Raw genomic sequence first — 72,089 nt, forward strand, 5'->3', positions numbered from 1 at the left:
TACATGTAGTAACATAACTACATCTGGAAGGATTTTAATTTTTGAAGTTTTAATCATTTTCTTTTGCTCTTTACAAAACTGAAAAGGCGATCCATGGGGGGGGGGTAGAGTTTGAAAATGGGACCTTTAGTACCGGTTGGTGCCATGAACCGGTACTAATGCCTCAAACCCCATTAATACCGGTTGGTGGCTCGAACCGGGACTAAAGGTCTAACCTTTAGTACCAGTTGGTGCCACGAACCGGTACTAATGGGCATCGCACCCTTTAGTCTCGGTTCGTGGCACCAACCGGGACTAATGCCTATACGGTGCCCTAGCCGCTCGAACCGGGACTAATGCTCACATTAGTTCCGGTTCGTAATGCAACCGGGATTAATGCTCTTTTCTGGCCGAACCAAAGCCCTGTTTTCTACTAGTGATAGGACCCTCCACGGGCATTTTTCCTTTAATTATTTCATCGACACCGTAATACTTAGTCTGAGTAATTGATTGCATGTAACTCTTCAAACGTTGATGCCTCAATAGTCGCAATTTCCTTTCCGCGCACAGCGTCCGACCGCAATTGCCACACACGTCAAGTCAACATTAGGACGTTGTTGCGTTCCACTTCAGAACATGCAGCCAGTACGTTCAATAGCCAATCATCACCAGAATTAACAAGGATTGAATTACCAGGTAATACCCAACACTCACGCATACGATTCCATAAACGCGCAGCATAATCACAAGTCACCAACGCATGGAAAGAATCATCCACCATAGAGCCACACAAGGGGCATAGGTCTGTACGTGAGATGTGCCTATGTAGTTTGCATTTATTTGTAGCTAAAGCACTTGCAATTGATTTCCAAGCAGAGATCTTCATCTTTTGTGGAACAGAAGAATTCCAAACTGAACGCCATGTTGGTCTAGCACCATCAGGGTGGGTACTGGATGCCCCACCGCCAAACACCTCATCATGCACACTTGTTGCCAACCTATAGGCACTTTTCACCGAGAAAATCCGGCCCTTCTCTGGGAACCAAGCAAAGAAATCTTCCCTGTTCCTTGGGGAAGTCCGGATTTTGACAATCTCATGAATATCCATATTCCAAAAATGATCATTAAGACGTTGCAGATTCCACGCTCCGTGTTCATCCAAGAAGTCTGACACCTTGTTAAACCGACAATTCTGCTTCGGCGTAATGGAGCGGAAGCCAGGGCCGCGCGGGATCCATGGGTCACGCCACACTCTGATACTCGATCCGTCACCCACTCTCCAAATAATACCTTGTTTAACAAGGTCCAAACCATGCTCGATTCCCCTCCATACCGTCGAAGCGTTACCTGAGAATACAGTGTCCAAAATATTTCCATGTGGGTAGTACTTTGCCCGAAGTAGCCTCGCACATAAACTGTCAGGACAGTCAATCAATCTCCAAGCCTGCTTTGCCAGCAGAGCTTGGTTAAAGGCTCTCATATCACGAAATCCAATACCACCTCTAGCCTTTGGCAGCATCATCTTATCCCAGCTTAACCAAGCCATCTTCCTCTTTCCTTTTTCAACGCCCCACCAATACTGCCGCACCATCCGTGTAAGATCATCATAGACTGATGCTGGTAATTTGAACACACTCATAACATATGTCGGTATTGCCTGTGCCACAACCTTAATTAATAGCTCCTTACTCCCAGAAGACATGTAACGCTCACTCCAGTCAATGAGGCGCTTACGTAAACGTTCTTGAACAGATTCAAATTTTCCTTTATGCGTTCTTCCATCAGGAACCAGAAGACCCAAATACTTAGGCTCAAAGACCACCTGCGAAATTCCCAGAACATTTTTTACCTCATCCGCAACAGCTTCCTGACAATTACCAGAAAAAAGGATGGAACACTTGTCGGGATTAATGAGTTGACCCTGATAGACCTTGGATCGGAGTAGGCTAGTAGATCCGGTGAACCTACCTTCACCGGCAGTGGATGAACTCGAGCCGGAGGCCATCGTGGTGCTGGGGCGCACGGCGATGGCGGAGAGTGGGCGAGGTGGTGGAGCTTCCCGTGAGCACCACGCTAACCCTAGATCGGTAGGGATTGTAGGTGGGGATTGTGGCAGCGATTAACCTCGTGAGTCGTGCCCCGGCCCCCACCTCTGTTTATATAGCGCGGGTCACAGGGGCCCACCAACCATGGTTTGGTTGGGCGCCCCGATCAGGGCGCGAGTCAGGGGCCCGTTCGACCCGTTGGGTTCGAACGGGAGAGAGATCAACCTAACATTCTCCCCCTTGATCTCAACTTTACTTTTAACTTTATACTTTCTAGTTTATCTGTTTCATCACATATTGGTACATAGAGCATGTTTCATCGTCACGGCTTAATTGCCGTTAAATCATACAGCTACAACATACGTTGTGTTCAGAAACAAATTCTGTTCCTTTTGGGCCTATCCAGGAATCATAAGGCTTTCCCTTAAACCCATGCCGGCTAAGTGTTCCTTGAACACATTGGGTGGTAAGCCTTTCGTTAGCGGATCCGCAAGCATATCCTTTGTCCTTATATGCTCGAGACTTATAGTTTGATCCTGGATTTTATCTTTCACAACATAATACCTTATCTCTATTGTTTTGGCAGCATTACTCGACTTGTTGTTGTGAGCATAGAATACTGCGGGCTGGTTATCACAGTACATCTTTAGTGGTTTGTGAATGCAATCTACCACTTTCAAGTCGGGTACAAATTTCTTTAGCCATATCGCCTGCCCCGTGGCTTCGAAGCATGCTATGAATTCTGCATACATCGTGGATGATGCAACTATTGACTGTTTGGAGCTTTTCCACGAAATAGCTCCCCCAGCGAGGGTGAATATGTATCCTGACGTGGATTTTCTATCATCTCTGTCCCCCGCAAAATCTGCGTCTGAATACCCTTTTATCTCTAGGGATCACTTCTCATGTATATTAGCATGTAGTCCTTCGTGCCTTGCGCATAACGCAATGCTTTCTTTACCATCTTCCAGTGCTCTAGGCCTGGATTCTCTTGATATCTACCGAGTACCCCGGTGATAAAAGCTAAGTCAGGGCGAGTGCACACTTGTGCATACTGTAAGCTGCCAACTGCCGAAGCATATGGTACTACTTTCATTTGATCGATCTCAAACTAGTTCTTGGGATATTGGAATTTCCCAAAACTATCGCCCTTGACTATTGGAGCAGGTGTGGCTTTACTCGCATGCATATTATACTTTTTAAGAATCTTTTCTAAATATGCTTTCTGAGATAGTCCTAAGACTCCATTGTTCCTATCTCGGTGAATTTCTATGCCCAAAACATATGATGCTTCACCAAGATCTGTTATGTCAAAATTTGAGGATAAGTATTTCTTTGTTTCTTGTAGTAGACTAACATCACTACTAGCAAGCAGGATATCATCCACATACAAAATTAGGAAAATATATTTCCCATTTTTAAACATTGCATAAATGCAATTATCCTCAATATTTTCTTTAAATCCAAAACTTTTAATCGTTTGATTAAACTTTAGATACCACTGCCGAGAGGCTTGTCTTAATCCATAAATGGATTTCTTCAGGCGGCATCCCATATTTTCCTTGCCTTCCATGATAAAACCCTTGGGTTGTTTCATCTAGACCTTTTCTTTTAAATCACCATTTAGAAATGTCGTCTTAACATCCATTTGATGTAACTCTAAATCAAAAAGAGCAACTAATGCCATTATGATTCTGAAGGAATCCTTACATGAGACTGGAGAAAATGTCTCATTGTAATCTATCCCTTCTCTTTGTGTAAATCCTTTTGCCACGAGTCGTGCTTTATACTTTTCTATATTCCCTTTAGAGTCATACTTAATTTTGTAGACCCATTTACAGCCTACTGTTTTGGCTCCTTTGGGAATTTCTCTAAGTCCCAAACATCTTTGGAACTCATCGATTTCATCTCGTCTTCCATTGCCTTCATCCACTTTGATGAATGAGGGCTTCTCATGTCTTCTTCATATGAGGTGGGATCTTTTTCCATATGAACCATTTCTGTGTTATAAACTTTAAGGTCAGTAGAAATAGCTGACTTTCTTGGTCTTGTAGACCTTCTAAGGGCCTCAGTTTCTGGCACATTTTGTGCCTCAACTTCTAGCACTTCTTCTAAAATTTGCTGTTGCACCTCCCTTTCATGCTCAACAACGGGTTTAGTCGGCTCCTGACGGACAGGTTCCGGGTCTTCCCCCATAGCTTTCATGGGTGGAGTTGCAACTGGTAGTGAGAAAAATGGCTCCTGAATCATCGGATTAGGTGCATGCACCCTCTTCTCCTCAAGATCAATTTTCCGAGCTACCAAGCTCCCCCTCATCATTTCGTCCTCTAAGAAGACTGCATGTCTCGTTTCTACAAACTTTGTATATCTGTTAGGGCAGTAGAAACGAAAACCTTTTGATTTGTCTGGACAGCCAATGAAGTGGCAATTTACTGTTTTGGGATCTAACTTTGCAATGTTTGGATTAAACATTTTGGCCTCAGCATGGCACCCCCACACCCTGAAGTGTTGTAGGGAGGGCATCCTTCCTGTCCATAGCTCGTACGGTGTTTTGGGCACCGACTTGCTTGGTACTCTATTGAGAATGTGAATGGCGGTTTTGAGCGCCTCCATCCATAATCCCAATGGCAAGTTGGAATAACTCATCATGTTGCGCACCATATCCATAAGGGTGCGGTTGCGCCTTTCAGCTACTCCATTTTGCTGAGGTTCTCCTGGCATTGAATACTGGGCTACTATGCCAGTCTCCTGCAAGAACTTCGCAAAAGGTCCAGGGACTTGGCCATATGTAGTGTGTCGACCGTAGTACTCTCCCCCACGGTCGGACCTTACTATCTTTATTCTTTTATCGTGCTGATTTTCAACTTCAGCTTTGAATATTTTAAATTTATCCAACGCTTCCGATCTTTCTTTGATTGGATAAATATAACCATAGCGAGAGTAATCATCTATGAATGTTATGAACGAGTCATATCCATCCACACTTTTCACCGGAAATGGTCCACAAATATCAGTGTGAATGATTTCTAGTGTGCCTGTGCTATGGATTGCACCTTTTTTGATTTGTTTTACGTACTTCCCTTTTACGCAATCTATGCATTGTTCTAAGTCTGAAAATTCTAACGGAGGAAGAATTTCACTTTTGACTAATCTTTCTATTCTCCCCTTCGAAATATGGCCCAAGCGACAGTGCCATAATTTCGATGAGTCAAATGTTCTTTTTCTTTTCTTTTGTTCTTTATTCGACGCGGAAACATGTTCTTTCACATTGCAAACGGAATAAACTTTTTCACGAAGTGATAACAAATAAAGCTCATCATGTAGTAAAGCATCACCCACATAAGCATTATTTAACCAAATGGCACACATGCCATGTCCAAAATAACATTCATAATTATCTTTGTCCAAACAAGAAACACTTATTAAGTTTCTATGACATGATGGAACAAATAAAACATCTCTAAGTAGAAGATTGAATCCATCAGCTAACTCCAAGGAGATATCACCGACAGCTTCAACTTCTGCTTCAACTCCGTTCGCCACTTTAATGCGTCTTTCGCTTCTTAGCGTAGTCCGCGTCGAATGGAATCCCTGTAAAGAATTTGCAACATGAACAGTTGCTCCTGAGTCAATCCACCAAGTGGATTTTGAAAACTGTGCATACAGGGATTCATTTACAAATGAAACTATATTGTTACCTCTTTTTGCCATGATCGACTTTAGCCAAGCAGGACAGTCTTTCTTGTAATGCCCGGTCTTCTTACAGTGGAGACAAGTGTCTTTGTCCACTTAGAAAGGCTGTTGCTGACGCTGATGCTGATAGGAAGCTTTTCCTTGTGGCTTTGAAGGAGAACTTTTTTGTTTTGATTGTAATTCTTTCTCTTGTGACCCTGCACATAGTTGAGTGTACCACCATGTGAGGCTTTGAGTCTCTCCTCTTCTTGGACACACATTGCTATTGTCTTTTCAATGTCCCATGTTCCAGGTGACATATTGTAGTTCACAACAAAAGCTTCAAACTCCTTCGGCAGTGAAGCCATGACAAGGTGGACCAGGAGCGCTGGTTTGATCTCTAGATCCCCATCCATGGGCTTGAGCTTTGCTGCCATATTGCTCATCCTGAGGATGTGCTCTCTTATGCCATGACTACCACCTGTGTAGCGTTCTGTCACCAGTTGCTCTAACACCTGGGTGGCATATATCTTTGAAGAGCCAGTGAACTGGCTCTTTATCTTTGAAAGCAACTCCCTTGCGGAAGTGCACTCTGCAATGGAGCCCACAATGGCGCTCTCAATTGTGTTCTTTATAAAGGCCATGCACTTTTTGTTTGCATTGACCCATTTTTGGTTATCTATGAGGTAGGACTACTCCAAAGGAGCATAGTCCCCTTTCTTTTTAGCCCATGCAGCATCATCATCAGTGGCCTCTCTTACTGGCTCTGTGGGTCTGACCGGCTGTGGTTTCTCCACAACCCAGTCAAGATCAGCACAAACAAATGCCAATTCAACTATCTTCCTCCACTCAGTGTGGTTGTCACCTCTGAGTGTCGGAACTTCTTTTAGGCAACTCATCAAGTGAAAGCCTCCTGAAATCACAATTTAAGTGACATCAATATAACAATCATATGCATTAATCTAACGTTGGTCACATTAAACATATAATTGTCTAAGCAATTAAATCTATATTACCGTTGGGCAAAAAATTAGAAATAAATGCACCTTTAAATTTCAATAATAAAACATGATCATGGTATTAACAACGTTGGTCATAAAAATAACATAATCATATTCGTTTTAATAATCACTTTAACATGCCCTTAAAAATAATTATATTTAAACTTTTATTTTCTTTGTAAAAGAGCATTAATTATTTACGCAGCGGAAAATCATGAATAAAAATTCACGAACTTTTACTATTTACAAAAACTTTTCTTGACCGAATAATAAATCATGAACTTTTTAATTTTCTTTATAAAATTCATGAACATTTCTTTTCTGAAAATTTTCTCTTTGCATTTCCAGAAACTTTTTCCTGTTTACTATTCTATTTTCTGAATAAACAGAATTAGCTGCAGCGGAGAAAATTGCAGCTGGCCCGGCCTACTCGGCGCGCCGCGCCTCACAAGGCAGCCTGGCCTCGGCCTGGTCCGCCCACAATTTCGGCCCGAAAAGCCCAGCCGCGGGCTGTGGGGAGCCAGAGCTCATCCCAGCCGCCCGATGCGGGCAGGCCGGATCCGACGCCCGAGCGTGACCCTCGCATGGTCAAAACAGATCAGTTCGCAGCGGGGGGAAACCCTAGTTCATTTCCTCCCCCGCGCGCCGCTCGCCTCGTTGTCTCCGCTCCCGCTGGCGTGAGCACGGGGCTGTGCCCCGGCCGCCGCCGGCGGCGCCAGAAGCCACCGCGCCGCGCGCGCCTCCTCTCCCTTCCCCCTTCTCTCCTTCCTTTTCTTCCTGTTGCAGAGAGGGCGGAGCCAGTCCTCTGATCTGTCTCCGCGGCCGGGGCCAGAGGCCACCGGCGAGCTAGGTTTGGCCGCCCGCGATGGCGACCTGAAGCCACCGCGCCACGCGCGCGACCCTCAATTTCATCTTCCCCCTTGATTTTCTTTTTCATCTCCACTGCAACAGAGAGAGAGAGACACGGGAGAACCACCTCTCCTCCTCTGCGCCTGATGGATTTCGACGAAGCATGCGCCGTTGCCTTCCCCTTCGCCGGCTATGCGTCCACCTCGCGGTGAGCGCGCCGCCGTCGAGCGGTTAGGCTGCGGTGCCCTTTGCCCCTTTCGGGGTGGTTCTTCGTCCGACGCCTCGGCTTGCCGATGCGCGTCCGGATCGAGAGGAACAGGTGCGGCCATGACGGCGGCACAACTTTTCTTTTAGATTTCTTTGCCCTTCTAGGGTTCTTTGGGGGAGGGGATCTCTTTTTCTTTTTCTTTTTCTGTTGTTGTTTCTTTGTACCGAAATCCACTAGCCCGATCTGGCTGATACCATTGATAGACCTTGGATCGGAGTAGGCTAGTAGATCCGGTGAACCTACCTTCTCCGGCAGTGGATGAACTCGAGCCGGAGGCCATCGTGGTGCTGGGGCGCACGGCGATGGCGGAGAGTGGGCGAGGTGGTGGAGCTTCCCGTGAGCACCGCGCTAACCCTAGATCGGTAGGGATTGTAGGTGGGGATTGTGGCAGCGATTAACCTCGTGAGTCGTGCCCTGGCCCCCACCTCTGTTTATATAGCGCGGGTCACAGGGGCCCACCAACCATGGTTTGGTTGGGCGCCCCCGATCAGGGCGCGAGTCAGGGGCCCGTTCGACCCGTTGGGTTCGAACGGGAGAGAGATCAACCTAACAGACCCGTCGCCGATGCATAGATGTTCAACAAACCTTTCACAATATTTTCCTGTTGACTAGAAGCTCGAAAAAATAACATGGAATCATCCGCAATCAGTAGGTGAGAAATCACCGGGGCATTCCGGGAAATTTTGGCCCCTTCTAGTCCCTCCTCGACAACTGATTGTTGATTAGAGCAGAAAGCGCATCAGCAACAAATAAAAATAAAAACGGGGACAAAGGGTCGCCTTGACGCAACCCACATGTTGGAGAAAAAGATTGTAATAATTTTCCATTAAACTTCACCGAGTACTTAACCGATGTCACCCAAGCCATAACATGAGAAATCCATAGTGACGAAAAACCCCACTTCTGAAGTGCCTTTTCCAGAAAATCCCAATCCACACGATCATACGCCTTGGACAGGTCCAATTTATAAGCACAAACAGCCGGAGAGTTTACCTTTAGTGATTGAATATAGTGAATGCACTCAAAGGCAATAACTGAATTACCTGTAATAAGTCTGCCAGGAATAAAAGCACTCTGGTTCTCCGATATAATATCCGTGAGAATGGACCGCAACCGGTTAACCAAGCACTTAGATACAATCTTATACACGACGTTACATAAGCTTATTGGTCTGAATTCCTTCAAGTCACTAGGATGGGAAAGCTTGGGAATTAAAACAATAGCCGTATCATTAACTCCTTCTGGCATAATACCTGTAGCAAAAAATCCAGTATTGCAGCAACAATTTCCTGTTTCAGCACCGCCCAGTTACGCTGATAGAGCCTTCCCGAAAAACCATCCGCACCAGGTGCTTTTAACGGACCGATCTAAAAAAGTGCATCTGAAATCTCCTTCTCAGAAAACGGGGCACATAAAGATTCATTCATGTCAGCAGTGACCCTGGACTCAATACAATCCAATACTGGCCCAGGATTGAGGGTGGGGTCCTTTGTATAAAGTTCCTGAAAATATGATGATGCCATCCGTTCCATCTCAGTAGGGACGTTGCACCATGAACCATCCACCTTACGCAGCCTTCGGATATAATTCCATCTCGCTCTCCAAACAGCACGCCTAAAAAAATATTTTGTATTCCGCTCACCCTCTTTTAGCCACGTAATCCTAAAACGCTGTAACCAGAGCATCTCCTCGCGATATAATAGTTCATCAAGCTGGTTCATCTTCTGTCGGATCACATGAGGATCGGCATTATTAATTTGTAGAGCTGCCAGCTCCCCACGGAGACGCTCTATGTCCCTGGTCACATTACCAAAGTGCTCCTTGCTCTAATCTCATAAACTATCCATCATCTCTTTCAATGACACACACACACTGCCAAGATTTCCATCCAGCTTTGATTTATTCCAAGTATCTGCTATCATATTCGGGAGGGCCGGATGGCGGACCCACATTATTTCATATCGGGGCGCAATGTCGGCGTCCTGGGAACGGGGGTACCCAGACTTGCCTGCCTGCAGCCCAGGGTGTGGCTCATCCAGCGGCCTAGTACGGCCCATCTTCATCAACAACCACTCAAGACCCTCGTGAGGCAGACGACGCAAGACCTCCTCAAGGGAGGCCTCCCTAGGCTAGCTCGCGAGGAGCGGAAAGATCTATGCAAGGGGCACCTCGCGAGGTTCGCATGACGTGAGCCATGATGACCAAGGCCAGGCGGGCGCCAGCGGGCGCAGAGTACTCGTTGCCTCTTTGGTGCTAAAGGGGCAGGCGCAGGCGTGGAGTCCCGAGGCATCAAGCAAAGATTTCCATATCGGTGCAATGAGACCAAGACCAGCAGGAGGAAGGACGGAGGTCACCATGGAGCCCACGACGGCGTCACGATCAGAGCCTTTGGTAGGCGAAGACCACCTTTTGTCAGGATAGCTTGTACTAGTTGTCCCCCTTCAAATTGGCCATTGTGGGATCCCTTCCCTAATATTTGGGAAGAGGACCAAAGCCTCTATAAATAGGACTAGCCACCACCATAGTAGAGGACGGATCATTCAGACCATCCTCAGCGCACAAGCTCACCGAGCTCAAGAACACCTCTCTGAAGGAAATATGCCCTAGAGGCAATAATAAAGTTATTATTTATTTCCTTATATCATGATAAATGTTTATTATTCATGCTAGAATTGTATTAACCGAAAACATAATACATGTGTGAATACATAGACAAACAGAGTGTCACTAGTATGCCTCTACTTGACTAGCTCGTTGATCAAAGATGGTTATGTTTCCTAGCCATAGACATGAGTTGTCATTTGATTAACGGGATCACATCATTAGGAGAATGATGTGATTGACTTGACCCATTCCATTAGCTTAGAACTCGATCGTTTAGTATGTTGCTATTGCTTTCTTCATGACTTATACATGTTCCTATGACTATGAGATTATGCAACTCCCGTTTACCGGAGGAACACTTTGTGTGCTACCAAACGTCACAACATAACTGGGTGATTATAAAGGTGCTCTACAGGTGTCTCCAAAGGTAATTGTTGGGTTGGCGTATTTTGAGATTAGGATTTGTCACTCCGATTGTCGGAGAGGTATCTCTGGGCCCACTCAGTAATACACATCACTATAAGCCTTGCAAGCATTGTGACTAATGAGTTAGTTGCGGGATGATGTATTATGGAACGAGTAAAGAGACTTGCCGGTAACAAGATTGAACTAGGTATCGAGATACCGACGATCGAATCTCGGGCAAGTAACATACCGATGACAAAGGGAACAACGTATGTTGTTATGCGGTCTGACCGATAAAGATCTTCGTAGAATATGTGGGAACCAATATGAGCATCCAGGTTCCGCTATTGGTTATTGACCGGAGAGGTGTCTCGGTCATGTCTACATAGTTCTCGAACCCGTAGGGTCCGCACGCTTAACGTTACGATGACAGTTATATTATGAGTTTATATGTTTTGATGTACCGAAGGTTGTTCGGAGTCCCGGATGTGATCACGGACATGACGAGGAGTCTCGAAATGGTCGAGACATAAAGATTGATATATTGGAAGCCTATGTTTGGACATCGGAAGTGTTCCGGGTGAAATCGGGATTTTTCCGGAGTATCGGGAGGTTACCGGAACCCCCCGGTAACTTAATGGGCCTTAGTGGGCCTAGGTGGAAGAGAGGAGAGGAGGCCAGGGCAGGGCCGCGCGCCCCTCCCCCCCCAGTCCTAATAGGACAAGGAGGGGGGGCGGCGCCCCCCCTTCCTTCCTCCCCTCCACCTCTTCCCCCTCTCTCCTAGTCCAACATGGAAAAGGGGGGGAGTCCTACTCCCGGTAGGAGTAGGACTCCTCCTAGGCGCGCCTCTCCTCCTTGGCCGGCGGCCTCCCCCTTGCTCCTTTATATACGGGGGCAGGGGGGCACCTCTCTACACACAATTGATCAACGATCTTTTAGCCGTGTGCGGTGCTCCCTCCACCATATTACACCTCGATAATATCGTAGCAGAGCTTAGGCGAAGCCCTGTGTCGGTAGAACATCATCATCGTCACCACGCCGTCGTGCTGACGAACCTCTCCCTCAACACTCGGCTGGATCGGAGTTCGAGGGACGTCATCGAGCTGAACGTGTTCTGAACTCGGAGGTGCCGTGCGTTCGGTACTTGATCGGTCGGATCGTGAAGACGTACGACTACATCAACCGCGTTGTGTTAACGCTTCCGCTTTCGGTCTACGAGGGTACGTGGACAACACTCTCCCCTCTCGTTGCTATGCATCACCATGATCTTGCGTGTGCGTAGAATTTTTTTGAAATTACTACGTTCCCCAACAGTGGTATCAGAGCCAGGTTTTATGCGTTGATGTTATATGCACGAGTAGAACACAAGTGAGTTGTGGGCGATATAAGTCATACTGCTTACCAGCATGTCATATTTTGGTTCGGCGGTATTGTGAGATGAAGCGGCCCGGACCGACATTACGCGTACGCTTACGCGAGACTGGTTTCACCGTTGCGAGCACTCGTTGCTTAAAGGTGACTGGCGGGTGTCTGTCTCTCTCACTTTAGTTGAACCAAGTGTGGCTACGCCCGGTCCTTGCGAAGGTTAAAACAACACCAACTTGACAAACTATCGTTGTGGTTTTGATGCGTAGGTAATAACGTTTCTTGCTAAGCCCGTAGCAGCCACGTAAAACTTGCAACAACAAAGTAGAGGACGTCTAACTTGTTTTTGCAGGGCATGTTGTGATGTGATATGGTCAAGACATGATGCTATATTTTATTGTATGAGATGATCATGTTTTGTAACCGAGTTATCGGCAACTGGCAGGAGCCATATGGTTGTCTCTTTATTGTATGAAATGCAATCGCCATGTAATTGTTTTACTTTATCACTAAGCGGTAGCGATAGTCGTAAAAGCAATATTTGGCGAGACGACAACGATGCTACGATGGAGATCAAGGTGTCGCGCCGGTGACGATGGTGATCATGACGGTGCTTCGGAGATGGAGATCACAAGCACAAGATGATGATGGCCATATCATATCACTTATATTGATTGCATGTGATGTTTATCTTTTATGCATCTTATCTTGCTTTGATTGACGGTAGCATTATAAGATGATCTCTCACTAAAATTTCAAGATAAAAGTGTTCTCTCTGAGTATGCACCGTTGCGAAAGTTCTTCGTGCTGAGACACCACGTGATGATCGGGTGTGATAGGCTCTACGTTCAAATACAACGGGTGCAAAACAGTTGCACACGCGGAATACTCAGGTTAAACTTGACGAGCCTAGCATATGCAGATATGGCCTCGGAACACGGAGACCGAAAGGTCGAGCGTGAATCATCTAGTAGATATGATCAACATAGTGATGTTCACCATTGAAACTACTCCATCTCACGTGATGATCGGACATGGTTTAGTTGATTTGGATCACGTAATCACTTAGATGATTAGAGGGATGTCTATCTAAGTGGGAGTTCTTAAGTAATATGATTAATAGAACTTAAATTTATCATGAACTTAGTACCTGATAGTATCTTGCTTGTCTATGTTAATTGTAGATAAATGGCCCGTGCTGTTGTTCCGTTGAATTTTAATGCGTTCCTTGAGAAAGCAAAGTTGAAAGATGATGGTAGCAATTACACGGACTGGGTCCGTAACTTGAGGATTATCCTCATTGCTGCACAGAAGAATTACGTCCTAGAAGCACCGTTGGGTGCCAGGCCTCCTGCAAGAGCAACACCAGAAGTTATGAACGTCTGGCAGAGCAAAGCTGATGACTACTCGATAGTTCAGTGTGCCATGCTTTACGGCTTAGAACCGGGTCTTCAACGACGTTTTGAACGTCATGGAGCATATGAGATGTTCCAGGAGTTGAAGTTAATATTTCAAGCAAATGCCCGGATTGAGAGATATGAAGTCTCCAATAAGTTCTACAACTGCAAGATGGAAGAGAATAGTTCTGTCAGTGAGCATATACTCAAAATGTCTGGGTATAATAATCACTTGATTCAACTGGGAGTTAATCTTCCGGATGATAGCGTCATTGACAGAATTCTTCAATCACTGCCACCAAGCTACAAGAGCTTCGTGATGAACTACAATATGCAAGGGATGAATAAGACAATTCCCGAGCTCTTCGCAATGCTAAAGGCAGCGGAGGTAGAAATCAAAAAGGAGCATCAAGTGTTGATGGTCAGTAAGACCACTAGTTTCAAGAAAAAGGGCAAAGGGAAGAAGAAGGGGAACTTCAAGAAGAACAGCAAGCAAGTTGCTGTTCAGGAGAAGAAACCCAATGTCGGAGTAAATGGCCACGGGTAGCCTAACCGACTACCCCTGGCTCTTCGGAAAATTTATCAAGCCTTTGGGCCTTCAAGCACTCCAAGCATTTGGGCCGTCTTCCCTGGCCGGCTACCACTAAAGCCGACTCCCGGAAGGCGACCCAGCCTCACCGACTCCTCCCTAGGGTGACTACGGGGTGGCCGACTCCAAGAAGCCGGCCAAGAAGGACGCCGACTCCTAGGAGCCGGCCAAGACCGCAACCACTCCTACATAACGGCGACGTGACGGGGTGTGGCCACAGTGCGGCCCACGACCCCCGAAGCCCGAGGCGGGCATGGCTACAGGAGGCCGTACGGGATGGACGTCTCCCGTGCGGCTCGGCACTGTAGCCACGCTAGCCTCGACGTCATCCACGACCCACTCCTGTACGGCCCAAGGACTGCGGGCCCCTTCAGCCAGAGAGAGGCGTGAAGGCGGCCCGGCTTTTCCTAGTCGGCCAAGAGTATAGCCGGCCTCCAGAAGCCGGCTACTCCCTTCCTCGAAGCAGGAGCCCCATTAAGGAGACAAGACGAGGTGAGGCTACAGTGATAGCCCCCGAGGCGGCCCACTGTAGCCACGCTCACCTCAACAAAGCCCTCATCATCAGAGGCGCGGCTACAGTAAGCAGCCGCCGACAAGACCCTAGGCGGTGGGACCGGCCTGTCGACCAAGTAGCCGGCAGCCGGCGGGACCCACCAGCCGGCGGGACCCAGCAACCGGCGGAGAAGCCGGCGAGCGTAGACACTGACGGCTGGGACCAGTTCCCAGTCGGATTACCATTGTACCCCCGGGGGGTAGGCCTATATAAACCCCCCGGAGCACCCATGCAAAGGGTTGGCTTCTAGGTTCGCACCCAAGCATAGCACACACACCATAGATAGAGAGAAGCGGGAGCTAGCCTTGCTCTTCTTTTCCCTTGACCTCAACAGCTCTAGGAGCGATTGTAGCTACCCTTTATCGATCTAGTGATCATGCGGAGACCCCGCAGAGCAGGACTAGGGGTGTTATCTCCTCGGAGAGCCCCGAACCTGGGTAAGATTCACCGGCGTGCATGTCTTCGCCTCATCCCGTTTCCGGGAACCGGTGACGTTTTATTGGCTCCCACAATGATACGCCACCCCTTGGCATATGTCGCACCAACCACCCGACACCCAAGTCTGGACCTAAGCCTGAAACTGAGTGCTTCTACTGCAAGCAGGCTGGTCATTGGAAGCGGAACTGCCCCAAGTATTTATCGGATAAGAAGGATGGCAAGGTTAACAAAGGTATATGTGATATACATGTTATTGATGTGTACCTTACTAATGCTCGCAGTAGCACCTGGGTATTTGATACTGGTTCTGTTGCTAATATTTGCAACTCAAAACAGGGGCTACGGATTAAGCGAAGATTGGCTAAGGACGAGGTGACGATGCGCGTGGGAAATGGTTCCAAAGTCGATGTGATCGCGGTCGGCATGCTACCTCTACATCTACCTTCGGGATTAGTATTAGACCTAAATAATTGTTATTTGGTGCCAGCATTGAGCATGAACATTATATCTGGATCTTGTTTAATGCGAGACGGTTATTCATTTAAATCAGAGAATAATGGTTGTTATATTTATATGAGTAATATCTTTTATGGTCATGCACCCTTGAAGAGTGGTCTATTCTTAATGAATCTCGATAGTAGTGACACACATATTCATAATGTCGAAGCCAAAAGATGCAGAGTTGATAATAATAGTGCAACTTATTTGTGGCACTGCTGTTTAGGTCATATCGGTGTAAAGCGCATGAAGAAACTCCATAATGATGGACTTTTGGAATCACTTGATTATGAATCACTTGGTACTTGCGAACCGTGTCTCATGGGCAAGATGACTAAAACACCGTTCTCCGGAACTATGGAGAGAGCACCTGATTTATTGGAAATCATACATACAGATGTATGTGGTCCGATGAATATTGAGGCTCGTGGCGGATATCATTATTTTCTCGCCTTCATAGATGATTTGAGCAGATATGGGTATATCTACTTAATGAAACATAAGTCTGAAACATTTGAAAAGTTCAAAGAATTTCAGAGCGAAGTTGAAAATCATCGTAACAAGAAAATAAAGTTTCTACGATCAGATCGTGGAGGAGAATATTTGAGTTACGAGTTTGGCCTACATTTGAAACAATGCGGAATAGTTTCGCAACTCACGCCACCCGGAACACCACAACGTAATGGTGTGTCCGAACGTCGTAATCGTACTTTACTAGATATGGTGCGATCTATGATGTCTCTTACTGATTTACCGCTATCGTTTTGGGGTTATGCTTTAGAGACGGTTGCATTCACTCTAAATAGGACACCATCGAAATCCGTTGAGACGACGCCTTATGAACTATGGTTTGGCAAGAAACCAAAGTTGTCGTATCTTAAAGTTTGGGGTTGCGATGCTTATGTGAAGAAACTTCAACCTGATAAGCTCGAACCTAAATCGGAGAAATGTGTCTTCATAGGATACCCAAAGGAGACTGTTGGGTACACCTTCTATCACAGATCCGAAGGCATGACATTCGTTGCTAAGAATGGATCCTTTCTAGAGAAGGAGTTTCTCTCGAAAGAAGTGAGTGGGAGGAAAGTAGAACTTGATGAGGTAACTGTACCTACTCCCTTATTGGAAAGTAGATCATCACATAAACCAGTTTCTGCGACACCTACACCAATTAGTGAGGAAGTTAATGATAATGATCATGAAACTTCAGATCAAGTTATTACTGAACCTCGTAGGTCAACCAGATCAAGATCCGCACCAGAGTGGTACGGTAATCCTGTTCTGGAGGTTATGTTACTAGACCATGACGAACCTACGAACTATGAAGAAGCGATGGTGAGCCCAGATTCCGCAAAATGGCTTGAGGCCATGAAATCCGAGATGGGATCCATGTATGAGAACAAAGTATGGACTTTGGTTGACTTACCCGATGATCGGCAAGCCATTGAAAATAAATGGATCTTCAAGAAGAAGACTGACGCTGACGGTAATGTTACTGTCTATAAAGCTCGACTTTTTGCGAAAGGTTTTCGACAAGTTCAAGGGATTGACTACGATGAGACCTTCTCACCCGTAGCGATGCTTAAGTCTGTCCGAATCATGTTAGCAATTGCCGCATTTTATGATTATGAAATTTGGCAAATGGATGTCAAAACTGCATTCCTGAATGGATTTCTGGAAGAAGAGTTGTATATGATGCAACCGGAAGGTTTTGTCGATCCAAAGGGAGCTAACAAAGTGTGCAAGCTCCAGCGATCCATTTATGGACTGATGCAAGCCTCTCGGAGTTGGAATAAACGCTTTGATAGTGTGATCAAAGCATTTGGTTTTATACAGACTTTTGGAGAAGCCTGTATTTACAAGAAAGTGAGTGGGAGCTCAGTAGCATTTCTGATATTATATGTGGATGACATATTGCTAATTGGAAATGATATAGAATTTCTGGATAGCATAAAGGGATACTTGAATAAGAGTTTTTCAATGAAAGACCTCGGTGAAGCTGCATATATATTGGGCATCAAGATCTATAGAGATAGATCAAGACGCTTAATTGGACTTTCACAAAGCACATACCTTGACAAAGTTTTGAAGAAGTTCAAAATGGATCAAGCAAAGAAAGGGTTCTTGCCTGTACTACAAGGTGTGAGATTGAGTAAGACTCAATGCCCGACCACTGCGGAAGATAGAGAGAAGATGAAAGATGTTCCCTATGCTTCAGCCATAGGCTCTATCATGTATGCAATGCTGTGTACCAGACCTGATGTGTGCCTTGCTATAAGTTTAGCAGGGAGGTACCAAAGTAATCCAGGAGTGGATCACTGGACAGCGGTCAAGAACATCCTGAAATACCTGAAAAGGACTAAGGATATGTTTCTCGTTTATGGAGGTGACAAAGAGCTCATCGTAAATGGTTACGTTGATGCAAGCTTTGACACTGATCCGGACGATTCTAAATCGCAAACCGGATACGTGTTTACATTGAACGGTGGAGCTGTCAGTTGGTGCAGTTCTAAGCAAAGTGTCGTGGCGGCATCTACGTGTGAAGCGGAGTATATAGCTGCTTCGGAAGCAGCAAATGAAGGAGTCTGGATGAAGGAGTTCATATCCGATCTAGGTGTGATACCTAGTGCATCGGGACCAATGAAAATCTTTTGGGACAATACTGGTGCAATTGCCTTAGCAAAGGAATCCAGATTTCACAAGAGAACCAAGCACATCAAAAGACGCTTCAATTCCATCCAGGATTTAGTCCAGGTGGGAGACATAGAAATTTGCAAGATACATACGGATCTGAATGTTGCAGATCCGTTGACTACGCCTCTTCCACGAGCAAAACATGATCAGCACCAAGACTCCATGGGTGTAAGAATCATTACTGTGTAATCTAAATTATTGACTCTAGTGCAAGTGGGAGACTGAAGGAAATATGCCCTAGAGGCAATAATAAAGTTATTATTTATTTCCTTATATCATGATAAATGTTTATTATTCATGCTAGAATTGTATTAACCGGAAACATAATACATGTGTGAATACATAGACAAACAGAGTGTCACTAGTATGCCTCTACTTGACTAGCTCGTTGATCAAAGATGGTTATGTTTCCTAGCCATAGACATGAGTTGTCATTTGATTAACGGGATCACATCATTAGGAGAATGATGTGATTGACTTGACCCATTCCGTTAGCTTAGCACTCGATCGTTTAGTATGTTGCTATTGCTTTCTTCATGACTTATACATGTTCCTATGACTATGAGATTATGCAACTCCCGTTTACCGGAGGAACACTTTGTGTGCTACCAAACGTCACAACGTAACTGGGTGATTATAAAGGTGCTCTACAGGTGTCTCCAAAGGTACTTGTTGGGTAGGCGTATTTCAAGATTAGGATTTGTCACTCCGATTGTCGGAGAGGTATCTCTGGGCCCACTCAGTAATACACATCACTATAAGCCTTGCAAGCATTGTGACTAATGAGTTAGTTGCGGGATGATGTATTACGGAACGAGTAAAGAGACTTGCCGGTAACGAGATTGAACTAGGTATCGAGATACCGACGATCGAATCTCGGGCAAGTAACATACCGATGACAAAGGGAACAACGTATGTTGTTATGCGGTCTGACCGATAAAGATCTTCGTAGAATATGTGGGAACCATATGAGCATCTAGGTTCCGCTATTGGTTATTGACCGGAGAGGTGTCTCGGTCATGTCTACATAGTTCTCGAACCCGTAGGGTCCGCACGCTTAACGTTACGATGACAGTTATATTATGAGTTTATATGTTTTGATGTACCGAAGGTTGTTCGGAGTCCCGGATGTGATCACGGACATGACGAGGAGTCTCGAAATGGTCGAGACATAAAGATTGCTATATTGGAAGCCTATGTTTGGACATCGGAAGTGTTCCGGGTGAAATCGGGATTTTTCCGGAGTACCGGGAGGTTACCGGAACCCCCCGATAACTTAATGGGCCTTAGTGGGCCTAGGTGGAAGAGTGTAGGAGATATGCCCTAGTGGCAATAATAAATGATATTATTTATCCCCGAGTTCATAATTATGTTTATGTTCCATGCTATAACTGCAATGATTCTCGAGTCTGCAATATCCACGAGGCTCGGAGGAAGACTCATATGCACGTGTGGAATAATAAACGGTAAGAAGTATTCCTAGTCTGGCCTCTAAGACTAGCTCAAGTGTTGCATGATGGTTCTGTTTTCCTGATCATGGGCATGTCTATGCCAGCAATTTTGAGGGCACAATGTTAAGAGAACATTTGTGTTGAATCGACCCGGATTGATGTTATGCTAAGAGATTCATTCGTCACAAGTTAATGGGTTATAATACAGAGATAGTTAATGTTATAAAAATCCTTAGACCATGAGAGTATCGAGTTTCTTCATGCTTGCTTCATGAACTTTGGGGTTTGTTAAACGTCATCCGTAACTGGATGGCTATTACGGCGGCTTACGGGTTCATGGGAAAGTATGTTAAGTAACTTGATAGCTCGAGATTGGGATTTGCTCCTCCGACGATGGAGAGATATACTCGGGCCCTCTCGGTGTTACGGTATCCATCATCGTCTGGCCAGACACTTTGTGATTTGATCATGGGGATGCCGGAACACGATAACGAGAAAAGAGAACAATACTGGTAACGAGGTAACTAGCATAGTGGACAAGTTGTTGATCCACGGGAATGCCAACATGTCTCACCTCGGGTATTTGTAACATATCGCGAAGCAACATGAATAGCACACGGCAACTGGGGGTTCACTCGAATATTTATTCGTGTGGGTATAGGGGTCAATATGGGTGTCCACGGCTCCGATGTTGATCATTGATCGGAAGGGGTTCCGGGTCATGTCTATACTTCACCGAACCTATAGGGTCGCACGCTTAAGGGTCATCTATCTGCTGAATACTAGACAGGGAGTCTGAGAGAAAATCACCGAAAAAGTTTCGGACACCGAAAAGTTTCGGACAGCGGAATCGTACCGCAGAGAGAGGTCACCGGATGAGTTTCGGTGAAACCGAAAAAGTTGTTTCGGGGTATGCCATTAAGTCAAAATGGTTTCGGCACATGCCTGATAATTCTTGGAGGGTGCGAGAATCATTCTGGAAACTTTTTGGAATTTTCAGAAATAAAAACCGAAAATGTTTCGGAGCTGCCGGTACCGCTTTGGCTGTTTTTCGCAGATGAAATTCACTAATCTGAAATTGTTTCAGAACGAATCCAAAATCATTTTAGTGGGTACTAGAATTATTCTAAACCCACAGAAATATTTTCGGATTTAGTGGACGCGAAAAATTGTCTTCATGAATAGTGAAAACGCATTCTTCTTTTCTTTTCGCAGATGAAAATCACTAAACCGAAATTGTTTTGGAACGCGTTGAAAATTATTTTAGTGGGTACTGGAAATGTTCTGAGCCCACATAAATATTTTCAGTTCGAACAGACGCTGAAAAATGTCGTCATGAATAGTGAAAGTGCTTTTTGCTTGGCTTCTTGGAGAAGCCACCTTGAGGGCCTTTTTGGTATTTCCCCCCTTGGCTTCTTGGAGAAGCCACCCTTGGGCTTGGCCTATAAATAGGGGTGGAGGGGCTGCCTAAAGGATCATCCCTTCTCACATACAAGTGCCATGCATGATCTGACTTCTCTCTCCCTCCCAGCGAAATAGTTTCGTAGAGCCGAAAGGCTGTCTGGGTTCCGGTGGGAACTAGTTCTGGACGGCGAAGCCCTGCCGGATAGATGACACCGTATGTGTGCAACTCTGTAGAGAGATCGTAGTTTCGGTCTTAGTTCGTGAGTGCCTCCCGAAGGGCTGTCCGTGTGACCGTCCGAGTTTCGAAGGTCCTCCCGAAGGGCTGTCCGAGTGACCGTTCGAGTTTCGAAGGTCCTCCCGAAGGGCTGTCCGCGACACCGTCCGGGGGGCTGTTCGACCGCCTCTCGGAGGGCTGTCTGAGGAGCAGAAGAGGGTATACATCCTCGCGGTTGGGAGGTTGTAAATCCTAGCTGCGGGGATCTGCACCGCCGATCGTCATCGACTCTACTTCTCGCTGCGCTACGAGTCGGTAACGAAAAAGATCAAACCTTGTATGCGGTCTCCATAGTGGTCCTGGGCTGGTGCGTAGGTCGGAAATTTTTTTGTTTTCTGCTGCGTTACCCTACAGTGGCATCAAGAGTCGTGCTATGCGTAGATGCAGGTTTCGATCTAGAATACATGGAGATGTATGGATATTGCATAATATATTTAGGTAGTAGATGAGATCTATTGCTGAAAATTATTTATGCGGGAGACAGATGAAATCTGTGACCCGACGTTCTTGTTGCTTCCCTAGAATTTGCGTTTGCTCAATCTCGAGACAGCATGGTGGAATTTGACAAAGTTCTGGCAATCCGTGATCCTGATTGATCATGGAAATGCTATCAGTTCTTTGGATTCTGCCGTAGTCAAAAGAAAGATGAAATTCGCAGATGAAAGGGCATTGCAGATATGATCTGCACGGGGGTCATGCATATGTCGAAGTTTATTATGGGGCTCGAGATTTAATTATCTCGTGTTTCATACACCGCGAGATGTTAATCTAGCAACTTGAATAATCATATTTGATGATAAAACGTTGGTAGCTGCGGTTTAAGTCAAAACCTTAGAAGCCACGTAAAATAAATTTTGCATAAACCGATTAGAGGCGTCTAACTTGGTTTTGCGGGATGTGCATGTGATGTGGTATAGCAGTGCTCATACTAATTCGATTATGTATGAGATGACTATATGATGTAATTTGATTAACATGACCTGCGTGTCATGATTCGGCATGATGGCTGGAGCCATATGATTGCACTTTAATGACCTGCGTGTCAACCTTAAGTAATGCATTAATTTTATACGCTATGGAGATAGCAATATTATCTGGTGCATCGACAAGGTGGTGGCAATCTTCGTGAAGGTGAACACCGACGCGAATGCTGAAGACGAAGGAATGAAATACTTCTCCGTCAAAAAGGGCTATACCATATCATGCTATTATGAATTGCCTGAGATGTTTATCCCTTATGATGCACCCTTCTTGATTGCGCGGTAGTCGCTTTTTATTAGGGTGATCTCTCACTTAAAATATCATAGTAGTTAGTGTTCACCCAAGTGTAGCACCGTCTGAAATTCGTATCTTTTCGGGGTGCGCCATGTACACATGAGCACGAACGAATCGAGAGGAATGAGGCGGGTGAGGTCAGACCTCGCAGCAAGATCACTTGGTTGTCTTTGACGTTCAGGCAGGAGAGTCCTGAGCTCGGAACACGCCCATCGAAAGATGAACAAGAATCACATAGAGATGTGATCGGCAAGTTGGCCTACCGATTGAAATTCGTGTCATCAGTGATGAACCCGTCAATGGCATCGAATAGAAATATGGATCTTGAATCACTCTAAATCAATTATGAGAGATATTGATTTGAGTGGGAGCGCACTGTTGAATTAACATGTTTAATTCTCAGTGCAATTAATTATGAACACTGTCTAAGTGTTTCTTGCATAATAGTTGTAGAATAATGGCTCGCATTTCCACCTTCCCTATTAAAATTGAATAGCTGTTAAATATCTGGTTAAAACTTTACGATTGGTAACGTAATATGAGGATTGTCCTCAAAAGTGCCGAGAAGGACTTTGTCCTATCGCATGCTTTCCGTATCCTCCCGCTAATGCTATGGATCATGTGACTCTCGTCCTTCGATCCAAAAGCTAGAATTCTGTTACGGTCAAGTGGAATATGTTTGCTTCCATGAAACCCAAACTTCGAAAGTTGGGATAGTTATATGATATTCATGGAACTGAAAATTATTTTCAGATACAAACAAAGCAATGTTTGTTTGCAAGTATTAGTAAAAGTGTTTACTATGCATTTGACTGTTGGGAAAGGGATCCAGAAGAACTCATGTCATATAATGAAAGGTGAATAAAACAACAACTTAAAGAGAAAGGAAGTGTCCAAAGGGTGTTAGTATGACTTACACGCCTAGGAAGTCCGGGGCTAATGCCACTCTTAAGTTGGGTGCTTCTTCTGAGAGTAGGAGAAATACTAAAAGTTAAACTGTTAGAAGTATAAAGGTAAAAGGAAAGAAGACTGGAATATCCAGCTCATGTATGAATGTCATACAAGTTTTTGATGTATAGAAGGCTGGTCAAATATATAGTTCTTGCGAATTATGGTTAAACATGTTAATCACTAATTCTTGGGTATTGTGAGTTCATCACAAAATTGCCCGCTCGATTGCATTCTGTTGCAACTCGATGTAAGAACTACTATGGCCTGAAAGACTAGCTAGAAATGAGGTTAAGGTATACACAGGGAACATAGTAAATGTTACTATACCTTCCATCGGTGTATTGTCGTCTGTATTTATTTTCATAATTCATTTAGATTTTTACAAACTCTATCCCATTGCATAAGGTATCTTGCAAGAAGGTTGTTCATAAGAGAACTTTTTATGTTCGATGTTATGAATAACACAAGGGCCATACTTTCATTATGAATGAGATGTATGTTATGAATATTGATAATAATACAATGCCTCTGGGTTTACTTTCGTAATTCATTTTAGAGTTTCATACACTCTAGCCCATTGCACAATGTTTGTTGCAAAAGAGTTGTTCATAAAAACAACAATTGTTGTTAAGTATTATGAATAACATGAAGGGCCATGCTTCCATCCAAGATGGCATGTATGTTATGAATATTGATGGTAATATGATACATCCATAACACTGACGCTAAATGTCGCAAGACTAAAAGAATATCACACAAGTGTGGCACTACATTTGGTCACATTGGAGAAACCCGCATGGAAAATTCCATTATGATGGATTCTGAAGTCTTTTTTATTTTGAATCATCTGACATTTGCAACTTTCCTCCGAAAAGTGAAGTGACTAAAATACCGTTCACAGGCCATAAGGAACGAACAACAAACTTATTAGTGATCATACATTTGATGTGTGTAGTCCGATAAGTGTTGTTAGTGGTGGATTTATTTATCTTCAGAAATGACTCAAGTAGATATATGGATATTTACTTGATGAGACGTAAGTCTGGATCTTTTGAAATCATTCGAAAGGTTCTCAAAAATGAAGTAGAAGTTATTGTAACAAGAAAATTATGTTTCTGCAATTTGATTGCACAAAGGAATATTTGAGTTACATGTTTAGCGAATGTCTGATGAGTTGTGAAAGGGGTTTCATAAACTTGCACCTCCCGGAACACCACTGCAAGTGGAAAGTCCGTGGAGATGTAATCAAATCATTTATGACATGGTAAGGTCAAATATGACATAAATAAATTTGCCATTATCCCTTTTAAAGTGATGCTTTAGAGACTGCAGCTTTTACACTGAAAAGAGCTACATGGGGTCTGTTGAAATGAAGCCATGGTATGGTACGCCCAGCCATGTTATATCTTTTCTTAACATTTGGAATATGGGGCTTGTGTAAAAGGTTACAAACCTATTCCAAATCAGACAAGTGCTACTTTGTAGGTTATACCAAAATGTTGGGTATTCCTCCCTCACTATACCGAGGCAAATAGTTTTGCCGCGAAACGGTGTGCTTTTAAAGAGAATGGTTCTTTCAAAAAGGTGAGTGGGAGAATAGTGCAACTCGACGAGATAAACAGTATCTACGTCATCAGATCAAAGGAAAGAGACCTTGGAAGTAATTCCAGAGTTTCCTACTGCGACTGATACGGAAGTCTCTACAATAAAATGTATGAACTTCGGTCGAACTTGCAGCTGAACCACGTAGGCAAGGCTCGTGCAAACCTCTCAGGTGCGCAAACGAGATATTGTTGTTAGACAACATTATACCTACGATACACAAGGAAGCGTTGATGGGCCCTGACTCCGGAATTGGCTAAATGCCAATACAACCCGAGTTAGTTTCCATGTAAGTGATTCAAGATTTAAACCTTGATACACCTTTCGGAAGACTTAGAGTCTAACGAATATTTATGGAACTTAAAACTGATACGGATAAAAATGTTTTATCCATAAAGCTCGACTTGTTGAAATAACAAGTTCAAGAGTTGACTACGATGAGGTTGTTTTCATCGTAGCGATGCTTAAAGTCGGTTCGGGTTGAACTAGCAATTAATACATATTTCAATCATGAGATATGAAACATGGATGATAAAAGGATTTCCATCTGATGGAAATGAAAGCTAGGACTTGTATATGATACAGTCCAAAGTAATTTGTCGATCCAGAGGATGCTAGTAGGTATGCAAACTTCAGAGTTCCAGCAATGGACAGAAGAGAGCCAAATGGAGTTGGAATCTTCGTGTTTTGATGAAATGGTCAAAGGGGTTTTGATTTCATCAATGGGTAACGAAGATGCTTGTAATTCAAGAAAGTAAGTGGGAGCGTAATAATATTTCTAAAAACCTTATGTGCTTGGCACATTGGTAATTGGAAATAAATTTCTTGACACGAATTAGGACTTCATTTGAAAATAGTTTTTCGATGAAGTGCTTAGGCTGAATAGCCTCAATATTAGGCATGATGATCTATGGAGATAGATTTACCTAATGGGGCTAAGCAATGAATACATATTGACAAGATGCTAAAACCTTTTAGCATTTAAAACGCCAAGGAGTGATTCTTGCCAAAGTCACATGGAAAGAGTTTTTGCAAGACTCGGTGTCCCAAAACACTGATGAGTAAAATACATGATGCAGATTCCACACACTTTTGTGTTTGGATTAATCATGTATTCCATGGTATGTAAAACAACCAGATATGTCCGATACTCCCAAGGTGTTGCGAGTATGGATACCAAAGTGATCAAATTACTAATCATGGGACAACAGTGAAAGATGTCACAAAGTACTAGAGTAAGTACTGATGACATGGTTTTCTCGCAAGCAGAGATCATGAAGAGTTCGTTGTAAAATGTTACATCGATACAGTCTTCATCTTTTCTCCATGCGATTTTCGATTTAAATTAAGGGTTTTGTGTAACACACAATGTGGTGGCACAGTTAGTTGGAATTTGTTCAAACTAGTTACTGTGGCGAATTCTATAAGAAGGGCTAAGTATGTTGACGCTTTAGAAGCGATAAAGAAGATGTTGAATCATATAGTTCATTCATGAACTTAGTATAGTTCCAAGATGGCTTTTGACAATGGGACACTACTGCAGGTAGTTGCTCCATAACTCAGTCTGAGGAATCCAGGTTCGACCTGTGATTCACATACATACAAAGCCAAGTCCACACAAAATATGAATTTTGTGAAAACGTGAAAACGCGAGGACATGCAAAGATACACACGGAACTAAAGTCGTCAGATCCGTTGGACATCAGGCTATACCACAAGCGAAGCATATTTACACCGGTGTGCCACAGGTGTGAAGTGCATTAGCATAAGCTAGATTATTGACTCTAGTGCAAGTGGGAGTCTGTAGGAGATATGCCCTAGAGGCAATAATAAATGATATTATTTATCTCCGAGTTCATAATTATGTTTATGTTCCATGCTATAACTGCAATGATTCTCGAGTCTGCAATATCCACGAGGCTCGGAGGAAGACTCATATGCACGTGTGGAATAATAAACGGTAAGAAGTATTCCTAGTCTGGCCTCTAAGACTAGCTCAAGTGTTGCATGATGGTTCTGTTTTCCTGATCATGGGCATGTCTATGCCAGCAATTTTGAGGGCACAATGTTAAGAGAACATTTGTGTTGAATCGACCCGGATTGATGTTATGCTAAGAGATTCATTCGTCACAAGTTAATGGTTCATAACACAGAGATAGTTAATGTTTGCATAATTCCTTAGACCATGAGAGTATCGAGTTTCTTCATGCTTGCTTCATGAACTTTGGGGTTTGTTAAACGTCATCCGTAACTGGATGGCTATTACGGCGGCTTACGGGTTCATGGGAAAGTATGTTAAGTAACTTGATAGCTCGAGATTGGGATTTGCTCCTCCGACGATGGAGAGATATACTCGGGCCCTCTCGGTGTTACGGTATCCATCATCGTCTGGCCAGACACTTTGTGATTTGATCATGGGGATGCCGGAACATGATAACGAGAAAAGAGAACAATACCGGTAACGAGGTAACTAGCATAGTGGACAAGTTGTTGATCCACGGGAATGCCAACATGTTTCACCTCGGGTATTTGTAACATATCGCGAAGCAACAGGAATAGCACACGGCAACTGGAGGTTCACTCGAATATTTATTCGTGTGGGTATAGGGGTCAATATGGGTGTCCACGGCTCCGATGTTGATCATTGATCGGAAGGGGTTCCGGGTCATGTCTATACTTCACCGAACCTATAGGGTCACACGCTTAAGGGTCATCTATCTGCTGAATACTAGACAGGGAGTCTGAGAGAAAATCACCGAAAAAGTTTCGGACACCGAAAAGTTTCGGACAGCGGAATCGTACCGCAGAGAGAGGTCACCGGATGAGTTTCGGTGAAACCGGAAAAGTTGTTTCGGGGTATCCATTAAGTCAAAATGGTTTCGGCACATGCCTGATAATTCTTGCAGGGTGCCAGAATCATTCTGGAAACTTTTTGGAATTTTCAGAATAAAAACCGAAAATGTTTCGGAGCTGCCGGTACCGCTTTGGCTGTTTTTCGCAGATGAAATTCACTAATCTGAAATTCTTTCAGAACGAATCCAAAATCATTTTAGTGGGTACTAGAATTATTCTAAGACCCACAGAAATATTTTCGGATTTAGTGGACGCGAAAAATTGTCTTCATGAATAGTGAAAACGCATTCTTGTTTGCTTTTCGCAGATGAAAATCACTAAACCGAAATTGTTTTGGAACGCGTTGAAAATTATTTTAGTGGGTACTGGAAATGTTCTGAGCCCACATAAATATTTTCAGTTCGAACGGACGCTGAAAAATGTCATCATGAATAGTGAAAGTGCTTTTTGCTTGGCTTCTTGGAGAAGCCACCTTGAGGGCCTTTTTGGTATTTCCCCCCTTGGTTCTTGGAGAAGGCACCCTTGGGCTTGGCCTATAAATAGGGGTGGAGGGGCTGCCTAAAGGATCATCCCTTCTCACATACAAGTGCCATGCATGATCTGGCTTCTCTCTCCCTCCTAGCGAAATAGTTTCGTAGAGCCGAAAGGCTGTCTGGGTTCCGGTGGGAACTAGTTCTGGACGGCGAAGCCCTGCCAGATAGATGACACCGTATGTGTGCAACTCTGTAGAGAGATCGTAGTTTCGGTCTTAGTTCGTGAGTGCCTCCCGAAGGGCTGTCCGTGTGACCGTCCGAGTTTCGAAGGTCCTCCCGAAGGGCTGTCCGAGTGACCGTTCGAGTTTCGAAGGTCCTCCCGAAGGGCTGTCCGCGACACCGTCCGGGGGGCTGTTCGACCGCCTCTCGGAGGGCTGTCTAAGGAGCAGAAGAGGGTATACATCCTCGCGGTTGGGAGGTTGTAAATCCTAGCTGCGGGGATCTGCACCGCCGATCGTCATCGGCTCTACTTCCCGCTGCGCTACGAGTCGGTAACGAAAAAGATCAAACCTTGTATGCAGTCTCCATAGTGGTCCTGGGCTGGTGCGTAGGTCGGAATTTTTTTTGTTTTCTGTTGCGTTACCCTACAAAGAGAGGAGAGGAGGCCAGGGCAGGGCCGCGCGCCCCTTCCCCCCCCCCCCCCCCGGTCCGAATAGGACAAGGAGAGGGGGGCGGTGCCCCCCTTCCTTCCTCCCCTCCACCTCTTCCCCCTCTCTCCTAGTCCAACATGGAAAAGGGGGGGAGTCCTACTCCCGGTAGGAGTAGGACTCCTCCTAGGCGCGCCTCTCCTCCTTGGACGGCGGCCTCCCCCTTGCTCCTTTATATACGGGGGCAGGGGGGCACCTCTCTACACACAATTGATCAACGATCTTTTAGCCGTGTGCGGTGCCCCCCTCCACCATATTACACCTCGATAATATCGTAGCGGAGCTTAGGCGAAGCCCTGCGTCGGTAGAACATCATCATCATCACCATGCCGTCGTGCTGACAAAACTCTCCCTCAACACTTGGCTGGATCGGAGTTCGAGGGACGTCATCGAGATGAACGTATGGCTACACGCCGCTTCGAACTTGAAATTTCCTTGGCCTGGAGCTCCTGTAAAAGGGTGAACACAAAGGCATTAGAGTACAATTTTCATTCCTGGAGTAGATATTCAAACCTCCAGGTTTAGTGTATAGACAATCTGGAAAATATATATTTAACAAAATTTCACAGAAATGCAGATTTATGGATCGAATGTATGATAAAGCAACATATTCAATCAACTTCAAATGACTAGATTTTTTAGAGACCAGTTATATGAGAACACTAGATGTTTGCAATGCATATTCGCAGAACCTCGGCATACTCACAAAATCTTAAATCAATCCTAAATCAATGTTGCCTACAAGGAATACTCATCAGTCTCATGTTTTGAAAAGCAACGTGGGTGAAACCAAGTAAAAATAAGGAGCATAACAAATTCATGTCAACAAAAATTAGCTTGTGATCCATAACACATTATTTATTCTTTACAAAGTAGAATTTCCATAGATATCATTACCAGACACCAAATAGAAAGTAACATGTACAGAATGTGACAACATTCAGTTCACTTTATTGTACAAGTTGGGTCCAGTTTACTCAGTTGGACAAGATGCATTTGTTAACTACGAAGAGAATGACACTATTATGCGAGATAATTGTTGTGTCGCTAACAATCACCATGTAAGAATGCTTTGCTGTAGTAATACATGAACATCAAGTGAGAGTGGTGTTTTGTTCTTACCACAGCGGAACAACTGAGACGATGCCCGGTTCGCCTTGCTTCTCCAAAAGACTCGACAAGCAGCACGCATCCTTGAAGGAACCAGTGGTGTTGTTTGCTCCCTTGGCCCAGCTCCTTACTGCGGAGGACGGCCAGGACTTGGATGCGGAGCTCGCTGCACACGGCATATTGTGTCACTACTTGCAGCAACAGAAGGAACTCACATATCATAGAACTTGCAGCAAGTTAAAAATGTAATAGGACCGATATATGTCTACGAAGCAATGGGTCAACTAGAGATTCATGTCTACATTTGCTAGAGAAGAAAAATAACAAGTTAGGATACATAATATATCTGCCAAAATAAGGACTGATATCAATCAGGCCCTTTAATTTTAAAGAACATGGTTTCAATTTGTTCTTTGCATATTACATCAGTAGTTCTGTTGCAGGGTTCTGGTACATCATGATCTACATGCACATGAGAGAGATAGACTTGGCGCACATGAGATGAGGGTGGAAGGAGGAGCAGGGTATACCTTAGGTGTCCAGGACCTGCAGCTCATCAGAGATGTTGCAGGCTCGCCGGCATCGACAGCCACCGCAGCAACAAGCTGGGTGACGTACAAACTGAAGTTGCGTCCATTCAGTTGCAAAACAACAAAGTTTGCTAGTTCCTGTCCATCAACAATCACACACGCATCACTTGTACAGCAACATGAGCAAAATTGATATGAGTTAGGAGCAGAGTTCGACTAGTACAGCCAGCAGAGTTCAACTAGTACATCGCAGTACACATGAACCATCTCGACACAAGAGTAAAATCTTGCTATAACCAGTAGATTATCCCCTAACAAAAGCTAATTAGGCTCCAATACACAAGGCACAGCAAGCACAAACTAAATAAGCCACGGCCATAATACATGAGTACTAAACATATCTTGTATAACAGGTTTTTCAGTCATGAATTTTCAGAAGCAGAACTGGCATGTTTGTTGAAAGTGTTTATCATCACAGCCATGGTCAAACAAAACACATGAATCTAAAAGAATGACAATAATGAAAGTGGCTCTTTTTGGCTCATATTAAGAAATTCAACCATATTTTCCCTTATCCTTCATGAATTAACAGAACAATAACACAAACAAACAGGTCTACAAAACAGAACTTAAATTACTACAAAAAACAAAATCTGACAAAAGAAGACATAAAAGGAATGACACTAACAGTAATACGTGAGAACATCCCACACAAACTCCCATTCTTTTAAGCAATGCAGAGGAGCTTTATCCTCAGGACCAAAAGAAGAATACAAATGATACATGCAGGCTGACGATGCAATATGTTTGTAAAACTATGGGAGAGTTTTCAGAATTACAGAGGAATTTTATCCTCAGGAAAAACAGAGCATGGCAGATAAATGCATGTGTTTCTGAAACTACATGAGACTTAGAAGCACATTCACTTTAGCGACTCATCTTTTCAAGCATTCAATCAAATGGCCTTATAATACCAGACAAGTTATCACATATACAGGAACCATGCTTAAAATCCACACATACATATACATATCCCATTAGAACAGAGCTAGTAAGCAAACTAGCAGCCGTGCACTTGATGTCTTGTACTAACAGTTAATAACACATAAAACTGAACTGCAACAAGAAGAATTGCATAAGACAAGCTTATGTATGAGCTGTGACATAAGTGTGGCTATTAAAGCGAAACATATTTCATATATGGCTATATGCCAAACAATCACTATTTACAATTAACAAAAAAAGGCACAACATACAGGGTTTTGATTTTCCACCATAATTGCATATAAATGTAACTGGTTTGTCCACTCATAAAGAAAAAAACTAAAATTGTAATTCACTTAAACAAAGTAATCATATGCCTAACTATGTTATTAGATGGCAGGTGAAAAATTCTAGCAAACGCAAAAATAGTATGATCAGTTGGGATCACTTCTGATTTTGCTTGCTCGCACACCAACCACAAACGTGATCACAGCCAAGTATTTAACCAGTTTGCCGTCAGTTTAAGTTACTACTAACAGGAAGTGAATAATCAATTATTAAAGATAATGAAGTTAATCGAACAATTTTCACACATGTATAATGGTGTGAAGAGAGCAATAGAGCAATGCCCAATCCTTACACATGTATAATGGCGTGAATATGCAAGTTAGACCTAGATGTTACTAACAAGTGTTCTTTGCAGAATTAATGAATAAGTGTAGTATTTCTGACTAGCCAGAATCAATCTTTGTGCATACATCCTGCCATGCTGTTCCTTGCCAAATAAGCTCCCAAAAGCAGTATTAATAAAATTGAAACAGAATAACACTTAGAGGACTACAGAAACCACAACAAGAAATTTTCTGTTGCGAGTAAGCTGCTTGCCGTTGTCCATTTGCTCCCACCAAGTCAACCTATTATACATCCCCTGATCATCAGCGAATGGAGTTCCCTTCTTCCAGTGGAAGAAGTGGTATGTAATCTGAAATGAAGATTCAATTAGGAAAGCAATGACAATAGAGAAATAATTTCTAGATAGTATGTTTCATGCTATATTCTTATGAGAAAAAATAGCAATAATTTGTACTTCCAGAATTAAGGTTCGGCCAACTAGAACTGCAGTATTTACTGCCAGAATGATTTCATGAATTTTGCCACTACATTATTATACTTAAAGTAGCAAAAGAATGATTAAATGCAGGCTATTTATTTGGCTATTATGAAACAGTAAACCTTCAAACTAGAATACACTTTATTAGTTGGCAGGATTGGCGAATGCGTCGTAGCAATTTGTAGCTAGGGGAGGCGAAGGGTGGGCAGATGCGAACGATCTACCCCAATTCCTGACCGCACGAAGCAAGCAATCGAGGTAAACAAACACGATCCACAGGAGTCGAGGACGTGTAAGGGAGGGAAGGAGGGGAGGGGGAGAGGCGGGTACCGCGAAGTGGCCGAGGTTGACGAGCGTCCAGGCCATGCCGGGGGTGCAGCCGAAGATGGAGAGGATGAGGAGCCAGGAGACGAAGAGGATGAAGATGTAGGTGTTCCACCAATCAGAGTCTAGCTTATGTAATTGTCTTTTTTCTCTTTTGTTTCTTTTATATTTTTTACCCTCTTATTTCGGGTAAACACTCGACATATTAGCCTCATGTTGTATGTTTAAATGACCCAATATTGTGTTCATATGTGTATATTGGGATGACAAACAATGTTGATTTGAGGAGTTTTCATTTTCTTTACACAAAAAATCATTTTTCAATTTTTGGAGTGCCAATAATCGGGTTTTTTGTGAAGGACCTACCATATATTTGTTGCAAAATTGGACAAAATTATTTTTCTAAAATACTACGCCATATTTAATGAATAATTGACCAAATAGTTGGGTGTCAAAAGATTCAAGCCACCTCTCGTGAAAAAGACAAATTTCCGCTGATTCAGTAGGAAGCGGGTTGAATTTGAACTGCAGCCCCCTCATAGTTTAATCTTTATTTTTTCCAAAAATCATTTATAGGTACATAAGTATCTATTTAATCAGATAAACAACAAAAAATTCCAAGATTCAACAACTAGCTAGGAACGGTCATGCCCGCAGTTTTGACCGCATTTTGAAACGGGCGTGAAAAATTCAAAAAAATCAAAAAATTGGAAAACCTTCGTATTGTGTCATTATATGTAAAAAGGTTTCCAAGAAAAATAATGAACTTGTAATACAACAATTTTTTAAAAGAAGTGTTCTCAGAAATGAGCTATCATGTGTGAAAATTCATGGTTTCAAGCCAAAATGATCAATCTTATGGCCACATTCCTGGCATAGTTTGTTCAAATGATCTCATATTGTGCACAAGGGTGCATATTGGAATGGCAAATAATGTTGCCTAAGGGAGTTTTCATTTTCTTTGGACGAAAAAATCATTTTTCATTTTTCGAGTGCCCAAAATGAGGAGTTTTTGTGAAGAACCTACCAACTAATTGTTGCAAAATTGGACAAAATCAATTTTCTAAAGTACTAGACCATATTTAATGCATAATTGACCAAATGGTTGGGTGTCAAAAGTTTTTATCCACCTCTCGTGAAAAAAGACAAATTTCTGTCGATTCAGTTGGAAGCGGGTCAAATTTGAACTGTAGTTGCCTCATAGTTTGCTATTTATTTTTCCCAAAAATAATTTTTAGGTACAAAAGTATCTATTTAATCATAGAAACACCAAATTTTTTCCAAGATTCAACCACTAGCTAGGAACGGTCATGCCGGCCGCTTTAACCGCATTTTGAAATGGGCATGAAAAATTCAAAAAAATCAAAAAATTGGAAAACATTCGCATTGTGTCATTATATGTGGTCAAGTTGCCAGGAAAAATAATAAATTTGTAATACGGCAATTATTTAAAAAAAGTGTTCTCAGAAACGAGCTATCATGTGTGGAGATCAATGGCTTTCAAGCCAAATGATCAATCTTATGGCCACATTCATGGCATAGTTTGTTCAAATGATCTCATATTGTGCACAATGGTGCATATTGGAATGGCAAACAATGTTTCCTAAGGAAGTATTCATTTTCTTTGGATGGAAAAAATCATTTTCCATTTTTCGAGTGCCCAAAATGAGTTTTTTGTGAATGACCTACCATATATTTGTTGCAAAAGTGGATCAAATAAATTTTCTAAAATAATAGGACATATTTAATGCATAATTGACCAAATAGTTGGGTGTCAAAAGCTTGTATCCACCTCTCGTGAAAAAGACAAATTTCTGCCGATTCAGCTGGAAGCGGGTCAAATTTGAACTGCAGCTGCCTCATAGTTTGCTCTTTATTTTTTCCAAAAATAAGTTCTAGGTACATAAGTATCTATTTAATCATAGAAACACCAAAAGTTTTTCAAATCCAACCACTAGCTAGGAACGGTCATTCCCGTCGTTTTGACCGCATTTTGAAACGGGCATAAACAATTCAAAAAAAAATCAAAAAATTGGAAAACTTTCGCATTGTGTCATTATATGTGACCAAGTCACCAGGAAAAATAATAAACTTATAATACAACAATTGTTTTAAAAAAGTGCTCTCAGAAATGAGCTATCATGTGTGAAGATTCATGGCTGTCAAGTCAAATGATCAATCTTATGGCCACATTCATGGCATAGTTTGTTCAAATGATCTAATATTGTGCACAAGGCTGCATATTGGAAGGGCAGACAATGTTGCCTAAGGAAGTTTTCATTTTCTTTGGACGAAAAATCAATTTTCCATTTTCCAAGTGCCCAAAATGAGTTTTTTTTGTGAAGGACCTACCATATATTTGTTGCAAAATTGGACCAAATCAATTTTATAAAATACTAGGCCATATTTAATGCACAATTGACAAAATGGTTGGGTGTCAAAAGTTTTGATCCACCTCTGGTGAAAAAGACAAATTCTCGCCGATTCAGTAGGAAGCGGGTCAAATTTGAATTCCAGCTGCCTTATAGTTTGCTCTTTATTTTTTCCAAAAATAATTTCTAGATACATAAGTATATATTTAATCAGAAATACATGGTTCGGTGGCGATATGTCGAGGTTTGGACGGTGGCCGAGGGCCCCAACTCCAAAGCGCGTAAACTCGCATGACCGCTGCGTGGTCACCGCATGACCGTGGCATTGCCCTGCGTTCTAGACAGCATAGGCATGTCTAGTGGGTTGGGAACTACCCAGGTAGGTGCTAGGAAGAAAATGACAATAGAAGGATCTAACGAGGAGACCGAACTATGCTCAAACATGAATTAGCAGCCAAGTGTTTGATTAGCGGTACGGGAAATGCACATGGCCAATGGGCCTGAGTTTTGGCCGAGGATGATCATCTACTAAGGACACTATCTTGGAAAATTTGCAGCTCAAATGGAGGAGCCTAGGTGTCGCTTGCTTTGCAACATACCACACTGGACAGAAATATGAATGTTGAAGCTAGACTCAAATGAATGCATGGATTGATCTGAAATTTGGAGGATGATAATTTGGGAATATGAAGGCACTTTAAAATTTTCATACCATTTAGATAAATAAAAATGGTACTTCCTTCACAGTGCTCTCCACTAAACAGAAAATTGGGAAATGCTGAGGGAAATTGGCTAGAATAAATGAGCTAAAATTTTGGGGAGGGAGGTTCTATGGGCAGGGTCATGTCGTGGTAAATTTTCAGCAATTATAAATTAACATAAAATATAGTTGCTTCACAAACTAAAAATATCACCAGAAACAAAGATTGGATGTTGAGCTCACATGTATTGTTAGATGGGGCGCAATTTTTGTGGAGAGCTATGATTTGGGAATATAGAAGATGTGGCAAAAATTCAGCTCATTAGGATATGCCTAGCTAGTACTTCCTTCACAACAGTTCGAGCTGAACAAAAACTTTGGAAATTTGCCGAGGAAGATTTACCAGGCAAATGGAGTTGAATATTGTCATGAGGCGATGATTTGGATAGTAAAGAATGCCCAATTTTTTTGGGAATTTTGGGAATGACAGAAATATAGGTTGCTTCACAACCTAGGGTAAAAATTGACACATGGACATGACACATAGGCAAAACTGATGAGGTGGCGCCTAGTCATAGCAATCCACCACAATTTACAAGGTTATGACCATCTATATTGGTCGTGATCAGCTAGAAATAAGGCAGCAGACCAGTGTTGTCTGCTTCATGACCATTTCGCGTAAGGAAATTACGACATTTCCGACCAAAATGGTCATTATAGTTTAGGGTTTGGAGCCCCCCGAGTAGCTTTTGACCAATTGGTCTCAAATGGTCATAGATTTATGACCAATTCTTCCAGTGTCACTGACAGAAGGTCACAAGTTGACATATTTCTTGTAGTGGATCGGGAGTACACACCAGAGGATGGCCCCTGCTTGTTTTTTGAGCCGGGCTGGGAAGAAGAGATGCTAGAAGCCGAGGCCTCCCACGGGCCACCCTGGAGCCTCACCGACCCTGCCAACGACGACAATCGCAGGGTACCACTGATATCTCAGGAGCAAGCTTATCCTAACCATGGGTCGCTGATACGTCTCCAACGTATCTATAATTTATGAAGTATTCATGCTATTATATTATCAACCTTGGATGTTTTATATGCATTTATATGCTATGTTATATGGTTTTTGGGACTAACCTATTAACCTAGAGCCCAGTGCCAGTTTCTGTTTTTTCCTTGTTTTAGAATATCGCAGAAAAGGAAAACCAAATGGAGTCCAATTGACCTGAAACTTGACGGAGCTTATTTTTGGACCAGAAGAAGGCCAAGGAGTCAAAGAGTTGGGCCAAAAGAGTCCCGGGCTGCCCACGAGGGTGGGGGGCGCCTCCTTGCCTCGTGGACAGCCCGAAGACCCCCCCTGACTTGTTCTCGACGCCAACACCTCTCATATATACCCAAACTTCCAGAAAGAAACCTAGATCGGAAGTTCCGCCGCCGCAAGCCTCTATAGCCACGAGAAATCAATCTAGGCCCTCTCCGGCACCCTGCCGGAGGGGGCCTTCATCACCGGTGGCCATGGAGGAGTATCCCGGAGAGGCCATCATCGCCATGAAGGCCAAGTACCAGAGGGAGAACCTTTCCCCATCCAGGGGGGCCATGGAGGAGGAAGCACAAGGGGGGGAACCTCTCCTCCTCTCTCTTGGTGGCACCGGAGTGCCATCGAGAGGGGAATCATCGCCGGGGTGATCGTCTTCATCAACATCACCACCATCATCACCATCCTCATCTCTTTTACGCGGTCCACTCTCCCGCACCCCGCTGTAATCCCTACTTGAACATGGTGCTTTATGCCACATATTATGATCCAATGATGTGTTGCCATCCTATGATGTTTTGAGTAGATATCCTTTGTCTTTGGATTGATTGATGATCTAGATTGCTAAAGGGGCAGGCGCAGGCGAGGAGTCCCGAGGAATCAGGCAAAGGTTTCCATATCGGTGCAACGAGACCAAGACCAGCAGGACGGAAGGACGGAGGTCACCATGGAGCCCACGACGGCGTCACGATCAGAGCCTTTGGCAGGCGAATACCACCTTTTGTCAGGATAGCTTGTACTAGCTGTCCTTCAAATTGGCCGTTGCGGGATCCCTTCCCGCCTAATATTTGGGAAGAGGACCAGAACCTCTATAAATAGGACTAGCCACCACCATAGTAGAGGACGGATCATTCAGACCATCCTCAGCGCACAAGCTCACTGAGCTCAAGAACACCTCTCCTCAGGAGGATGTTCATCCCTTGTACCTGTTCATCCTCGGGCTACAAGGCAATCCACCACACCCCACTGGAGTAGGGTATTACACCTCAACGGTGGTCCGAACCAGTATAACCCTCGTGTCTCTTGTTCTTTGGGTTCGTCAAGCTAGGCCTTGAGATCGTTGCAAGAGTGAGCTAGAGAGAGAGAGAGAGAGAGATCTTCGTGCGCACCCCAGTGTCCGAACCTCAAGGGTTTGCCGGAACCCAAAATCCGACAGCGCAGGCCTACCCTGATGTGAATCATCCACAGTTAGCTGAACCAATATTGGGCAGTGGTCCGAATATGATGACGCTAAATGAGAGACCCTGGACAAAGGAAATAAGTCCCGCCAGGCCTCGTCAGCACATGCCCGATCCAGTCTCACGCGAACATTCCTGCTGCCTTGCTGGCCATTATCATATGTGAACGGAGGCCCACTGAAACCGAGATCAACAATCTCACAAATATCAAGGCAATCCTGAAACGCCATCATTTGACTTTCAGAGCGAGGCGAACACGAAAGATGTTCATGTTGCCAAAGTGCTTCGTTGAAATCCCCACAAACTAACCATGGATCCTGGGAAGCAGCCCGCAGGGAAACGAGATGATCCCACATCCGTTGTCGATGTTCCACCCGAGGCTCGCCATAAACAAACGTCATCCTCCAGCTAAGATCGTTGCTCACATCAACTATATCCACATCAACCCCGCAAAAAAAAACTATATCCACATCAATGTACCGTTTGCACTTGTCCCGCACTGTTACTTGCAAAGATTCGTCTCAAAACAAAGCTAACCCACCGCTCCGACCTTCACAAAATCCCTTCATACCAAGTCTCCACTTCAGTTTCTCCATCTTCTCCGACACTTGTCTTGTCTCGCTAAGAAAGACAAAACTGGGGACGTTAGCTTTTACGAGGGCCAGCACCTCTCGAACTGTCCGGCGGTTCCCCGCCCCCCGGCAGTTCCAAACAAGGAGACTCATTGATCCTGGCGGACCTCCTCTACGGAGCCCGCCAAACAAATTCTTTATCCACCACAACTGTATCCACCTTTGGTGGTTTGCTGTTTGTACTCGACGTCGGGGACTCGACCAGGTCCTCTCCTTTACCCTCTGTAATAGCCAGCACAACCGCCGTAGCAGCACCATGAACAGGGTGCTCTACCGGCAACAACCTCTTGCGAGCATTCTTATCCAGGTCCGTGGAGGCAACACTAAGATCACCAAGGCCGTGACCGGGATCCTCGCCCTTACCCTCTTTTAGTGCAATAACAACAGATTGAGAACCTGCGCACAGATCACCATTTTCCACGGGCTCTAAGTTCAGATGTTTCCTCGCCTCTTTGTCCAACTCCATAAAAACTGCAGGAACTTTGCTTTGACTTGTAGCTCTAACAGACATCTCAGGAATCAGGTACTTCTTATTAGCAATAGCAACACGTCCAAAACCAGGAACACCATTCACGCCCGGCTGTAGCAAGCCCAGACGGAGAGACACCACTATTCCAGTTGCTAGGAACAGCATCCATACGTAATTTATTTGGTGGATCTGCATATAACCAATCCCCAAACTTCATATTCTTTAACTCGTGAACGCCAGAGCCGCACTCCTTGTAATCATGGCCAACAAGGCCGCATACCTTACAAAACTTTGCGAGTTTCTCGTATCTAACCAAGAACACTTGTCTTTCCTTGCCCTTAACAATACTAACATATTTAGTCAGCGGCAGTCTCACGTCATGGCAAACACGAACCCTAACATAGTCTCCTCTAATATTCCTATTCAGTCTCATGTCAAGGATCTTCCCGGCATTATTTAACAGCTTCTCCACGAACACTTTCTTGCGGTAACCATCCGGTAACTTATGGATCTGAAGCCATATCGGCATATACACAATACTCATCTCCTCGGCAATACTAAACCCATCATAGGGTACCAAGGACCTTGTTCCATGATACGTTCCCAGTCGCCGAGGCAAGAAGCTTGAACAACGAACATATTAGCCCCAACGGGACGAAAACGAACATCTTGAGCAGGATTCCATGCAGCCCGCATATCTCTATAGAAGGCCCCTTGACTGAAGGTCTTCTCTGTATGAACCCTAGCTAGGGCAAGCCACTTGACACTATCTTTCAGAGCAGGATCATCCTCATCAATTTCCACATCATCGAAGGCCTCATCGTTCAGATCCAATTGATCAAAGAAATCTCCTAGGTCTGCCTTAGCACAACTTCTCGAGCCGCCGCTCATCACAGATTGGGCATCCGAGGTCGCCGCCATCTGACGAGGAAAGCAGCAACGCGATCACAACAGGGGAAGAACCCTAGACGCACACCCAGATCACCACGAGGAGGACGTAGGGGAGGATGAAGGCTTCCCTCTAGGACAGGGATCGAAGGAAACTCAGAGGCGGCGGCAGTCGCCAGCGAGGAAACATGCAGTGCGGAGCATTGTTGGGAGCACAAGCACGGGAGCAGGCAAACCTCGTCCGTCAAATGCTTTTTGATTTTGCTGCCACTCCATCACGGACCACAGGACGTATGTGCCATATTTCAATTCAAAACGTGGATCAATCGAACTGTTAGTACTTTCGGCAACAAAAAAAAACCGTCCCAAAAATGATGTTTTGTAAACCGATAACGATTTGGTGGTTTTTTATAGGGTGCTGCTACGCGTGGGCCGACGGATCTTTCTAAAAGATCCGCCGCCTCGCGAGCCATCCGATGAGGTGGATTGAGCGACCAAACTTAATTTTCTATCATTGCAACACAGGTCGTGTTGCAGCAAATTTCCGTAATACGGGTCATGTTGCAGAAATTTTTGCAACTATCAAGTTGCAAATTTTTCTTTTGCAACACAGCTCTTGTTACAGTTTTTTTTTTTTGCAACACAGGTCTTGCTGGAATTTATATTTTTTTACAACAAAAGTCTGGTTGCAATTTAATTTTTCTGCAACAAAGGTATTGTTACATTTTTTGCAACACGGACCTTGCTGCAGAAACTATTGTAACAGGCAGTGAGCAGTGAGCAGCGGTCATGTTGACCGAAAGAAAAGGAAAAGAAGGAACCGCACGGGTAGTACGCGCGTCGAACGGACAAGCTGGTGGACGCTCGGGTGCGATCTGCCACTTGAAGCCAAGCATTTTCCTTTTTTATATGTCGCTTGCAATTTTGGTGGTTTTTGGCAATTTACTAGCTACGCCACCTACGTCTACATTGCCACCGGCTCCTATGGCATCACTAGGAGCTAAGGGTCTGTCACAAATCAAATATTTCCCAAATTTGAAATGTTAAAAAAAGGTATTAGGGTCATTTTTTTGCAAATTTGCTTCTGATTGATTGATTAGGAACTGATTTAATTAAGTGAAATTGTGGCTCAGATAAAACTTTGAAATTATTCAGAACCCTAAATTATCATTTAGGGATTATTTATAAAGGCCAAAATTGGGCTAAAAAATGTGTGCGTCCTTCCCTAAAACAATTTGGGTTGATATTTCATAAGTCTGAAACATTGTTGGAACCCTAAATTAAAATTGGGAATTAAATTGAACCCTAAAAGTACTTAGGGAATAAATTGTTATCCCACAATAGGGTGATAATTTAAATATATAATTTGGGATGAAAAAAAAATTCTGAAGTTGCAAATAACAATTTGAGTCTCTGTAATTTTCCCAAGATGATTAGAATGAATTTGATTTTTGAATAAAAGGGAATAATTACCATTTTCAAAACAAGGTCATATCTTTTATTTTGGCAGGAAATCATTTTCCTTAAACTCAAAATGTTAATTGAGCCTCTGTAAATTTTTCCTAAAGGATTTGGAACACATTTGATTTTTGAATCAAATATAAACTAAAAAAACACCTGGGGCACCTCTGTTTATCAACGTATTACGCGGGCACCACACAAACTTTCTCGAGTTGCAAAGGCTAGAGCGCCATCGAGCAGCTCTTACGCGTATTTGCTCGGTCTCGGCGTCAGGCCATGATGCACGACCTAGTTTCGGATTGCTAATGCTTCCTTGCTACCGTAATTGCGGTATCCTATTTGCCTCGTGGGTCGGCAAATAGAGACCCCGATCAATCGCACACCCATCTTCCGCGCTTGCACGCTATTTGGTCAGCCCAGTGCGGATGGTGGGTTTTTTTTTCCTGCCATTTTTGGGAAGGTTCAACCGTTTTTTTCCTTTTCTGGTTTTCTTTTTTATTCTATTTTTCTAATTTTCCATTTTTAAAATTCCAAATATTTATTATTTTCGGAACGTTCTAAAATTCATGAAAATTTTAAATTCGTAAACATTTGTTGAATCGCCAAAGATTTTTGCAATTTGGGAACTTTTTTTTGAATTCGTTTTTTGATACCAATATTTTGAAATTTCGAACGTTTTTAATTGAAAACTATCTATAAAATTTACACATTTTCCAAATTTGTGAATATTTTTTAAAATCCAAGAATATTTCTAAAATTCGTGAACACTTTTTGGAGTTCGGAATATCATGAACATATTTTGCAATTTCGGCCTTTTTCTAAATTGTGAACGTTTATTAAAGCTCAGATTTTTTTTGAAATGCCAAACATTTTTAAAAGTAGCAAAAAACAGAAAATAAAAACGGAAAGGTGTATATATATTTTTTGCAATATAGACCTGTTAATCAAAATATATACATTTTTAAAAGTAGCAAAAAACAGAATTTTTTGCAATAGGTATTCTTGGTCCATCATGCTATTTTCAAAAAACTCCCTCATGTTCCTGTTAATCAGCCCGTAGTCCACTTTTAAGTCAGATTTTCTCTTTTTTCAAAAAAAAAACTGATATTTCTGGTAATCAATCTGCATGCCAATTTTAACTCATGTTTTTTCTTTTGTAGGAAACCCCATGATATTTGGGTTAATCTCATAATATATATCAAAAATCTTTTTAAATTCCATATCTTTTAAACCATAATTCCAAATTTAACATGTTAAATATGTAATTTGATCAGAAAAATCTGCAAAAGTTGAGTATGATGTTATTTTACATGTTAACCATTTTAAAAATTCTATTTAAGGTGCAACCTCAATCAATAGTGCATGATCAATATTTCTTTCATATTGGTGCCGATCCGGATCAAAAATGAACACCTTAGCAAAACCAGGATGAGAAGCGAAAAAACATCTATAACCATGCATGCATACCTCGCCAAAACAACACACAAAAAAGCAGAATTATCATCTTATGCCAAGAGAGTGACGCCTTAGAATTGGCAATATTCAAACGTTGTGATTGTGTCACCCCTGAGGCCACCGTCGACGAGGGTGGGAAGGAGGATAAGTGGTACTCCCTTCATCTCAGTTTACAAGGCTTGCACGTGTATCTAGGTCGTCAATTTAACTTATATAAAATAAATTGTTTAACAAAAAAATTATATCATTAGAAAATAGAATATCTAAAGTTTCTAATGATATTTTTTTTGTAATGTATGCCTCTTATTAAGTTGGTCAAATTAACGACCTAGGTACACGTGCAAGACTTGTAAACTGAGATGGAGGGAGTAACACGGATTGGGATGCCATGTGTTGAAATAAAGAGCGTGGACGTATTGGAGTATGGAGTCATAATTATTAGGCTAGGGGAGTGTGTTATTAAAGCACAAACAAGACCGCCCGCACATGGACAGTCCAGAAGCACGCGCGGGGGGGGGGGGGGGGGGGTGCGGATCTCTACTTCAGTGAATCGACTGGAACTGCAAGCTTGGCATCACGGTTGGAGGCTACTTCGGTGATGGCCGTCGTATCCCCAAGGAATGTTCACTGAATCCTTCGAACTCGGTTTTGATTTCATTGAGAAATGGGATCGGGGCGAGGCCCTCTTTGTCTTAACAAATACTCCCTCCTTTCCAAAATAGATGACCCAACTTTATACTAACTTTAGTACAAAGTTGAGTCATCTATTTTGGAACGGAGGGAGTAGTAAACGCATGAATGTACATTAGCTATCCATAACATGAAAAAAAGTGAGCAAGAAACAGTTCACAAATAGAACTAAGAACACATGCAAAGAACTAAGTTCACATCCGAGAAACTTGCAATAGCATGTTAAATGTCTTGCAAAAAAAAAAGACAAAGATCCTCTCATCACTATCACAGTATCGCTAGTGTATATGTACTTTTATAGTGCCAATATCCAATTCTAAGCTCGAGCTCATCTGCACCTGCTTAAGAAAAAATTCATGAATTTAAAAAAAAATCTAATTTTTGTGTGCAAGGTAGATAATTTGGTGCGTGAGGTGCGCTCCAAATTTCAGAGCATTTGGACATTTTAGTAGCTCTCAGCAAAAAAGATAAATTGGGTTAGAATAATACACTATTTAACACACTCAAAATTTGTCTTTTTTGCCAAGAGCTACTCAGATGTGCAAATGATTTGAAATTTAGAGCGGACATCACGCACCAAATTATCTACCATGCCAAAAAATTGGAATTTTTGAAAAATTTTAGTATTTGTTTTGATTTTTTTATTGAGCGATGATCCTGGAAGCCAAAACGCCTCACTCTAAAAACGGGGGCATAGTATATTAGTACATGAGATTCATCTGTACAACGAAGATAGTCACGTGCTCGACTTGTTCGTCCATAAATTGAAATTATTCATCAATAAGTACAAAGGACCCTACAAGTTAAAACTGTCCGAAAAAATAAGTCCGCAGTGAGGAAACAGGAAATAATTCTGAATACTATTGAAAATTCCCAGCGGCGATGATTGGTCTCTCAAATCCATGCAATCTTCAACATATGAAAAGTAGGAGGATCAGAATGTACAGACAGATGATTTACAAAAGATGGAAAAACCTGTCAACAAATACACGCCGTACTAAATTTCACCGCTCCAAGGCAGCCTGCATATGCCGCATTCCACACCATTAAGGTCGCTAGAGTGTGCGAGTCCATTCCAGTCTTCTGAACCACGAGTTGAACATGTGGAGCTTTGGGAGTTAAGGTCCGCACATCTGTGTACGTGGACTATCTACCTTCAAGAAACCGAGTACCTGCAACCAACAACCAGCATACCAGCTCGTCAACTTGATATGTATAACTCAAAACTTGATGCAAAAAAAAAAAAAAAAAAAAAAAAAAAAAAAAAAAAAAAAAACCTTTATGCTCAATTTGCACTTGCAAATGGCAGATATGTATAACTCACTCACCGGTTTCATACAAGGCCGTGAGCTTGCCCTGTGGTGAATGCACATGAATGCAACTGTTGGGGAGCGTGTTCCTCTCTGAGTCATCTGCAATGTCATGAGAAGGATCCACTAGCTCTTTCATGTTGTTCAGCGGTTTTGCCTATGCAGTTGACCAAGAATGGACTTACAATTCAAGAAGCAACAATCCATATGAAAACACCGAAATCTTCTCATTATGATCCCATGCATGCAAGTACTCTGGAGCCATATGCCTGTATTAAGTGTGTAAAGTTACAGTTAAAACAACAATCACATTACTGTTTTGGTCTTCTGGCTAATATGGCATTATCACTAGGCTATCATAATTCAATGGGGAACTCGACACGATTTTTCAAAAAGCCACTCCGCAAGCCCAAAATCAGAGATCCGCACAAGGGAGCAAACATGCTGAACTTGACATCCCTAGAAATCACAGAACAGTGTGACAGACGACCAAGACATACCTGAGATTGATACTCTTCAGTTAAGAGCATGAAGTCTTGGCACCTCTGAATTAGGCATCAATGTAAAGCCTTCACGTAGGTTACACAGTCATCCAGAGATTCCAATTTCCAAGTGCAATGACTGAACCCAACCTTTCACTTGAGGGTGCTCTTTGCACTTGATCGGCTAAACAGCATTTCATCACTAGACTAATAACACCTCAAGTTATACTCTCGTACCTATTTGATTTAGAAAAATGGTGATGCTTCAGACCATGCAGGTGTTATTAACCATGGTAGGATAGGGGGGCTAAGGCCTATTTGAGATAGCCCTGGAACCAGGTGGCATGATGGCAGGCCCACTGGCACCACAAGGGCAGAGAGGAAGGAGACTAGGAATATATTGATTTACCACGCTTAATGAAAATCTATATAATCATGCATATGTTCAGATTTCTAGTTCATGGTCCAGATGCAACTTGTGCTGCAATTTACTCTTAGGAGTTAAAGTACTGAACTAGTTGTCACTTTGCCAAGTATCTCAGAGAGAGAGAGAGAGAGAGTATTTGAGTTCAAATGAGTGCCTGTCTTGTAGAACGTGTTACCGCATCAAACTATCGTGTTTCGTTTTGTCAAAGTCTCGCCACGGACGATGAATGATGTCTCCAGTGGCGGAGGCAGAAAATTTGGATTAGGGGGGTCAAGTGCCGTTGAAATAGGTTGGGGAGGGCCAGTCCATAGGAAAATGGATGTTCAATAGTAAAAAATCTCTAATTCAGCACTATTCATCAGTAATTTAGTAGCAAAATCATGATGTGTGTGTGTGTGTGGGGGGGGGGGGGGGGGGGGGCTGCTGGCATCCCCCTGTCTCCGCCACTGGATGTCTCAATGTGGCAAAATGCAATCCAAACCACTGTTCTTTGTTGGCCAAGATTTGAAAGTATATAAAACATAGCTAAACAACAAGAAATCCTACTCCATTCACAAATGTATGATCTTCATTTACAGTCTCTGATGCAGGACTATGACTATAATTTCTGAACATAACATGTTTTATAGAAAACAATAAGCGTGGACAACGTAAAATAATTATGCAAAATGAATAAATTGTACTTCCTCACATATTAGTCATCAAGATTTCTAAAGGTTGACTCTATGCACCCCACAGTGGCATACATTCGAGGACAAAGGTAGTAGTAAACAAGTCTATCTACATATCTATTTTTTACAAAATAAGTCTGTACCTATCCAATAATTTTTAAGTTTAATTCTTTCAAGTTGATACATTATTTCGCACCACACTAAATGCTCTGATAAGAATCACTACATAAATAGGAGTCATAGAGGTAGACTGTTTTATATCATTCAAAAATAAACTTCTCCAATGTAAAAAGAACTGTATGGCATCTATACCACCAAAATATGGCAATCAAACAATGACAGGTATAATTGATTACCCCCAAAGTAAAGCAAGCAATGAGACTCCATAAGCCATAGGTTTGGGTGAGCCTGACACTGACTATCTGCATAAAAGGGAAGGACGATGCTTCTGTAACATCAACATAAGAAGGTAACCAAATGCATAGTAAAGCAAACGTATCACATAGAATGGAGAAGCCATGCAGTACATACCTCCCAACTGCGTGACGAGAAAGTGCCTTTGGTTTGAATATGAATTGGTATGATAATCCTGTTTCTGACAAACAGATCAGCTTGAGCAACATGTATTGGCATTTAGCTGATCAAACGGCATCCTAACTGGATGTTGCTCATCTCAAGTCAGTCATGTAAAACGCGGTGCTGCATGCAATCTGCACATGTGCCTCGCTTATATCAAAATTGCACATGTCTTCCTGGCAAAAAAAAAAGGAAGGGATTACCTTTTAGTTAGTTGATGCCTTGATCGAAGTTTTGTACTGTACAACTTTCTCAACAAAGTATCTGCTTTACTGGATCATATTTGCTAAATCGTGACAAGTCTAGCAACCATTATATTCTGCAGGTTTATAAAAGATCAATTATGCCATGAAGGGGTGGAGCTTTCAGCAGATTCAAAACCATACAGAGCCATGTGACATGGTTGGTTTCTAGGGTGAAGGATGATACAGGTTATGATTTGAAAACAACGTGACAATTTGTAGGCAAGATTTTCATGGAACGGAAAATCAAGAAAGGAAGGTGTACTGATGGGCAGAAAATTGTCTCTACTAAATTTTAGCAATAACGTGTTTGGATAAATATATAGTACTCCCTCTGTCCCAGAATAAGTGTCTTAACCTTAGTACAACTTTGTACTAAAGTTAGTACAAAGTTAAGACACCTAATTTGGGACGGAGGGAGTACTCCACATGATTTGTGTGGACACTTACCATTGGACTGAAAGTTACAGACTAAATGTATGGCCAATGAAACACACCATCTATTAGCATGAACATATCAGTCAAGCTGACTCAAAGAGCTTCTCCTTGGAGTTCACCAACCAGACTGCCAGATGCCTCATGCAAGCCATTGGTCACCATAGCATGTGTCTGAGAACTAATGGAACAGTGTTTATTCTCCATGGTAGACAGCATCTGAGAACATATATCAACATAACCACCTTTGAGCAAACCATCATTTAGAATTTTCCATGCAACTTCATCATGATTATAGCCCAGTTCAAGCAAGTCACAGAACAGTGATTTAGCCTTCTCAAATTCTCCCTCGTTACAAAGTCCCAGTATAAGAAGCTGGTATGATTCAAGATGAGGCTGAAACCTGTGTTGTATCATGTTGTGCACAAATGAAGAGGCCTTCTCAAAGGACTTGGTATCACAACAGCACTTGATAAGTAATTTGTATATCTCTTCATTAGGTGGTATATCTTTACTGCACATATGATCAAAAAGAACACATGCTTCTTCAATGCGGTTGGCTTTGCAGAATCCTGCAATGAGAGAACTGTATGTCGTTATTGTGGGATTCAGACCATGTTTTGACATCCTTTCAAGAAACTGCCAAACAGTATCCAACTCTACGAAGTTCCACATGCCAGAGGTGTCTACATAACGGAAATTAAAATTCTCTTTTAGAAGATGCTTGAGCAGAATGCAGTAGGTCGCATAATCTGGCTCACATGATGCATCCACCATGCGCTTCAGAGTATGAAATGCGCGATCAATATATCCCATATTCCCACAGCCATCAATGAATGTGTTGTAGGTCACTGCATCACGGGCAACACCTTCTCTCTCCATTTCCACAATTAAGTTCTCAGCCTCCTCCACTCGACCTTCCTTGCAGTATGAGTTAATGAATACAGTATATGTGGTTGCACTTGGCTTGTGACCTGATGAAACCATTTCATCGTACATCCTTTTAGCATGGTCATGCTTCCCTTCTCTGAGCATTTCGTTGATTAGAGTTGTATAAGCAAAAATGGTACATTTTATTCCCCTTTGAGTCATTTGATCCAGTATCGGCAAAGCTTCCTGCAGCTTCTTTTCTTTGCATAAAGCATGCAGCAGTACACTATACGTGTATGAATCTGGTGTGCAACCCTCACCAATCATGCTGTCTATGAGGGTGGCGGCAATGTCACTTTTGCCTGCCTTGCTGAAACCATCAATTAAAATAGTATAGAGTACCTTAGTTAGGGCTATTCCTTTTCTAACAAGAAATGAATAAGCTTCTTCAGCCCTTCCAGCTTTGCACAGTGCACCAGTTAAGACGCTGTATAATTGGTCATCGGGTGTCAGACCATTCTGCTCCATCATTTCAAGTAACCTGAAAGCATTCTCAAATTCATGCTGATTGCACTGGCCTTGAACCAAAGTGGTATAGGTGATAACATCAGGAGTTATTCCATCTTTTTGCATTTTAGTTATCAGCGCCATTGCATTGTGAAGTTTCTTATCCTGAATTAACCCATACATCAGAGAGTTGTAGGTCCATGTATTTGGCTGGCAATCATCGCGTTCCATCATTTTCAAGACCTCTAGTGCGAAATCAACCTTCCCGATCTTGCAAAAGCCATCAATTACAGATGTGTAGGTGAACACATTTGGAACCAAACCAGTTGCCGGAATTTCAGCTAACAACTCCTTCGCCTCTTTTAACCTATCCTTCTTAATGAGGCTATTGATCAACTTCCCATACACATGTATATCAAGTTTACACTTACTCAGCATCATATTATTTTTCACCCTGAGTGCATCATCAATCCTTTCAGCTTTGCAGTACCCATCGATCAGGATAGTGAATGTGACAACCGTAGGTGTAAAACCTCCTTTAACAGCACTATCCAGCAATTGCTCAGCTTCATCCATCTTCCCATCACAGAGGCCATGAATCAAAGTGCTGTATGTCCAATCATTCGGGTGGCACCCATTTCCTTCCATCAGCTCCTTAATCCCCAATGCATCCTGCATCCTTCCTGCCTTACAGTACCCTACAATCATTGCATTATATGCCATAACACTTGGAGCAACACCTCCCCGAGACATCTCATCAAGCAACATCCTGGCGTCAGCAACCCTGCCCTCCTTACATAGGCCGCCGATCAGGAATTTGTATGTGTGTGAATTCGGGGAGCACCCATCACCCCTCATCATCAAAAACAGCACAAGCGCCTCCCTTACACGCCGCGCCTCACACAGACCCTGAATCAAAATGGTGTAGGAGTACTCATTTCTCTGGCAGCCGACCAGCGGCATCATCAGCAACAGCCAGCAGGCCCGCCTCAGGTTGCCCGTCCGGCAGTAACCCAGCACCAGCGCGTTACACGTGAACGTGTCCGGCTCCAGCCCGCACTCCAGCAACAGCTTGAAGTACCGGTGCGCCTTGGGGAGGTCGCCCTCCTTGCAGTAGGACTTAATCATGGCGTTGTACGTCTTGGTGTCCGGCAGCAGCCCGTCCCCGACGAGCTGCGAGTAGACCCGCTCCATCTCCCCCGTCATGTCGAAGCGCGCGAGCGACCTGAGCGCGAAGTTGTAGCAGGCCGGGGACAGCGCGTGGCGCGCGGCACCGGTTCGGCAGATTGCCCGCAGGGCGTCGGCGGAGGCGCGCGCGTCCTCGGCGCTCCGCGCGCAGCCGAACATGGAGAAGACGAGCTGCTCGTAGCGCGCGGGGGCCCGCCAGCGCGAGAGGAGGTGGAGGAGCGCGGCGTGGGAGGCGGCCGTGTGGCGGAAGCCCTGGCGGCGCGCGACCCAGTCGAAGAAGGCGAGCGCCGTGCCCGGGTCGGGGGCGGCCGAGGGGGCGCGGAAGAGGTCGGCGACGAGGGCCGGCGTGACGGAGGGCGCCAGGCGCTTGTAGGCCCGGCCCTTGTTCCAGCGGCGCGTGGAGAGGACGCGGCCGAGCTCCGCGACGAGGTCCGGGGTGGAGGTGGATGGGGATGGGGATGGGGGCGCGGATGCGGCGACCGCGGCGGCGGCGCGCTGGGAGAGGGGCGGGAGGCGGCGCATGGCGGCGGGGTTTAGGGTTTTGCGGCGGCGGGAGCGTGTGAGGGGGTTAGTGGGGGTTTAGCCGCGCGCCGGCGCGGAGGGGGAAGGGGGCGGCCGTGCTTCGCTGGTTTTTCTTTCTTTTTCCCCAATCCACTCTGGTCTGGTGTCTGGTCCGTTCGGCGCGACCCGAACCGGACTCCCCGCTTAGTGCAGGCGCGGCGCGCTGATCTGCGCCGTTGCCTGGATCCGACGGCCCGCACGCTCCCGCCTCCGCCCCCAGCCAAAAAATTCCCCACTCCCTCTCCCCTCCGACCTTCCGGTCCGACTCCGGCCGCCGTGCGGCCCCTTCTCGGCGCCCGCTCGAGCTCCGAGTCGCCCTCCGCAACCGGAGCCCTTTTGCCAACTTATACGAACCGCACCGTCCGTACGTGCTACACGCCTACACGGCACACCGTCCGTCCTCCGCCGGCGTCTCTCTCCGCCCGATTTCAGGTACAGGATTCTGGTCAACATCCAGCTTCTGTGTTTGGCGTTGCTTCGGGAATCGTTAGAGTTAGAGCTGCTTGCTCCATTGCAGCCAAATCGGATTCCTTTTACACCTCCTTGCAAAGTTACAAGTATAATCTGGGTAACATGAATTTGATTTTTGACTTTTGCACAGCGATACTAGTAACCAATTCTTCACAGATTATGGAGGTTTGCAGGATTATCAGATTCATAATAAGAGTTCCCTGAATCACAAGAGACTCTCTAGTATAGGTTTACCACCATATCAATATAAACCCTGTACTCCACTGATGCTCTAATAAGTCCACATTGCTTCTGTCAGATATTGGCAATGGAATCGCGTAAATAGCATAAAACTACTACTTTACGGGCTAGGGTTGCAAAAAATACCGGTTTTTAATTTTTCTCAAAAAACTACCAAACGCGTGGTCGGCTGTTTCAAAAAAAACCCAAATGACCGTTGTTTAAAAATTAAACCTATTTATGACAGGTCGGGCCCGCACCTAAATGAACCGTCTGTTTGACCGTTTGTTTGACCGTTAACTGACATGTGGGGGCCACCTGTCAGTGTCTCTCCCCATTTTCTTCTCCTCTCTAGCAATCTTCTTCTCCTCTCTCTCACCTACGCCGAAGCACACCAGAGACCATGGCCGCCGGCCCACGCCGCCGCGCAGAGCCACGTTCGTCGCCTCCTTCCGCACTGAGGCCCGCCACGCCGCCACCACCTCCAATCGGCGCCGCGGGATAGAGCACATCGAGCCCCGCCTCCGCGCCGAGGCCGGCCATGCTGCCACCACCTCCAGTCGGTGCCACCGGACGGAGCTGGTCGAGCTGCTCCACCCACCTCGAGCCAGCGCGAGGAAGAGGGAAGGGAGAGAGGCCGCGTGGCGAGGAGCTCACGGCGGTTACCGGCGCGGCTCGCCGGCTAGAGGAGGCGGTGGCCGGCAAGGAGCTTCGCCTGGACCCTCGCCCGCCTGGAGAAGCCCCGCCTTCGCGCCCTTCCGCCTGGCCCGCGACCTGGCATGCGACCTTGCCGAGCCGTCTCCTTCCCTGACCCGCGACCTGGCCGCCGGCGAGAGCTCCACACGATAGCTGATGGCGGGCGAGCATGGTTGCGGGCGCCCCGCTCGTCTCGATCTGGAGCACAGCCACGGGAAGGACCCGATTGCCTTTTTAATTTTTTTGCAGGGACCTGATTGCTTTTTAAAAATATTTACAAGGGCATGATTGCTTTTTTAAAATTATTAGATTATGATGAAGAAACACAGACATGTGGGACCCATATGTCAGTTAACGGTCAAACAAACGGTTTGTTTAGGTGCGGGCCCGACCTGTCATAAATAGGTTTAATTGTTAAACAACGGTCATTTGGGGTTTTTTGAAACAGTCGACCACGTGTTTGGTAGTTTTTTGAGAAAAAATAGAAACCGGTAGTTTTTTGCAACACTAGCCTGTAAAGTAGTAGTTTTATGCTATTTACTCAATGGAATCAGATTCTGTCAACAGAGATGACCCGTCTGAAGAGGCGAGGGTGCTGCCATTGGCTCTGTTTGCCATGGAACACAACAGCAAGAAGCGGCTGCTGTTCGATGTTTCCAGCGGAAACATCTGCGGGATAACCAGCGCGCTGTTTCCAGACGCCTTTGTCGAATTCGAGAGCTGCGGCTGGCTTCTCATGGTCCGACACAAGCCATTCCACTTCCAAGAGCAGGTCGTCTTCCTAGTCCACCCTAGCACCGGCAGGCGGATCGACATGCCGGTGCTTCGCTCCCCCGACAAGTGCTACTTCGTTTTCTACGCTGATCCTCGTCGCGGAAGTGGGGCTCCCCTGGTTGTTGCGTGCGTCCAGATCATGAGCGTCGTTCCGACCGTCCATGTCGCGTGCCCTGGAGACGTGTACTGGTGCGTCCACAAGCATACCTGCCAACTGCACCTGTCGGAAGCAATGTGCAAATCCTTCCACAACACTTTGATCATGGACGTGGCACTGGTCGGGACACAGGCCGTCTGCGCCGAATTTCTCGGGCAGATCCTGATCTTCGACATCACAGAAATGGCCTGGAGAGCGGCCTCTTGTCCAGAGTGGAGCATACAAGACGCCCACTACCTTGTTGCGTCCATTGGGAAAGTTGTGATTGTATCGTGTCCCCGTGCGAGTGCTTTCAAGTTCTTGCAGCTGGACATGGAAGCGCTGGCGTGGTCGCCCCTCGATGACCAGGAGCTTGAGGACACCAGCTGGTTTCTTTCCCAGGGCCAGTCCATCCGTGTGAAGGAGGAAGGCAGGAGGAAAGTCTACACTTTCCATCCAAGAGGACGTGGTAACTTAGCGACAGAGAGCTCGGATGGATGGACAATAACATCAGGGCCTGCCACATTGAAGACCATCACAAATATTTATGCATCTATATCTATATCTATATCTATATCTATACTACTATTAAAAGAGTAAATATACCCCCCTCTAAAGCCACACAGCGAAGTGTATACAAAAATACCGGAGACGTTAGATCAATCAAACTAAATTACATCCAAAGTCTGCCACACAAACTAACGCTTCAGATTAAATGTTCTGCCAGGCAGACCACCCCACGCACGTCCTGCCCCTCCGCACATCACGCCGCTAAACGCATTTGAACCCAACAAATTATCCACTGCCCCAATGGCGCCCCTGCCTTTCTTCCCCACCGCTATGCTCCCCTCTCCCCACGGACGCCTCCCAGCCTCTGCCGCCGCCCCGCGCGACGGACGCCATCCCTCCCCTATTTCCCTCTTCACCTCCACGGCCACGCCGCGTCGCCGCCCGAGCCCCACTGCGGTCGCTATGATCCGCCGCGCCGCCCCACACCCGAAGCTGCAGTCGAGATGCATCTGAGCGAGAACGAGGGGATCGAGGGCGTGCGGTTCGCGGTGACTGGCGGGCAGGGCTTCGTCGGCGCCGCGCTATGCCTAGAGTTGATCCGCCGCGGCGCCCTGGAGGTCTGCTCCCTCGACGGCTCGACCTGCGCGATTCCTCCTCTTGGTCCCAGCAGCTCCTCGACGCCAGTGTCCGCTTCTTCCAAGGTTCTCTCCCTCACTCTCTTTTGCTTAAATTACTGTGGGTTTTTTCTTATGTCGCCATGAGTGGGCGTGAGACTTAAATGAAGCGTCGCAGGGAAGAAGGTAATTTGTTTTTCTGTCCAATGCATTGAAGCTATAATGTACGTGCTTAGTAAATTGTTTAGGGCGGTGTGGGACTTATAATGCCTGCCAAGTGCCAACTTAGTGAATTGATAAACCAGGAATTTTGTGTTTTTTACTTCACTTGATTTTGCACAATTCAGTTATGTGTCCACTGAATGGATTTGACATGACATTTCCTGCAGGCAATGAGGGAAGTAGATGGGCATGGCTGATCTGTTCGTCATGCAGTTATGTGCTATCTTATTCCTTGATACTGAGTGTGAGCCCATGCATGTGCAAGCTATATGTACTCTTAAGCTATTAGTGTTCTCTAACTTATTTCCTACTATTCCTGTATGGTACCACTTTTTCCCTAGCAAGGATATGTGAGCCTATTAACCTTATGTTGTCTGTCAATGTCAGATTTAGAACCCAGCAAAGAAATATGGCAGAAATTTGCATATTAACCTTTCTTGTGCAGGTTTGAGATATAAATGTCACACAGATGCTTCTTTGCCATGAGTGTGTAAACTTAATGAGGCAACATGGTCTTCGGCACAAGAAATACCCATGGACGTGAGTGCGGGCTGCCGCTCCGGCCTCCACTCCTCTGCTTGACCACCGCTGCCACCACGTTGAGGCCCTCGCCACCAAGCGGCATGCTTTCCCGTGAGCTAGCTTCTTCAACACATGTTTCTCTGAATTTCTACAAGCTAAATTAGTACATGCTTCTCTGAACGTTAGCCTGTATTGGATGCTTGTATGTTATGATTTGCCCAATCTGCTCTTCCTACACCCATGGATAGGGACAAAGGGCAGGTACACAAATAGCCAAGAACACAAGGAGACGTGCAGGTCTGCGTTTCTGAGTTATATCTCTTTTAGCACCAGCAATTAAATGGTATGTAGCTGGTCAGGCGTGCTTGCCTAAAATGTACTTTAGTAGTTGCTAGATCCATGCTAGCTTCTATGTTGTTCTTGCAGCCTCAGCTAGCTAATTTTATTTAAAGCAAATGTTGTTCTATCCTTCCAATTACTGTTATTCAGTTCTTCTTTTCTTTTTTCTGTTGTCATTCACAGTACAAATGTTATGAGAATTTCATGAATTTTGTCATATCTTTCTCCCAGTTACCTTAATTTTGTAAATTGTGGTCTAATTCAATTTTGAGTTTGTTTTCAGAAAAGCCTACTTTAAAGCTGTGTAAATCCATTATTTCCTTTGAGTTTGCCGTGGAGGTGAGTTGGGAACCTTTTTTATACTTGGTGGATGCACTGATGTAGTGACGGAGACTTGCCTGAATGTTGTTTTCCTCCGCGCGAAGTGCTTACAATTCTCAAAGGCGTCAACAAGTCCAGGAGGAGATTGACAAGGTGCAGGCAAGATCTCAAGTTCATTGTTGTCTTTTTCTGTTTGAACATTTTCTTATTTGGAGTTGCAGCCGATTTATGGTGTGTCAACCGACTTGGCTTAGGATTTATTGTAGTTGGTTTGGTTGCATCAACCAACAAGTTTTATTATGTATTGCAGTTGGTTTGGTACCATCAGCCGATTGGCCAGTTGGAAAACCAGCGGGGAAAACATGTACTGTGAGCTCCCCTCGCATTCAGAGTTTAGAGCTTGATGAACAATGTTGTGTGAGCTTGTTGATGATCTGCTATTTTTCACAAAATTGGGACATGTCGGATGGTCGATGTGAGGTTCTCTAAGTAAAAAAAAAAATCCTCATTTGTCCATTCTAATAGTCTGATGGAATTTTGTTGATAAGAACCTACAGTTTCTTGGGTAAGTTTGGGTTAGGAGTTCCGTATATATGCGCCAAGAAAGTATATAGGGAAATCATGACATGTTTTTTTTTTGCAGTGCCAACACTGAAATGTAAAGTGTGTCATGCATGACTTTTATATGTGTTTTAGGAATTGGAGGATAGCTCTATAAAGAAAATTCCTTATTCTGCACTTCTCTGCTTTGCTTGGCAGGAATTCTTGTTGTAAAGAGCGAAGGCATGGTTTGGTTTGCATGACATTATCTTCAATTGGCTGGAGATATATAAATGTTGATACTTGATTTTCTCACCTGGCATTTTATCACTTCTGTGAAAGACACTCCATTTTCTCATAGTAATAGTTCGTTATTATTGTTGATACATAAATGGATCTTTATTGAATGGTACTTGTATGTGTGTATGGAGAATGGTGATTAACCTTTTAAATAATCTATTATCCAACAAGGTGATTCTAATTTCTGATTAGATTATACTATAACAATATGATTAGCAAAATTTCAAACGGTTGTATATTTGACACATAGTGCAATGGGCCGAAGCCCGCCTGTATATTTTGTTCAAATACTGAAATTCATTTACAGGGGATTATAATCATTTGGGCGCTATGCATTGAGAAAGTGTGCATTTAGATAAGAGACTATATAATTAACGCAAAGATGTGCGATGTTTTTTTCAACAAGAATCTTGATCATGAAGAATGATAATCAAATTATTTGTATGAGTCAAGAAATGCACTTTGTATGAATTTTCAAAAAATTCAAGAAATTTATGTATATTTCGTAAGAGTTTTTCATGTTTGATACGTGCGTTGCACGTGCACGCTTACTAGTATGATTTAGTTGCTGGGACTGTCGAAACGGTTATACCAGCGTCGATCGTCACGGAAGTGAGCTGCTGGGTTCGGCCTAGTACATTCGCTACTTCAAAATAAACCAATATATTGAGTGTAAGTCTCCAAGAAGCTAGTTTACTTTTGCTTTTTTCTCACTCTTTAATAGCATCTTCCTTCTTTTAGTTATAGCAGCTTTGTACTGCTCAACAAATGATGATTAGAGACTAATCTTTATTATTGTTATGAAATCCTCTTGTAAATTTGGTTGTATCATGTATAAGCAATTGATAGCAAGCAGAGTTTGAATGTTCGGAAAAGGAAAAGCTGAGAACCCTCCTTTGGTGTAGTGGTAGAAAGCTCCAAGGTGAGCTGTCCCTGACCTGGGTTCGAGGACTCGTCTTCTATAAGAATAAAGACAGGGGATCCTTTCCCCTCAGTTCTCATCTTTTCTAAGGAAAATACTAAATATCATGAGAAATCTCCATATAATGGTGACTGGGGTAGGTCAGGGTGTACCAGAGCTACCTCCTAGAGACCCAGGGGCCAGGGCATTCGCTCGGCTCATCGATAGGGTGGTGCCACCCCAAGTATTATCACAAATTCTCTATGTTGAATCTGGGTTGTCGGCAAAACATATTAAACTGGGATCTAGTTTTGGTCGCGTTGTTGAGCCGCTCGCTCGACAGCAGCCTCGTAGTGACGCGGGATGGTGTACATCATTCTTGGCCTGGTAGATCATCTGAGGAGCCTCCTCCCCGGGTGGGGTCTGACCTTGCACTTTGGGGCGAGAACTCGACTTCTCCGCGATATGCTTCGGCGTGGGTCATGTGATGTCTTGCCACTTCCTGAGCGCGTTTGCCGGTATCGGCTCGCGGGCTGTCATGGCGGGCCGGGGGGATCTCCCGCACCGGGGTTCAGGTTTTTCACCCACGTGCGTTTGAAGCTCACATTGTGGTCTGCTGCGGCGTCCAAGTCCTTGATCAGGTTTTGGCCGTGCCCGATTGGTGCCTTCTTGGGTGCCTTCGGATCCTCGTATTGGAGGATCTGCTACCAGAGATCCTCAAGATCTTGAATCTGCCTAAGCAGCTCATTATTGTCTTTGGCCACCTTCCTTGGTAACTAGAGTAGCCTCAGCCGAGCTTCATCGTGGTGAGGGCTACCCAATGATTCGTTCAGTATTTCCTCGTCGTAGGGGCCGACTCGCTTAGCGAGCGAGGTTCCCCCTCTTTGCCACATGTTTTAGCACGTGGTGGACTCTCCCTCTCGGGGTCATAATCGGGGTCGTCCTCGGGGTTGTTACAGTTTGCAATGTTGTTGCCTTTGGTTGTGTCCACCATGTAGCACTCATATGTCGAGGGTGCCTGCCACTTACCCAAGGGCACCGTGGCTGGTGGTCAGCTATCTGCAGAATCACCGACTTCCTCTTCTGCGTCTTCTACCTTCTCGGAGGCTCCTTCGAGGACGTCTGTGAGATCTTCGACGTTGGAGACGATATGGGTGGTTGGTGGGTCGAAAAAATTGACTTCTTCCGATAGTTTCAACATCCGATGCGACATCGAGATTGGGAGAACCGATGTCTGCTACTCCGGATATGGCGAGATGCCAAACCCGTGAAGATCAGCTCTCCGTGCCAGTCCGCGGTGTACTCCATGTCGCTGAATCTTACGACCCTGCCTGAAGAGAAGGCCTCGACCTGGTCAAGGTGGCCAGACGAGTTGGCGATGAGGGCGCCGCTGCCGAAGACGAACAGTTGCCCTGGTAGAAAGGTCATGTCAAAACCGATCTAATGGTTGATCTGAACTTCCATCGAGCCGCAACATTCACCTAGCAGGACCACCACTGTCGGAGCTAAATCGGTCAGATCCCTCGCTAGGATATCCTAGCTAGGTGACTTGGCATGAGGGTAACATGGACAAGGGTTTTACCTAGGTTTGGGCTCTCAAGGAGGAGATAATACCCCACGCCTTGCTCTTGGTTTTACCGCGTTGGAGTGTATACAGAGTACAAAGTACAAGGGATTGTAACGTGTCCTATGGATGTGCCTAGCCCCCAGTTTATATAACACACCAAGGGTCCTAGGCTTACAGAACTCGGCTGGCTACTGTTGGGGAACGTAGTAATTTCAAAATTTTCCTACGCACACACAAGATCATGGTGATGCATAGCAACGAGAGGGGAGAGTGTTGTTCACGTACCCTCGTAGACCGAAAGCGGAAGCGTTAGCACAACGCGGTTGATGTAGTTGTTCGTCTTCACGATCCGACCGATCAAGTACCGAACGCACGACACCTCCGAGTTCAGCACACGTTCAGCTCGATGACGTCCCTCGAACTCCGATCCAGCCGAGCTTTGAGGGAGAGTTCCGTCAGCACGACGGGATGGTGACGATGATGATGTTCTACCGACGCAGGGCTTCGCCTAAGCACCGCTACAATATTATCGAGGTGGATTATGGTGGAGGGGGGCACCGCACACGGCTAAGAGATCAAGAGATCAATTGTTGTGTCTAGGGTGCCCCCTGCCCCCGTATATAAAGGAGCAAGGGGGGAGGTGCGGCCGGCCAGGAGGAGGCGCGCCAGGAGGAGTCCTACTCCCACCGGGAGTAGGACTCCCTCCCTTCCTTGTTGGACTAGGAGAAGGGGGAAAGAGGTGGAGGAGAGGAAGGAAAGGGGGGGCGCCGCCCCCCTCTCCTTGTCCTATTCGGACTAGGGGGGAGGGGCGCGCGGCCCTTGCCCTGGCCGCCTCTCCTCCTCTCCACTAAGGCCCACTATGGCCCATTAACCCCCGGGGGGTTCCGGTAACCCCTCCGGTACTCCGGTAAAATCTCGATTTCACCCGGAACACTTCCGATATCCAAATATAGGCTTCCAATATATCAATCTTCATGTCTCGACCATTTCGAGACTCCTCGTCATGTCCGTGATCACATCCGGGACTCCGAACAACCTTCAGTACATCAAAACATATAAACTCATAATATAACTGTCATCGAAACGTTAAGCGTGCTGACCCTACGGGTTCGAGAACTATGTAGACATGACCGAGACACGTCTCCGGTCAATAACCAATAGCGGAACCTGGATGCTCATATTGGCTCCCACATATTCTACGAAGATCTTTATCGGTCAAACCGCATAACAACATACGTTGTTCCCTTTGTCATCAGTATGTTACTTGCCCGAGATTCGATCGTCGGTATCTCAATACCTAGTTCAATCTCGTTACCGGCAAGTCTCTTTACTCGTTCCGTAATACATCATCCCGCAACTAACTCATTAGTTACAATGCTTGCAAGGCTTATAATGATGTGCATTACTGAGTGGGCCCAGAGATACCTCTCCGACAATCGGAGTGACAAATCCTAATCTCGAAATATGCCAACCCAACAAGTACCTTCGGAGACACATGTAGAGCACCTTTATAATCACCCAGTTACGTTGTGACGTTTGGTAGCACACAAAGTGTTCCTCCGGTAAACGGGAGTTGCATAATCTCATAGTCATAGGAACATGTATAAGTCATGAAGAAAGCAATAGCAGAATACTAAACGATCAAGTGCTAAGCTAACGGAATGGGTCAAGTCAATCACATCATTCTCCTAATGATGTGATCCCATTAATCAAATGACAACTCATGTCTATGGCTAGGAAACATAACCATCTTTGATCAACGAGCTAGTCAAGTAGAGGCATACTAGTGACACTCTGTTTGTCTATGTATTCACACAAGTATTATATTTCCGGTTAATACAATTCTAGCATGAATAATAAACATTTATCATGAAATAAGGAAATAAATAATAACTTTATTATTGCCTCTAGGGCATATTTCCTTTAGTCTCCCACTTGCACTAGAGTCAATAATCTAGATCACATCGCCATGTGATTTAACATCAATAGTTCACATCACCATGTGATTAACACCCATAGTTCACATCGTCATGTGACCAACACCCAAAGGGTTTACTAGAGTCAATAATCTAGTTCACATCGTTATGTGATTAACACCCAAAGAGTACTAAGGTGTGATCATGTTTTGCTTGTGAGAGAAGTTTAGTCAACGGGTCTGCCATATTCAGATCCGTATGTATTTTGCAAATTTCTATGTCTACAATGCTCTGCACGGAGCTACTTTAGCTAATTGCTCCCACTTTCAATATGTATCCATATGAAGACTTAGTGTCATCTGGATCAGTGCCAAAACTTGTATCGACGTAACCCTTTTACGACGAACCTTTTGTCACCTCCATAATCGAGAAACATATCCTTATTCCACTAAGGATAATTTTGACCGCTGTCCAGTGATCTACTCCTAGATCACTATTGTACTCCCTTGCCAAAATCAGTGCAGGGTGTATAATAGATCTGGTACATAGCATGGCATACTTTATAGAACCTATGGCTGAGGCATAGGGAATGACTTTCATTCTCTTTCTATCTTCTGTCGTGGTCGGGCTTTGAGTCTTACTCAATTTCACACCTTGTAACACAGGAAAGAACTCTTTCTCTGACTGTTCCATTTTGAACTATTTCAAAATCTTGTCAAGGTATGTACTCATTGAAAAAAAACTTATCAAGTGTCTTGATCTATCTCTATAGATCTTGATGCTCAATATGTAAGCAGCTTCACCGAGGTCTTTCTTTGAAAAACTCATTTCAAACACTCCTTTATGCTTTGCAGAATAATTCTACATTATTTCTGATCAACAATATGTCATTCACATATACTTATCAGAAATGCTGTAGTGCTCCCACTCACTTTCTTGTAAATACAGGCTTCACCGCAAGTCTGTATAAAACTATATGCTTTGATCAACTCATCAAAGCGTATATTCCAACTCCGAGATGTTTGCACCAGTCCATAGATGGATCGCTGGAGCTTGCACATTTTGTTAGGACCTTTAGGATCGACAAAACCTTCTGGTTGCATCATATACAACTCTTCTTTAAGAAATCCATTAAGGAACGTAGTTTTGACATCCATTTGCCAGATTTCATAAAATTTGGCAATTTGCTAACATGATTCGGATAGACTCAAGCATCGCTAAGACTGAGAAAATATCATCGTAGTCAACACCTTAACTTTGTCAAAAACCTTTTTTCGACAAGTCTAGCTTTGTAGATAGTAATACTACTATCAGCGTCCGTCTTCCTCTTGAAGATCCATTTATTTTTATGGCTTGCCGATCATCGGGCAAGTCAACCAAAGTCCACACTTTGTTCTCATACATGGATCCCATCTCAGATTTCATGGCCTCAAGCCATTTTTGCGGAATCTGGGCTCATCATCGCTTCCTCATAGTTCGTAGGTTCGTCATGGTCAAGTAACATGACCTTCAAAACAGGATTACCGTACCACTCTGGTGCGGATCTCACTCTGGTTTACCTACGAGGTTCGGTAGTAACTTGATCTGAAGTTACATGATCATCATCATTAGCTTCCTCACTAGTTGGTGTAGTAGTCACAGGAACAGATTTCTGTGATGAACTATTTTCCAATAAGGGAGCAGGTATAGTTACCTCATCAAGTTCTACTTTCCTCCCACTCACTTCTTTCGAGAGAAACTCCTTCTCTAGAAAGGATCCATTCTTAGCAACGAATATCTTGCCTTCGTATCTATGATAGAAGGTGTACCCAACTGTCTCCTTTGGGTATCCTATGAAGACACATTTCTCCGATTTGGGTTTTAGCTTATCAGGATGAAACTTTTTCTTATAAGCATTGCAACCCCAAACTTTAAGAAACGACAACTTTGGTTTCTTGCCAAACCACAATTCATACGGTGTCGTCTCAATGGATTTAGATGGTGCCCTTTTTAACGTGAATGCAGCTGTCTCTAATGCATAACCCCAAAACTATAGTGGTAAATCAGTAAGAAACATCATAGATTGCACTATATCCAATAAAGTATGGTTATGACGTTCGGACACACCATTACGCTGTGGTGTTCCAGATGGCGTGAGTTGCGAATCTATTCCGCATTGTTTCAAATGAAGACCAAACCGTAACTCAAATATTCTCCTCCACGATCAGATCGTAGAAACTTTATTTTCTTGTTACGATGATTTTCCACTTCACTCTGAAATTATATGAACTTTTCAAATGTTTCAGACTTTATCTTTCATCAAGTAGATATACCCATATCTGCTCAAAACATCTGTGAAGGTCTGAAAAATAACGATACCTGCCGCGAGCCTCAATATTCATTGGACCACATACATCAGTATGTATGATTTCCAACAAATCTGTTGCTCGCTCCATTTTTCCGGAGAACGGAGTCTTAGTCATCTTGCCCATGAGGCATGGTTCGCAAGCATCAAGTGATTCCAAAAACCCATCAGCATGGAGTTTCTTCATGCGCTTTACACCAATATGACCTAAACGGCAGTGCCACAAATAAATTGTACTATCATTATTAACTTTGCATCTTTTGGCTTCAATATTATGAATATGTGTATCACTACGATCGAGATCCAACAAACCATTTTCGATGGTGTGTATGACCATAGAAGGTTTTATTCATGTAAACAGAACAACAATTGTTCTCTAACTTAAATGAATAACCGTATTGCAATAAACATGATCAAATCATATTCATGCTCAACGCAAACACCAAATAACACTTATTTAGGTTCAACACTAATCCCGAAAGTATAGGGAGTGTGCGATGATGATCATATCAATCTTGGAACCACTTCCAACATACATCGTCACTTCACCCTTAACTAGTCTCTGTTTATTCTGCAACTCCCGTTTCAAGTTACTAATCTTAGCAATTGAACTAGTATCAAATACTGAGGGGTTGCTATAAACACTAGTAAAGTACACATCAATAACATGTATACCTTTGTTCACTTTGCCATCCTTCTTATCCGCCAAATACTTGGGGCAGTTCCGCTTCCAGTGACCAGTCCCTTTGCAGTAGAAGCACTTAGTCTCAGGCTTAGGTCCAGACTTGGGTTTCTTCACTTGAGCAGCAACTTGCTTGCCGTTCTTCTTTGAAGTTCCCCTTCTTCCCTTTGCCCTTTTCTTGAAACTAGTGGTCTTGTCAACCATCAACACTTGATGCTTTTCTTGATTTCTACCTTCGTCGATTTCAGCATCACGAAGAGCTTGGGAATCGTTTCCGTTATCCCTTGCATATTATAGTTCATCATGAAGTTCTAGTAACTTGGTGATAGTGACTAGAGAACTCTGTCAATCACTATCTTAATTATCTGGAAGATTAATTCCCACTTGATTCAAGTGATTGTAGTACTCAGACATTCTGAGCACATGCTCACTAACTGAGCAATTCTCCTCCATCTTGTAGGCAAAGTACTGTCAGAGGTCAAATACCTCTCGACACGGGCATGAGTATGAAATACCAATTTCAACTCTTGGAACATCTTATATGCTCCGTGGCGTTTCAAAACATTTTTGAAGTCCCGGTTCTAAGCCGTAGAGCATGGTGCACTAAACTATCAAGTAGTCATCATACCGAGCTTTTGTCAAACGTTCATAACGTCTGCATCTGCTCCTGCAATAGGTCTGTCACCTAGCGGTGCATCAAGGACATAATTCTCCTGTGCAGCAATGCTCATATCACGGACCAAGTCCGTATCATTGCTACTAACATTTTTCAACATAGTTTTCTCTAGGAACATATCAAAAAATAAAACAGGGGAGCTAAACGCGAGCTATTGATCTACAACATAGATATGCTAATACTACCAGGACTAAGTTCATGATAAATTAAAGTTCAATTAATCATATTACTTAAGAACTCCCACTTAGATAGACATCCCTCTAATCATCTAAGTGATCACGTGATCCAAATAAACTAAACCATGTCTGACCATCACGTGAGATGGGGTAGTTTCAATGGTGAACATCACTATGTTGATCATATCTACTATATGATTCACGCTCGACCTTTCGGTCTCAGTGTTCCGAGGCCATATCTGTTATATGCTAGGCTCGTCAAGTTTAACCTGAGTATTCCGCGTGTGCAACTGTTTTGCACCCGTTGTATTTGAACGTAGAGCCTATCATACCCGATCATCACGTGGTGTCTCAGCACGAAGAACTTTCGCAATGGTGCATACTCAGGGAGAACACTTATACCTTGATAATTTAGTGAGAGATCATCTTATAATGCTACCGTCGATCTAAGCAGAATAAGATGCATAAAAGATAAACATCACATGCAATCAATATAAGTGATATGATATGGCCATCATCATCTTGTGCTTGTGATCTCCATCCCTGAAGCACCGTCATGATCACCATCGTCACCGGCGCGACACCTTGATCTCCATCGTAGCATCGTTGTCGTCTCACCAACTATTGCTTCTACGACTATCGCTACCGCTTAGTGATAAAGTAAAGCAATTACAGGGCGATTGCATTTCATACAATAAAGCGACAACCATATGGCTCCTGCCAGTTGCTGATAACTCGGTTACAAAACATGATCATCTCATACAATAAAATATAGTATCATGCCTTGACCATATCACATCACAACATGCCCTACAAAAATAAGTTAGACGTCCTCTACTTTGTTGTTGCAAGTTTTACGTGGCTGCTACGGGCTTAGCAAGAACCGTTCTTACCTACGCATCAAAACCACAACGATAGTTTGTCAAGTTGGTGCTGTTTTAACCTTCGCAAGGACCGGGCGTAGCCACACTCGGTTCAACTAAAGTTGGAGAAACTGACACCCGCCAGCCACCTGTGTGCAAAGCACGTCGGTAGAACCAGTCTCGCGTAAGCGTTCGCGTAAGCGTACGCGTAATGTCGGTCCGGGCCGCTTCATCCAACAATACTGCCGAACCAAAGTATGACATGCTGGTAAGCAGTATGACTTATATCGCCCACAACTCACTTGTGTTCTACTCATGCATATAACATCAACGCATAAAACCAGGCTCGGATACCACTGTTGGGGAACGTAGTAATTTCAAAATTTTCCTACGCACATGCAAGATCATGGTGATGCATAGCAACGAGAGGGGAGAGTGTTGTCCACGTACCCTCGTAGACCGAAAGCGGAAGCGTTAGCACAACGCGGTTGATGTAGTCGTACGTCTTCACGATCCGACCGATCAAGTACCGACGTAACCCTTTACGACGAGCTCTTTTACCACCTCCATAATCGAGAAAAATCCTTAGTCCACTAGATACTAAGGATAAGTTCGACCGCTGTCATGTGATCCATTCCTGGATCACTCTTGTACCCCTTGACTAATTCATGGCAAGGCACACTTCAGGTGCGGTACACAGCATAGCATACTGTAGAGCCTACGTCTAAAGCATAGGGGACGAACTTCGTCCTTGCTCTCTCTTCTGCCGTGGTCAGGTCTTGAGTCTCACTCAATACTCACACCTTGTAACACAGCCAAGAACTCCTTCTTTGCTGATCTATTTTGAACTCCTTCAAAATCCTGTCACGGTATGCATTCATTTGAAAGTACTATTAAGCGTTTTGATCTATCCTTATAGATCTTGATGCTCAATGTTCAAGTAGCTTAATCCAGGTTTTCCATTGAAAAACACTTTTCAAATAACCCTGGATGCTTTCCAGAAATTCTACATCATTTCCGATCAACAATATGTCAACAACATATACTCATCAGAAATTCTATAGTGCTCCCACTCACTTCTTTGGAAATACAAGTTTCTCATAAACTTTGTAAAAACCCAAAATCTTTGATCATCTCATCAAAGCGTACATTCCAACTCCGAGATGCTTACTCCAATCCTTAGAAGGATTGCTGGAGCTTTGCATACTTGTTAGCATCTTTCAGGATTGACAAAACCTTCTGGTTGTATCACATACAACCTTTCCTCAAGAAAATCGTCGAGGAAACAATGTTTTGACATCCTATCTGCAAGATTTCATAAATAATGCAGTAACTGCTAAATATAATTTCAACAGACTCTTAGCATCGCTACGAGTGAGAAAGTCTCATCGCAGTCAACTCCTTGAACTTGCCGGAAAACATCTTAACGACAAGTCGAGCTTTCTTAATGGTGACACTTACCATCATTGTCTGTCTTTCTTTTAAAATCCATCTGCACCCAACAACCTTACGACCATCAAGTAGTTCTTCCAAAGTGTACACTTTGTTTTTATACATGGATCCTCTCTCGGATTTTATGGCCTCGAGCCATTCGTCGGAATCCGGGCCCACCATCGCTTCTCCACAGCTCATAGGTTCATTGTTGTCCAACAACATGACTTCCAAGACAGGATTACGTACCACTCTGAAGTAGTACGCATCCTTGTCGTCCTATGAGGTTTTGGTAGTGACTTGATCTGAAGTTTCATGATCACTATCATAAGCTTCCACTTCAATTGGTGTAGGTGCCACAGGAACAACTTCCTGTGCCCTGCTACACATTAGTTGAAGTGACGGTTCAATGACCTCATCAAGTCTCCACCATCCTCCCACTCAATTCTTTCGAGAGAAACTTTTCCTCGAGAAAGGACCCGTTTCTAGAAACAATCACTTTTGCTTCTAGATCTGAAATAGGAGGTATGCCCAACTGTTTTGGGTATTCTAAGAAGATGCATTTATCCGCTTTGGGTTCGAGCTTATTAGCCTGAAACTTTTCTACATAAATGTCGCAGCCCCAAACTTTTAAGAAACGACAGCTTAGGTTTCTCTAAACCATAGTTCATACGGTGTCGTCTCAACGGAATTGCGTGGTGCCCTATTTAAAGTGAATGCGGTTGTCTCTAATGCCTAGCCCATAAATGATAGCGGTAATTCGATAAGAGACATCATGGTATGCACCATATCCAATAGGGTGTAGTTATGATGTTCGGACACACCATCACACTATGGTGTTCCAGGCGGTATTAGTCGTGAAACAATTTCCACAATTTCTTAATTGTGTGCCAAACTCGTAACTCAAATATTCATCTCTATGATCATATCACAGATATTTTATCCTCTTGTCACGACGATCTTCAACTTCACTCTGAAATTACTTGAACCTTTCAATAATTCAGACTTGTGTTTCATCAAGTAAATATACTCAGCATCTACTCAAATCATCTGTGAAGCAAGAACATAACGATATCCACTGCATGCCTCAGCACTCATTGGACTGCACACATCAAAATGTATTACTTCCAACAAGTTGCTTTCTTGTTCCATCTTACTGAAAACGAGGCCTTTCAGTCATCTTGCCCATGTGTTATGATTTGCATGTCTCAAGTGATTCTAAATCAAGTGAGTCCAAACAATCTATCTGTATGGAGTTTCTTCATGCATATCTACCAATAGACATGGTTCGCATGTCTCAATCTTTTCAAAAACGAGTGAGTCCAAAGATCCATCAACATGGAGCTTCTTCATGCGTTTTATACCAATATGACTCAAATGGCAGTGCCACAAGTATGTGGTACTATCATTACTATTTTATATCTTTTGGCATGAACATGTGTATCACTACGATCGAGATTCAATGAACCATTCATTTTAGGTGCAAGACCATTGAAGGTATTATTCAAATAGACAGAGTAACCATTATTCTCCTTAAATGAATACCCGTATTGCGATAAACATAATCCAATCATGTCTATGCTCAACGCAAACACCAAATAACAATTATTTAGGTTTAACACCAATCTCGATGGTAGAGGGAGCATGCGATGCTTGATCACATCAACCTTGGAAACACTTCCAACACATATCGTCATCTCACCTTTAGCTAGTCTCCGTTTATTCCGTAGCCTTTTATTTCGAGTTACCAACACTTAGCAACCGAACCGGTATCTAATACCCTGGTGCTACTAGGAGTACTACTAAAGTACATATTAATATAATGTATATCCAATATACTTCTGTCGACCTTGCCAGCCTTCTCATCTACGAAGTATCTAGGGTAGTTCTGCTTCAGTGACCGTTCACCTCATTTCAGAAGCACTTAGTCTCGGGTTTGGGTTCAACCTTGGGTTTCTTCACTAGAGCAGCAACTGATTTGCCGTTTCATGAAGTATCCCTTCTTTCCCTTGCCCTTCTAGAAACTAGTGGTTTTACTAACCATCAACAATTGATGCTCCTACTTGATTTCTACTTTCGCGGTGTCAAACATCGCGAGTTGCTCAAGGATCATCATGTCTATCCCTGATATGTTATAGTTCATCACGAAGCTCTAATAGCTTGGTGGCAGTGACTATGGAGAACCATCACTATCTCATCTGGAAGATTAACTCCCACTCGATTCAAGTGATTGTAGTACTCAGACAATCTGAGCACATGCTCAACGATTGAGCTTTTCTCCCTTAGTTTGCAGGCTTAAGAAACTTGTCAGAGGTCTCATACCTCTTGACGTGGGCACTAGTCTGAAATCCCAATTTCAGTCTTTGGAACATCTCATATGTTCTGCGACATTTCAAAACCGTCTTTGGTGCCACAATTTTAAACCGTTCAACATTACGCACTGAACTATCACGTAGTCATCAAAACGTGTATGTCAGATGTTCGCAACATCCACAAACGACGCTCGAGGTTCAGCACACCGAGCGGTGCATTAAGGACACAAGCCTTCTGTGCAGCAATGAGGACAATCCTCAGTTTACGGACCCAGTCTGCATAATTGCTACTATCAACTTTCAACTAAATTTTCTCTAGGAACATATCTTAGTAGAACTAAAGCGTAAGCTACGACATTATTTGCAAAGACCTTTTGACTATGTTCATGATAATTAAGTTCATCTGATTATTTAATGAGCTCCCACTTAGATAGACATCCCTCTAGTCATCTAAGTGATACATGATCCGAATCGACTAGGCCGTGTCCGATCATCACGTGAGACGGACTAGTCATCATCGGTGAACATCTCCATGTTGATCGTATCTACTATACGACTCATGTTCGACCTTTCGGTCTCTTGTGTTCCGAAGCCATGTCTGTACATGCTAGGCTCGCCAAGTCAACCTAAGTGTTTTGCTTGTGTTCCGAGGCCATGTCTGTACATGCTAGGCTCGTCAACACCCGTTGTATGCGAACGTTAGAATCTATCACACCCGATCATCACGTGGTGCTTCGAAACAATGAACCTTCGCAACGGTGCACAGTTAGGGGGAACACATCTCTTGAAATTTTAGTGAGGGATCATCTTATTTATGCTACCGTCGTTCTAAGCAAATAAGATGTAAACATGACAAACATCACATGCAAATCATAAAGTGACATGATATGGCCAATATCATCTTGCGCCTTTGATCTCCATCTTCGAGGCGCGGCATGATCACCTTCGTCACCGGCATGACACCATGATTTCCATCATCATGATCTCCATCATCGTGTCTTCATGAAGTTGTCTCGCCAACTATTACTTCTACTACTATGGCTAACGGTTAGCAATAAAGTAAAGTAATTACATGGCGTTTTCATTGACACGCAGGTCATACAATAAATTAAGACAACTCCTATGGCTCCTGCCGGTTGTCATACTCATCGACATGCAAGTCATGATTCCTATTACAAGAACATGATCAATCTCATACATCACATATATAATTCATCACATCCTTTTGGCCATATCACATCACATAGCATACCCTGCAAAAACAAGTTAGACGTCTTCTAATTGTTGTTGCATGTTTTACGTGGCTGCTATGGGTTTCTAGCAAGAACGTTTCTTACCTACGCAAAAGCCACAACGGTGATATGCCAATTGCTATTTACCCTTCATAAAGACCCTTTTCATCGAATCTGATCCAACTAAAGTGGGAGAGACAGACACCCGCTAGCCACCTTATGCATCAAGTGCATGTCAGTCGGTGGAACCTGTCTCACGTAAGAGTACGTGTAAGGTCGGTTCGGGCCGCTTCATCCCACAATGCCGCCGAATCAAGATAAGACTAGTAACGGCAAGCAAATTGAACAAATCATCGCCCACAACTACTTTGTGTTCTACTCGTGCATAGAATCTACGCATAGACCTGGCTCATGATACCACTGTTGGGGAATGTAGCAATAATTCAAATTTTTCTACGCATCACCAAGAACAATCTATGGAGTCTTCTAGCAACAA

At 43.8% G+C, this 72,089-nt stretch overlaps 3 protein-coding genes, 1 non-coding gene and 1 pseudogene across 13 annotated transcripts; 2 read left to right on the top strand and 3 right to left on the bottom strand.

Annotated features, from left to right (window-relative positions):
* Nucleotides 1–5,054: 5,054 nt before the first annotated feature.
* LOC141027379 (uncharacterized) lies at nucleotides 5,055–8,094 on the bottom strand (annotated as a pseudogene).
* Nucleotides 8,095–31,379: 23,285 nt separating this feature from the next.
* Nucleotides 31,380–31,468, bottom strand: LOC120970082 (small nucleolar RNA Z223). Its single transcript, XR_005764830.1, has one exon. It is a non-coding gene; the product is annotated as a small nucleolar RNA Z223 (small nucleolar RNA).
* Nucleotides 31,469–45,403: 13,935 nt separating this feature from the next.
* LOC109759994 (uncharacterized) lies at nucleotides 45,404–51,918 on the bottom strand. Of its 7 annotated transcripts, none has more exons than XM_020318830.4 (7): nucleotides 48,719–51,918; nucleotides 48,230–48,345; nucleotides 47,982–48,160; nucleotides 47,807–47,872; nucleotides 46,371–46,589; nucleotides 45,889–46,139; nucleotides 45,404–45,732 (listed from the first exon to the last, which is right to left on the bottom strand). In XM_020318830.4, the coding sequence occupies exon 1, from the start codon at nucleotides 51,788–51,790 to the stop codon at nucleotides 48,800–48,802; it is 2,991 nt and encodes a 996-aa protein (XP_020174419.1). In that variant the 5' UTR covers nucleotides 51,791–51,918; the 3' UTR covers nucleotides 45,404–45,732; nucleotides 45,889–46,139; nucleotides 46,371–46,589; nucleotides 47,807–47,872; nucleotides 47,982–48,160; nucleotides 48,230–48,345; nucleotides 48,719–48,799. The 7 variants fall into 7 exon arrangements, with proteins under 7 accessions (XP_020174419.1, XP_073361252.1, XP_020174417.1 ...); XM_073505151.1 differs by lacking the exon at nucleotides 48,230–48,345 and having other exon boundaries at nucleotides 45,889–45,972; nucleotides 46,056–46,139; nucleotides 47,982–48,202; nucleotides 48,719–51,916; XM_020318828.4 differs by lacking the exons at nucleotides 46,371–46,589; nucleotides 48,230–48,345 and having other exon boundaries at nucleotides 45,889–45,972; nucleotides 46,056–46,139; nucleotides 47,982–48,202; nucleotides 48,719–51,916.
* A 1,737-nt stretch (nucleotides 51,919–53,655) lies between these two features.
* On the top strand, nucleotides 53,656–58,254 carry LOC141020519 (uncharacterized). Its single transcript, XM_020318821.4, has 2 exons — nucleotides 53,656–54,676; nucleotides 58,048–58,254. The coding sequence occupies exons 1-2, from the start codon at nucleotides 53,760–53,762 to the stop codon at nucleotides 58,148–58,150; spliced, it is 1,020 nt and encodes a 339-aa protein (XP_020174410.1). The 5' UTR covers nucleotides 53,656–53,759; the 3' UTR covers nucleotides 58,151–58,254.
* Nucleotides 54,884–57,663, top strand: LOC109759989 (uncharacterized). Of its 4 annotated transcripts, XR_012189661.1 has the most exons (4): nucleotides 54,907–55,336; nucleotides 55,639–56,806; nucleotides 56,964–57,017; nucleotides 57,413–57,663. XR_012189661.1 is itself a non-coding variant. In XM_073505152.1 (2 exons), exons 1-2 carry the CDS (start codon nucleotides 55,139–55,141, stop codon nucleotides 55,666–55,668), a joined length of 228 nt encoding a protein of 75 aa, XP_073361253.1. In that variant the 5' UTR covers nucleotides 54,884–55,138; the 3' UTR covers nucleotides 55,669–55,834. The 4 variants fall into 4 exon arrangements, 1 of the variants encoding a protein (XP_073361253.1); XR_006666358.2 differs by lacking the exon at nucleotides 56,964–57,017; XM_073505152.1 differs by lacking the exons at nucleotides 56,964–57,017; nucleotides 57,413–57,663 and having other exon boundaries at nucleotides 54,884–55,336; nucleotides 55,639–55,834.
* Nucleotides 58,255–72,089: the final 13,835 nt, after the last annotated feature.

Source organism: Aegilops tauschii, chromosome 7, assembly GCF_002575655.3.
Source record: "Aegilops tauschii subsp. strangulata cultivar AL8/78 chromosome 7, Aet v6.0, whole genome shotgun sequence".
Taxonomy (NCBI): Eukaryota; Viridiplantae; Streptophyta; class Magnoliopsida; order Poales; family Poaceae; genus Aegilops; species Aegilops tauschii.

Bases quoted from the DNA above. Each gene is read 5' to 3' on its own strand.
- LOC109759994 (XM_020318830.4), bottom strand. From the start codon at position 51,790: ATGCGCCGCCTCCCGCCCCTCTCCCAGCGCGCCGCCGCCGCGGTCGCC.
- LOC141020519 (XM_020318821.4), top strand. From the start codon at position 53,760: ATGGAATCAGATTCTGTCAACAGAGATGACCCGTCTGAAGAGGCGAGG. The intron at 54,677-58,047 runs ATCTATATCTAT...GCACGCTTACTA, and splicing joins ACCATCACAAATATTTATGC to GTATGATTTAGTTGCTGGGA.
- LOC109759989 (XM_073505152.1), top strand. From the start codon at position 55,139: ATGCATCTGAGCGAGAACGAGGGGATCGAGGGCGTGCGGTTCGCGGTG. The intron at 55,337-55,638 runs GTTCTCTCCCTC...CATTTCCTGCAG, and splicing joins CAGTGTCCGCTTCTTCCAAG to GCAATGAGGGAAGTAGATGG.